Source organism: Lissotriton helveticus, chromosome 6 (genome assembly GCF_964261635.1).
Source record: "Lissotriton helveticus chromosome 6, aLisHel1.1, whole genome shotgun sequence".
NCBI lineage: Eukaryota > Metazoa > Chordata > Amphibia > Caudata > Salamandridae > Lissotriton > Lissotriton helveticus.
The window spans coordinates 1,687,410,282-1,687,482,370 of record NC_136067.1 but is presented as its reverse complement, the minus strand read 5'-3'; the positions used below and the strand labels follow the sequence as shown (position 1 = coordinate 1,687,482,370).

The window sequence follows — 72,089 nt, the reverse complement described above, 5'->3', positions numbered from 1 at the left end:
ACGCAACCCTGCTTTCATGCAGTGATGCGTCATTCCTCATAAATGAGGCTCCATCTTTGTCCCTAATGGTTCATATTCTACGCGAGGAATCATATCCTTTTGTCACTAATTACCCTTTTAATAAAGCAATACATTTCCTAATACACGTTTTTGGACACCTACTCATGGAAAGTAATGAAAAGCAAAAAGTTATACAGAGCCCAAAATGATGATTTATTTTACTATTCAAAATTCCTACAAAAGCACAAAGCAAGTACTACTAGTCTGAATTACCCCATACTTTAGAAAGGGGATAAGGCTTGGTCCAACATGAATTCCCAAAGTAGGTTGGTTTAAAATAAGTAGTAGTTGAGGAGGAGCATCGCGCGCATCCGAGATGGCCACGTGAGCACAGGGCTCCCGAGGTCCCTCGCTGCCTCCCGCATTTATCCTGGATAATATCCTGAGTTGATGGAAGGTCTTTGAAGACACAACCCGGCTGATGTACTAGCAGGTTTTTGGGTCGGAATCGGACACAGGGTCCCCGAGTTTTGCCGTCCTGAACTTTGCGGCCTTCTCCATGGCACAGCCTGGACCTTGAGTTGTAGCAGTGCCCAGGTCGTAATTTAACAACAACGGCCTGAAGGGATCAGACCACAGCCTCACTTCACTTTCGGTTTCGTTTCTCCAGCGCACTGTCCCCTATCTGCAGAGTGTCTGTGGATCGGACGAGCTCCGATGCCAGCTCAATGAGCTTCAAGCTAGCGACTGTTTGGCTGTGGACTCGAATTGGCTCAACTTCGCCTCCTGTATTCTTGTGTGTGAACTTTAAGGAGCCATTTGGACCAGATCCCAAGCCTCCCTCCGGGGTACTCGGCTCGCCATGACGGGCAAGCCTGAGACTGAAAAATGGAAAGTCAAGACCACCACCCGTGGAGGTCCAACCCAGACGAATGTCATGGATCGCTACACACTTTCTAAAAGATCCCCTGGTGGCGCACCTAAGACCCGGGAGGAGGCTGTCGACGATCCTGCTGTATTGGCGGAATTAACGTTACAGGACGTGATGGGCGCCATTGCTGGTATTCAGTCTTCTATTGGCCAACAGTATGAAGCCTTGGCTCTGAAGTTGGACACGGTGGCTATTGATGTTAACCTCATTCAAACTGATTTGGCCAAGACGAACGAGAAGGTGAAGTCATTGGACCTAAAGACATCCAGCCTTACCACGGATGTGTCCGACTTGCAAACAGAAGTGCGCAACCTTAGATCTGCTAATGAATTTTTTGCTCGTCGCTTGGAGGATTTTGAAGGCCGTGCACGGCGCAACAACGTGCGTATTAGTGGGGTCCCGGAAGATTCTAGTTCACTCGCCACTGATCTTCGAGTGGAGGACCTCATTCTTAATCACCTTGCACCCAAAGGCCTGAGCAAATTCTTTGCCATCGAACGTGCACACAGAGTGCCAGGGGGACAGGCGAAGCCCGGTTTTCCTCCCCGTCCGATTATTGCACGTATCTTCAACTTTAGAGATCGCGACGCCATTTTGCAGGCGGCACGGACGAGCGGCCCTACGCAGTTCGAGAACGCTGCTGTGAACTTTTATCCGGACTTTTCTCAATCGGTCCAGAAACAACGAATGGGATTTCAAGGGGTGAAACGGCGACTAAGAGACATGGAACTAAAATACGCTATGTTATTCCCGGTCCGGCTGCGTGTTGAATATGACAATCGAACATTCTTCTTTGTCAGGCCTGAGGAAGCGAGTGATTGGTTGGACACTTTGCCGGCTCGCCGTGCTGGCCAGGAACATGCTGGTGGTGCTGAGGGGGGACTGATGGACCAAGAATGAGTATGGTGCCTGTCTCCGGAACACTATTCCACGTGACCAGCTGAGGCTCACTGACTTCTTTGATCATTCCATTCGTATATTGGGGGGTAGCGGGGCTGGCGGGACCCTTTCCTCCTCTGGGGGTTTTCTTTGTGTAGATTAGTTCTTTGTTTGTAAGTGTTAGGGCGACAGGCACACTGCAAATTGGGGTGGCTTTTGAGTCGGTGCAGGGGTGCAGGGTGGGGGTGAGTTGTGTTGGGAACCTTGGGGGGAGGGAGGGTCATGTTTTGGGATTGTTTGTCTTTTCTTTTTCAAGGCAAGGTACTTTCATTATCTTTGACATTGGTGTGATGCTCGTTTTGCGATGGGAGTTCATTGTAGCTCTGGATGGGGGGTAGAGGGTTGAGGGTATTATGCTGAAATGTGAATGGGTTGGGTGATCGGATAAAGAGAGGGGTGGTTATGCAGCTGTTGCGGCGCCTTTCGCCTGATGTCGTTTTGCTACAAGAGACTCACTTAATAGGAAATACTTGTCACGCTCTTAATAGACGGGTTATCGTCTTGCTGCCCATTGCGGATTTACATCTAGTTCTAGAGGAGTAGGTATTTTGCTTAGGGTTTCCCTCCCCCTCGAGATTGATGATGTGATCCTTGATGCCAGGGGTTGATATGTTGCACTTGTTGGGCGGTGGGAGGGAAAACCAATTTCGTTGGTGTCGGTGTATGTCCCCCCGGGCTTACAATCCACGACATTTACGGACCTGGGGCGGATGGTTCTGGGTCTCCCGGAGGGTGTTTTGATATTGGATGGTGATTTTAACTCCGTCATTTCTGGCAGAATAGACCGATATCCGCCCCGAGATCTTCCTGCTGCGCAAGCCTGGTTGGGTGACTTCCTGGAAACATTGGGACTTATAGATTGTTGGAGACTAATGCATCCAGAGCAAACACAGTTTACTTTCCATTCGGGAGCTCATGGTAGTCTTTCTAGATTGGATTATATCCTGATACCGGCTGCCCTGTCCCCGTCGATTGGAGAGATTAGGCACTTGGCCCGGGGTATATCAGACCATTCCCCTATTTGGTTTCATTTTAATCTTAGCATCGGCGCCGAAGGGAGGATAGCCCCGATTAACCCCTGGTATCTTCTTCATCCTAAGACTCGCACTGAATTGATTAAATCATTTGATCTGTATTTTACTGAGAATGCTGGTTCTGTATCCTCGCCTGTTTCGTTATGGGAAGCCTTCAAGACTGTGATCAGGGGACAGGCATTGTCTTTGGTGGGGTGTGCTAAGAAATGTAAGAATGAGGCAATTGTTCAGCTCGAGACTGAAATCACAGACCTGGAGACTGCTTTGGAACGAGGGGCGTCTCGAGAAGCATTACATGTCCTCCGCCTTTAACAATTAGAATATAAAACTTTGGTTACTGATGCGGCAAAGACGATGAGTCGGGAACAGCAGGGACGGCTATATGATGTGGGTGATAAAGCAGGAAAATTGATTGCCTGGCTGGACAGAAGGGAGAGAGCGAGTCGAGTGGTTCCGGTGCTTGAGACATGCGGTGGTGTGCTTGTAACGGACCCTGTTGAAATTGTTGAATGCTTTGCTGATTATTTTCGAGAGGTCTATACCTCGGTGTCCGACAGGCCCGTGGAGGATTCGCAGTTGTTGCTTCGAGATATAGCACTTCCATGTTTGTCGGAATCGGATCGTGGCTGTTTGGATGCCACGCCCTCGGTGGATGAGGTGGCTCTCGCGCTACGCTCCATTCGTTCCGGCAAGGCTCTGGGTCCCAATGGCCTTCCTGTTGAACTGTATAAGTTACGCCCTGATACTCTTGCTCCCTATCTCCGTGATATGTTTTTGGCTGCGCGAAACAGTGGCTCCCTCCCCAGAGATCAGCGTCTTGCGACTATTGTGGTGATCCATAAGGAGGGTAAACCACGGGATCGCTGCTCGTCTTATAGACCTATTTCGCTCTTAAATGCGGAGCCCAAGATCCTCGCCAAACTGCTTGCTAATCGTTTGATTACGGTTATTAGCGACCTGATTCATCCGGATCAATCGGGTTTTATCCCGCACCGTAACACGGCATTAAATCTGCGACGTTTGCATGGTGTTCTCGCGAGGGCCCCGGCGCTGCGTGAACCGGCCATCTTGGCGTCCTTGGACGCCACGATGGCCTTTGATACAATCGAATGGTCTTATCTTACCTGCCCAGGCTTTCACCCCTCCTGTAACATCGACAAACTAGAACAAGACATAGGCTCCTGGTTAGAGTCAGCCAGCGACCAGTTCGCTCCCCTAGTTACTTTCCCTCGTACTAGGCATCGGAACTCCCACAGGTGGTTCTCGGACGACCTCAAGGCTCTTAAACTAAAAACGCGCCAGCCAGAATACACCTGGAGACGGGACTATTCTGACTCAGCCAGACTGACCTTCCTGGCCACACGTAATGACTATAAATCCGCCATCAGGTCAGCCAAAATAGAACATTTCTCCCATAGGATCGCATCGGCAGCAGATAAATCCAAGGAGGTGTTCAGAGTCCTGAACGAGCTCACTATAGACAATAGAACCCTCCCAGCCCAGACGCCTACTCAGGACGCCTGTGACACCCTGAACTCTTTCTTTCTGGAAAAAGTTATAAAAATCAAAGAATCCATTCCTCCTCCTTCCCAGTTTCCCCCCCCTGGATCTTTCCTCTCATAACCCTTCGACCTTCACTACCTTTCCCGCTTTGGATACTACCTCACTAGTGGAACTTGCCACCCGTGTGAAATCTGGCTCCCCCAATGACTGTTGTCCACCCTCTGTCTTGCAGAGCATCTGCCTTAATCTGCCAGACTGCATCTTACATCTACTCAACAGCTCACTCAGCAGTGGCTATTTTCCCACATCCTTTAAGGAGGCCATTCTAGTTCCCCTCCTTAAGAAACCAGGCGCCGACCCTGCAGAGCCATCGAATTACCGCCCCATCTCCCTCCTCCCCTACTTCTCTAAAATCTTAGAAGCCCATGTCACCCGCTGCCTGTCAAATTTCATTGAATCCTCTTGTCATCTTGAGCCTAATCAGGCTGGATTCCGACCTGCTCACTCTACAGAGGCTGTCATTCTGGCAGTCCTTGATACACTCAGGAGCAACGCGGACGCTGGGAGTCCTCAAGCCCTCGTCCTGCTGGATTTGTCTGCCGCATTCGACACGGTGGACCACAACATCCTTCTCCACCATGTCGAGCAGCCTGGCATCCAGGGCCTTGCTCTCGAGTGGGTCAGGTCCTTCCTTACTGGAAGAACACAGGTGGTCCGTCTGGGCCCCTATACGGCCGAAAAATCCCCCACGTCCTGTGGAGTCCCTCAAGGCTCCTCCCTTTCTCCGCTTCTATTTAATCTATACCTCCGGCCACTGATTCAATCCCTTCTCAAATGGGACATCACAGTTTATAATTACGCCGATGACTTACAGCTCATCTTTTCACTTAATTCCCCACTGGCTATTAACACGTTCCACGCAGTTCTGATCCACATCCAACTCTGGATGGACCAGATTCAATTCAAATTGAACCCCGGAAAAACTGAGCTTCTTCTCCCTGGCCTCAGCCACGTCCACTGGGGGCCTCAGTTCTGGCCCTCGGAGCTCAGCCCTCCCCCCACCCCAGCTAAAACTATAAAAAGCTTGGGCGTAATCATCGACGTTGAACTTTCCCTCAAAGCCCAGGTTGGAGCGGTAATTTCATCTTGTATGTTTCAACTCCGGAGGATTCGTAAAGTCCGTCACCTTCTCCCCCCCGTGGCACTGACCCAAACTGTCACCTCACTTGTGCTTTCCCGGCTCGATTTCTCCAACTCTATTTACCACGGTCTCCCACAGTTCCTACTAAACTGTCTCCAAGTCGTCCAAAATCAGGCGGCCCGCCTGATCCATGGTACCCCCAGATGGCAATCTGCCAAGCCTCTGCTCCATAGCCTCCATTGGCTCCCAATAGACCAAAGGGCTGCCTTCAAGGTGGCATGTCTCACCTTCAAAGCTCTTCACTGTTCCAGCCCTGGGTTCCTCAAATCCCTTATCCGTCCCTACCGCCCTATACGCAACCTTCGATCAGCCCACTGTGACTTGTTAGCCACCCCAAGAAACAAAACTAAGAAATTTGGCGGCCGCCGTTTTTCCTATCTGGCTCCTATTCTCTGGAACCTCCTTCCCCTATCTATTAAATCCTCTTCCTCTCTCCTCTCTTTCAGAAAACAATTAAAAACCTACCTCTTCCCATCCTCTAGTTAAGGTTCCTCTCCCTCCCGTGTTTTCCTCCTCTCCTACTCTGTCTACTAGCGCCAGGAAGCTTCGGCGTCAGCGCGCTTTACAAATGGCACCTAACATAACATAACATAACATATCTTTGGGCGGTACTCGCCAAATTTGGATTCGGCGCTGGTTTTATTGGTTGGGTCAAACTCCTGTATGAAACGCCACTGGCACAGGTGGTGGTTAATAGCCGTGTCTCCGTGCCTTTTACTCTTGGGAGGGGCACGCGGCAGGGTTGTCCATTGTCCCCGCTCCTCTTTGCTTTGGCGTTGTAGCCACTCGCCGCTTGGCTACGGTGGGAACCTTCGATGAAGGGTATACGCTGGACGCCGGAATTCGAAGATTGCATTTCCTTATACGCGGATGATATTTTATTATACCTTACATCTCCCCAAAAATCGCTCAACGTATTGTTTGACGTACTTAACTCCTTCGGGAAGAACTCGGGCCTTATCATTAATTGGTCGAAATCCTACGTTTATTTACTTGCGGGGGATGTCCCTCGTTTGCCGCGGGGCTGTCCCATCCAGTTGTCGCAGTCTGGCTTTCAGTACTTGGGTGTGTTTATCTCGTTGGATCAGGCGGTTCGCTATGAACGTAATTTACTCCCCCCACTCCAAAGGTTGCGCTCCGATGTAGCGCGTTGGCGTAAATTACCGTTATCTCCCCTAGGGCGTGCGGCCCTTTTTAAAATGATGTCCTTACCGCGGTTCCTATACGCACTTCAGAATAGTTTTGATGTCATCCCGTCGAAATATTTTCGGGAAGTAGAATCGTTGCAGAGGCAATTAATATGGGATGGACGTTCATGCATTGCTCTTCCAAAATTGACACTTCCCTGGTATGATGGCGGTATAGCGCCCCGGATATTCGTAGGTATTATTGGTCCTCCCACCTTGCTGCCATCAACCACGGGATGTATGGCCCGGCGTTGAATCCAGCATTTGAAATGGATAAGTGGCTGCTACCGGGTGGTGATTACTACAGGGCGCTTTATTCGGGACCCTCCCGTTCGCAACTCTCGGGACCTACTGCTATAGCCGTGCGGGTATGGCATAGCGCAACGGCGGCTATGGGCTGGAGTGATAAATTAACTGGTGCAACTCCGCTCTATGCCTCTGCGAAGTTGGGTGGCCTATGGAAGACGAAGGGATTTGATAAATGGGACACGATCGGTATTAGTAAAGTGCGTGATCTCTGGGTTAAAGGAGGGGTGAAGCCCTTCTCGGATCTGCAAATAGAGTATAAGCTGAGTGACAGGGAAAAATGTTGTTATGTCCAGGTGCACCATGCTCTGAACTCTGTGTTGCCAGTGGGTAGTGATATTCCGGATTCCTCCCCCCTCGAAGATCGTATACTAGACGGTTATGTGCCAGACAGTACTATCTCGCTGTTCTATAAGAAAATGATTAATGACCGATCGAGTCTGCTCGATCGCCTTCGTGAAGCCTGGATTGCTGATGGTATTGAACTGGATGATGAGGACTGGCAGTCCGCGATCTCCTCTCCCAGGGAGGTGGCGATTCCGGCCCGCCTCCGTTTGGTCCAACTCAAGATCCTCCACAGAATCTATGTCACCGGTCCCCATCTGATCCATATGGGCTATTCCACAGATGGCATGTGTAGGCGTGGGTGTGGTCTCCTTGGCACCTATCTCCATATCATATGGGAATGCCCTGAGGTGGTGCGATTTTGGAAACATATACATGAGGTGATGGATGAAGTAACGGGTGTTGTGATGATGCCGGAAGCCCGACAATGTTTATTGAATGTGTGGGGTCCGAATGATTATGACGTGTCGCAGCTTCGGTGGGTGACTCTGGCCAATATGGTTGCGAAGAGGGATATTGCACAGTTGTGGGGGTCCCCGAGGCCACCTACAGTGACTGCTTGGAAGGAGAGTCTGGACTGGTGCATGTTCAGAGAGAAGACAGTGTATATGGCAAGAGGCAGGCCCAAAAAATGGGGGAAGATTTGGAACCCGTGGAACTCATACCGTGGAGATATCTGTACGCCCCCACTCACTGCTATTCCTAGTCCTTCCCAGTCGCCCTGGCCCACATTCCTTCTAGCTGTGGTATATTGTGCTGTTTATATGCTATTCTACCTTTGGCGCCCTCCCCTCGTCTGTATTCAAAGAATCTTTTCACCTGTGATTATGTATCTCCCGTCCTCCTTGAGCGCAGACCTAATGGCTGTATTATTACTGTATTGCCTTGATTGTATGTTTGATGTGTTGTTTCCTTTTGTTTTATATAATAAAAAGATAAAAAAAAAAAAAAGTAGTAGTTTTTGGAAAATGTGTGGAAACAATAGAGAACTTTGTTGGAAATGTATTTGCAAAACCAGCTCGGGCCTGGATATGTTTTGCTCCACTGCTCAAAATGAGATTTGGGACATGTTATCAGTTCTCAAAAGTTGTCCTGAGAAAAATGCGGGGTCATGTGGGGAGACAGGGACACCCCCCAACCCAGTTTCATCAAAGTATGACATAGAAGATGCACATTTTACTCTGTCCTTTCGATGAGGGACATTTTCAAGTACCTGTAAGGCCAAATGTACTTACAGATGTACAAAACAATGTGCCCTGATAGTGAATTCGAAACATAAGGGCCTAAGAATACTGCTGAACCTGTGGTGGAGGTGCAGTGGAGGTGGAGGACTGCTACACCAGAGGTCTGACCGTCATATTACACGTAAGGCTGTCAGACCATTTTGGGTCCATCGCAACCGCCAGAGAACCGAATTCCCTGGTGATGGCACGGTGATCTGGGGCAGCAATATGCTTGGCAGTGCCCCTGCGGCACCGCAAAGAAAATTCTGAGTTTCCCCACTGCCATCCTTTTTATGAAAAGGCTGGCAGTGGAGAAACAAACGAGGCCCTGCAGGTTCCCCTGTTGCTCCTGTACATTGGGAGGTTTGCAGGGGCGCCCGTGGTGTGCCCCCCTGGGTGCATACATGCCCAGTCCCTGCATGGCACGGACTAAATAGCCCATGCTATGCAGAAACTTGCTTTGGCGTTCCCATTGCGGTGACATGCGAACATCAAAGGACCACCTGCCGTACCAGGAGAAAACTCCTAATCTGCCGGTCGATTTTGGCAGTGCAGGAGAAGGGCCGTGGTGTGCCACCCTGCTCCCACACTGCCATAGTCATAATCAGCCCCTAAGAGTCTTTTGCATGATCGCGCGTTTGGGTATCCATTAACTTTTGGGACCGAAGTTATGTTTCATGTAGATCCTAATAGGTAGTGAACCGATGATAGGGAAGGATTTAAAAAAAATTTATACCTGTATCATGTGCCCATGGCCTGCACATGTTCATAATGTGCCTGACCTTACCCAAAGACCAGGAATAGGCTTTCCCAAGGGCAGAAGGTGGCCACCCCTTGCTAATATTTAGCTTCCTGGCTACATCAGAAGACATTACCAGTGCTGCAACCTCCTATCAGTTTTTCCATAGCCAAATACCAGATAGCAACAAATGCAGCATGCCAATTCCTTCATGTGTCGCTCATGCTGCCATCCTTTACTTGCCCGCTGCCTTACTCTTTAGGCAAAACAGCAGGTCCAACCTGCTCCAACCCTGTGCAAAACAGCTAAATCGCTGCCAGCTTTCAAGCATTCCGAAGTCCTCAGGAGCTCAGCATGCAAAACACTGTTCTTTGCCAGACGCTGATTGATTACATGATGACTCTAACCACAGCAAGGTTGGCAGCATATTTCCCTTATCTTTTTTCTGGCCATCTCTAGACATAGACCATTGCCACCAGCCAAAGGTTGCGCTTAGTTCCCTGCTCAAGGAGTCCCTTACTCATTGCACCATCAGGATTCAAGCAAGCCGGGCCGAAGACGGCTGAAATGCCAAAAACCGGTCCCCGGAAGCTTGTTTCCTTCCCAGTGTAAGAATTGGCTTTTGTAGTCTGGTCTGCCCTGTTCCCATGATGCACTGGGCCAGGGACAGACTAATTTGCATACAGCCAGGTTCTGAAACTGGGATGGTGCAATGAGCTAAAAAACGGTGTTGGATCTAGCCCTGATCTCTTGACTGGGTGAGAGTATTCTGCTTAATTCAGAGACTCTGTCCATCACCACCCCTTGTTGTAAATTATTTTGTCCACCCTAAGCGTGGAAGGGTATACTCAGATGTGAGTCCCTTGCTCATTGCACCATCAGGATTCAAGCAAGCCGGGCCGAAGACGGCTGAAATGCCAGAAACCGGTCCCCGGAAGCTAGTTTCCTTCCCAGTGTAAGAATTGGCTTTTGTAGTCTGGTCTGCCCTGTTCCCATGATGCACTGGGCCAGGGACAGCCTAATTTGCATACAGCCAGGTTCTGAAACTGGGATGGTGCAATGAGCTAAAAAAACGGTGTTGGATCTAGCCCTGATCTCTTGACTGGGTGAGAGTATTCTGCTTAATTCAGAGACTCTGTCCATCACCACCCCTTGTTGTAAATTATTTTGTCCACCCTAAGCGTGGAAGGGTATACTCAGATGTGAGTCCCTTGCTCATTGCACCATCAGGATTCAAGCAAGCCGGGCCGAAGACGGCTGAAATGCCAGAAACCGGTCACCGGAAGCTTGTTTCCTTCCCAGTGTAAGAATTGGCTTTTGTAGTCTGGTCTGCCCTGTTCCCATGATGCACTGGGCCAGGACAGACTAATTTGCATACAGCCAGGTTCTGAAACTGGGATGGTGCAATGAGCTAAAAAACGGTGTTGGATCTAGCCCTGATCTCTTGACTGGGTGAGAGTATTCTGCTTAATTCAGAGACTCTGTCCATCACCACCCCTTGTTGTAAATTATTTTGTCCACCCTAAGCGTGGAAGGGTATACTCAGATGTGAGTCCCTTGCTCATTGCACCATCAGGATTCAAGCAAGCCGGGCCGAAGACGGCTGAAATGCCAGAAACCGGTCCCCGGAAGCTTGTTTCCTTCCCAGTGTAAGAATTGGCTTTTGTAGTCTGGTCTGCCCTGTTCCCATGATGCACTGGGCCAGGGACAGACTAATTTGCATACAGCCAGGTTCTGAAACTGGGATGGTGCAATGAGCTAAAAAACGGTGTTGGATCTAGCCCTGATCTCTTGACTGGGTGAGAGTATTCTGCTTAATTCAGAGACTCTGTCCATCACCACCCCTTGTTGTAAATTATTTTGTCCACCCTAAGCGTGGAAGGGTATACTCAGATGTGAGTCCCTTGCTCATTGCACCATCAGGATTCAAGCAAGCCGGGCCGGAGACGGCTGAAATGCCAGAAACCGGTCCCCGGAAGCTCTTTTCCTTCCCAGTGTAAGAATTGGCTTTTGTAGTCTGGTCTGCCCTGTTCCCATGATGCACTGGGCCAGGGACAGACTAATTTGCATACAGCCAGGTTCTGAAACTGGGATGGTGCAATGAGCTAAAAAACGGTGTTGGATCTAGCCCTGATCTCTTGACTGGGTGAGAGTATTCTGCTTAATTCAGAGACTCTGTCCATCACCACCCCTTGTTGTAAATCAAGGAGATCAACCGGCACCTAAATTTAACCTTTGTCACGCTGCTGTTTTATTTTATTTACACAGTTCAAGGGTCACTGTTTTGAGTCTTTCAAAAGAACATAATTGCAAAACATATCAAGAATAATTTTATGGTTGAGTCAAACTGGTAACAACTGAAAAAGGCCATTCATTCTATAACGCAAAAAATGATATATTTTAGTTGAGGGCATGGTACATAAACAAACTTAGGACCCTTCTGCTTCCATGATAGAAGAGATATTTACCTTTTTTATGTCGATAAGTCTTCATTTGACCGTTTGCATGTACTTCTTTATTAGAGTATTTAATTTTATGACAACAAATCAATTATGTCCAGACATATTCGGAGCAAATATCTATGACCTGAATTTTACATTTCATAAATATTTACAATAAATGTTTGTATAAGTATTATGCATATTTGTGTCATATGTGAGCTTTAATGCCATCAAATGTAACATATGCCCTGGCTATTTCAATGTGATTTTCAAACAAGTATTGACAGAGCCAATGGGTCTTACCTTTTGGTTTTGCTAATGTAGAGCTGTTGGCTTTAACTATGCCTTTTGCCAATGCTGTATCAGCAAATAAACCTATTGTCATTGCTTATACTGAATAGCATCAGCAAGAAAAGAAGGGCCATATGTACAAGGACCTGGCGAAAACTATCGCTAATTTTAGTTAATGGCAGTTTTCCTACCGCTGCGTACCGCTGAAAACTATCGCCATGTTAGCGACGCATGTACAAGGCGCCGCTACATGGTGATAGCTTCAGGGATCGGCGGCGAAAACTGCCGCTAACATTAGCGTGATGGCGATAGGAATTCTGGCATTAGTTAGCGAAAAACAACGAAAGGCCCATTAGCAGCAAAAAAATACACGTTAGTCAGCCCAACGTGAGGTTTTTTTTTGCCTCTGTTGGAAAAAATAGACTATCAGTCGACCTCCGATACAACATAGGCAAAAAAAACTATGAAATGCAGAATGGAGCAGCCAGGGCCAAGTGCAGCATATATCAACAACCCCCTCAAGCCACCCAATATCCAGGATGACCAGGATGAGAGTCTGGATGCCTTGCAGGACCTGCGCCTTGAGCCGCAATGCTTCCTGGACCTCCGTCTGGAGCCTGGAGGCCTCGCTGGACCTGCGTCTGGCACCTGAATGCTTCGCGTGTCTGGAGTCTGGATGCCACGTTGGACATGCGTCTGGAGCCTGGATGCCTCGCTGGACCTGTGTCTGAAGCCTGGAGTGGGATGCGGAGGAGCTGTGGAATCGATGAGCCTTGGCAGTAGACATTGAGGCGCGCCGATCACCCGTACCTTGTGGTAAAGTCTGGCAGGTCACATGGAGACACATTGCTGACCTGTGTGAGAAGACTGCCTTGAGCCCCTTGGAGCGGTGAATGGTAGAGGCGCTCCTGTGCACCAACGTAGTGGGGTCCACAGAGGGCATTACCAATGGGGGGCGGCGCCTCTTTGCATCACAGGCTGGATGATGTTGCACTGGCCGGACGCTGTGGAGGGTGAGGCCCCTGAGCTGAGCCGAACTTGTGTGGCGGAAGAGCTACAACTTCACGCCTAAGGGGACCCTGCTGCATCAACTGCATCGGGAGGTTCACCGGTCTACTTGGTGGTGACTGCAGTACCCAGGCTTGTGAAATCCCACCTGGCTGAGACTCCTGTTGGCTGAGTCACCATTTGGAGAGAGTTTAGCGGATTGCACCACGGTGTCAATGTCCAGGTAGGGAGAAGGTGGGGCACGTAGCGGAGGAAGCCCGGGGCTCAAGCCGCCCAGGCCTAGCACCTGTAGATGACGTACCCCCAGTGTCGGCTCATCCACTATGGTGGAAGAGCGTCGCCCCACTGCTTTCAAGTAGTGCAAGAAGAGGAACAATAATCACATGATGATAACTTTCTGATATTATCGTGCCATGTTTCCTTTGCAGTCGGGAGGGTGGGTAGGGCTTCTCCACTCACGGAGCAGGGCAGGGGCGGAGTAGCATGCCCACTCAAGTGCACATTGACTTTGGTATGGCCTGCTTAGGCCGCCCAAGGCAGTCATGCGCACTGTCCTGTTCGCAATGCATGCTGCATTACAGCCTGCATGGAGAATATGCCCATCCCTCCAGCCCCTGGCTGAATGCCTCGTCCCGGTGCCAATTACCAATCCCAACACCTCAATGCAGCGTTGTGATTGGCTTAGGGGAGGGAGCCTGGCTGCCTTCTTCCTGTTCCTGGTAGCAGACTCAGGAGAGCAGGAGAAACGAAGACACAGGACCCGGCCTAGAGGTAAAATTTCTCTCATTTAAATATTTACGCCCCATCGAGTGTTCTTTCTGGCGTTTTCCACCTCCCTGCTGTCCAGTGCCCCACACAGCACTTCTTAATGGCGGCTGCTGTGTGGCCATGCTCAGCAGAGGTACCACTGGTGTGCCAAAGGTATATATGGAGTTACAACGCATATCATTACATCGCATTCCATTACAATGCATGCTAATACTAGGCATAATGCAACAGTAGGGAAGGTGTTGGTTTGCGGAGAGGTAAACATTACTATTCCCACTTCAGTGAATGGAACCCTAAAACTTTTCCCTGCACCCCAAAGCAAACCCTGAAACCTAAAATGGTTGAGAACCCAAAACACACCCTAAAAATAATTTTTTACACAAATGCACACTCCAATTTTCATGGTTGACTCCAAAACACACCCCAAATTTTAAATTTTACCCCATAATACACCCCACATTTCATCTCCGACACCCGAAACCCATACCCACCCTAAAACTTAAAAATACCCCATTACTGGCCTCACAATGCATTGTAAGAGAATGCGATGTAAAGGCACCTGCGTTGTTGTATTTGCGTTGTAAAGGCATTACAATGTTATGCCTCCATTGTAATGGACGGCTCCCATGCCAAAGGCAAGCCAAAGACAAGCCCGTCTGCCCCTGGACCACGCTCAGCGCCACGGACCTTTCCTCTCGGACACTCCACCTCAATGGCGCCAACCCCATCCTCTGCATCACCCTCATCTGTAGGCCTCCTGGGCCATGGACACCCATTCCTCAATACCATTGTAGACCTCATTACACACTAGGCTCTCCCATCCACCGACGACATCCTACACGGCGAACTCAAGTACCACCTGGACAACCCCAGTGACCAGAACACCACCCCCTCCCTAACATCAGGCTCAAGCAGCTAGTCACTGCAGCAAGCCACATAGCAGGACACAGGGCCGAGCACGTCTCCTTCGCCAGCGGAACCTTCAACTACAGTCACACCACCGGACTCTCCTGGACCGATCATTGTATACATCACGTCTTCACCATGCCCACCGTACTCCACCACCATCATCGCCCCCTTGCAGCTGGATCAAGGCCACTGAAGTGCGTCTCGTCCACTTCCTCAGCACCACCAATCCGCCAACGCTTACAGACGATGACACCGCAGCACGCAACTGCCACCAATGGATCTCCAACACTGCTGACACCCGGGCACCCCTTAAGAACGGCAGTGCATCAGTACCTTATGCCTGCATGATGGCAGGCGTAAGGATGTCGCAGTGCCACAGGGATTGGCTTGCCCCATACATTGCTGGAGTTGCGTCATGGTTGTGACACAACTGCAGCAATGCGTGACGTTAGCGCAGACAGATACGCCAGCCTTCCAGACGTATCTGTCATTACTTGCGTCATGGAGAGCTGACATGTGAGTACAGTGCATCCGTGGTGTCACAAGAAGGGGGTAGTGAAAAGTGTTGCAATGCTGTCTTGTCGCAGCGCTGCAACACTTTTCAGTAGTGAGGCCCAGGAATGGGCACTATCTTATTGATGTTGCGCAGTTCTGCCCTGTAGTTTTGTCGTAGGGCAGCACAGCAACATTGCTTGCAGCGCGGTCCAGCACCAAAACCTGCTGAAATGAGCCCCACAGGTTATCTCCATTTTTAAGACCAGCTATTTTCTGGTCTTAAAAAACTACCTCTAATTGCAGTTAGAGGCAGTTTTTTTGGTCCTCCTACCTTCAAGAATTACTTGGTACATATCGCGAAGTGGGGTTAACGGACACCTCCCTTGCATGTCATTATCGCTGTCATTATCGCTAACAGAAGTGGTGATCTAAATGTATATGTGTCCAGCAACCATTTTTTTTTAACTTGTCCATACCTAGTTGGTAACCAACTTGGAGCAGTACATTAAAAAAATATTTAAAAAGTATACCAAAACTCATTTTTTCAAAGTAAGAAGAGGCCCAACAGGAAATTGCAGCATATTGGCTACCCAAATATTAAAATAATATTTTAAAAAAGCGACAGGAGGGGAGAACAATGGTGGAGCAAAAAAAAAACCAAAAAAGCAGAGCAGGACAGGGAGAGTAAAGGAAGCAATAGAAGGAAAGTGGGAGGATCATCAAGGAGTGCTCTAGGTAGGGATTTGAGGGAGAAGTGGCATATAGAAGAGAGAAAACAAACATGCATTTCCTTGGAGAGATAAAAAAAGAAAAAGTGGCAGCCTGGTGTGGAGTAATGGATGGACAAAAGTCATCCAACCTAAAGTAATGTAATGAATCTTTAGAAGTTCTATGAAGAGTAAAACCACTGAATAAGAGACAAGTAAATAGGATTGACAAGAAAGCCAACAAAGGGTAAGCAGTGTACCTACTGTAAATATTGCTATCATCCCAAAAGGTATTTGACAACAGACAGCTAAAGGCGAAGCGAGGCCTAGAAATCATACACTTGAGAGAACTGAATCCCAATAGTTTACTGAACTGCATTCCTTATTCATCCAGTTTTTACCTCAGCATAATTCAGCTCCGTGATTTCGCGTTGATCTAGCGGCCAGAAACACCACTCTCCTCAACATCAAGTTCACAATTTAGTTCTAGGTCTAAAATAAGTTTTGAAGATTTATTACAGATTTGTTCATTTAAACTTACAGAAAAATGCATAATTGTTGTGAAGGCCCAGATACAGAACACACTGTCATAAAATAATATCAACATTCACTATTCAGACAATTAAATCTCTCTAGATCCTAAGACTCAAACTCATAAAGAGTCCTTACAGCATTCTAAGGGAAAAAGAATGTCTCAAATAAATCAGACAGAGTCTCTAGAGGAAAATGAGAAGTCACCTACAAAGTTTCAAAACGAGTTATTTTTCTACACATTTTATGCATTACAAATAGCAAAAACTGCAGAATCAGTACGGTATGACGATGGTTAGGTCTCATTGGCCAATCAAAAGCAAATTCATAATCATTAAAGGTTTTAACACTAACCCATTTCTTAAGGTAAAAGAAAATCTTCAGTTTGCTTCCTTAGCAACTGCACTCCAGAGATGTAAAACATAATAGGAAACACATCTTAGAAAATAGCTCATAGAATTATATTCATTTGCACACCCACATCAGAACTTACAGTGAAAATATTGCAAATTGATACATTGAGCACATGGTAGAAAGTTTCATTCACAATGCATGATTTCTAATACAATCAGCTATTACATCATAGCACTGTGTGCACCACAGAAACTGTGAGGAGATAAAAGCTCGCAGCAGGTCTCTGATTGAGATGTAGCAATGAGCAGGATGAAGATGAACAGAACATCAGAAAACCCATCCATTGTTTCAAAATGCAGTCTTGAAAAAAATGTGTCATAACTATTTTACATTATTAATCACTCTTCTAACCCACCTAATTAAGTTGTTTCAAGTGCCTTTGCATTACATCATCTGTTACAACCATACGCATCATCTGAATAACCAATTCACACATTTTATTTGTCCTCTGAATTTGCACATGTAAAATAAGCGTGAACACACTCACAACTTTGTTTGTGATTGATTGTGTGGTGTTAGCCTTGAAGATTCTGCATATCTTATAGCACAGATATTTGTTCTGTTGGTTAACTTTGTAAAGTGCACGGTCACCAGTCGGTTTCAAGGTGCTGAGGAGGGAACAAAAAAAGGATACTAGTGGAACGAAGATTAAGTTGTAGACTTATCAGTGAGTGAATATTAAGAAGGGTAATAATTAATAGTAGGCTTGTCTAAATAGCCACGTTTTAATGCTTTCCTGAATTCTAAATAACAGGGTGCTGATCTTATTTCAGTGCGGAAAGGATTGCATAGGTTGGGGGCAATGACCTAGGTTAAAATCAAGCGCCGCACGACCTCTTCCTCTTAAACTTGGAGATTGCCATGTAGTTCGAGTCATCAGAATGTAATGTGCACCTTTGGGTATACTTGTGAAGTGGGGAAGTGATTAAAAAGGGGCTTTTGTTATGGAATGATTTGAAAATTATGCATTCGACTTTAAAAATTGATCTTTGTTCTTTAATGCAGATGCCAATTAAAGTGTTTTCCCAAATATAGGCAAATGGTAAGACCAGATCTTCATAACGATATGTAATAAGGCTTCCACTATATTAATTTATTTTTCAATATTCAGCACATTTGATTTTTTCCTGTGCGTATCTCACTTTTTCACATTGCATTTATTTCGTTTTGTGTTTGTGTGTTCTTATCTCAGTTCTCATAGAATTTAAATTCTAGTAAAATGATTTTTTTAAATTTAAATAGAAGACAATACTAAATTAAATTTGAGCCTCAACTCTCGTTTTGTGCTGTACTTATCAGAGGCAAACTATTCACGGCTAGGTTTCAATACCTTGCACTTGATTAACCAAAAAAACTTACATCTATGCATCTCAAACAAACATCCATAATTTGTGCTTGTTTAACGATTCCACAGGAAAATATTTTTCTCAGGGGAAAACCTTTCCCTGCGCCCTCCCTTCTGAACACTGGAAGTGTAGCCTTCTGCTTTCTACTTAGGAAAAATGCTTGGGTCTGTATTGAAACCTTAGCTGATGTGTGCTGCATGTGAGTAATTCTCCTGGATACTATCAAGAGGTGTTTGCTGCCCGCCTGCAAAGGTTGTACTAAGGATTTCCATAGTGGGGGGCATGACCACGCAAGCGTCCAAGATGGCCACTTGCTGTTGAAGCTCCGTCGGCCAGCAAAACATCTCTGGCATTATCCACCTCAACCTCAACATCATCGTTAAGGAAATGGCAGCGCTGTGTGCCTGACTCGATCCTGACGCCAATGAACTGAGTCTTGTGCTTGAAGGTGCTTGCAATCCCTGTTTCTCACACCGGCGCTCTGTGACCGCAGACGAATGGGAGCAGCGACTTGGGCCCTGCTGCTGCCACTGGAGGGTTGGTGAACCGCCTGCATGGGAGGTGAGTGGGGACCTGAGGCTGTGGCGTCCCGGCCGGTCACAGACCGACTGGGATAACTCCCACCCTGATACGCCAAGTACGGGCTCCGTAGTCCGCTTGGTTGGCCGCGCCCATCCCCACTACACGCATTCATCATTACCGGGAGGCGGCGTTGGGGACAGGGTCAACTGTCTACCTCACTGAGGGGGCATAGAAGATGGTGGGGGGAAGCCCTTCAGGTGCCTGCCTCACACAAGCAGCAGCTGGCCGCGCGGCTCCGTGGCCGCTTCTCCCCCCCAGTGGCCCGCTCATTGCCATACGGGCCTCCAAGGCCGGGCGGCCGCCGGATCATGCTTCCAGACCTGTGAGTGAGCCGTCGCTACACGACGTCCCTGAACAGAGAACATCCTACTACGGATATATCTCGATTCCTGCTGTGACGTCCTGTTGCACCCCCCTACATCCGTCCCCACTTACCGCAGACAGTGGCCTGGCGTACTACCCACTTTCATTGTGACACCATCGATCCTTGGTGGACCCAAGACTGCACACTCCTCCTGCTCTACTGGTCCTCCGGGGGGTCGGGTAGAGAGCACTGCATTGGCAAAGATCCAAATTTACAAACAACCCTGGACAGCGGCATCCAGCTGCACGGCCTAGACTACATGCTACCCATCATGCTCTCTCCTGTCTGTTGGGCCAGCTGTGACCTGCGCCATGGTCCCAACTCTCCCCTCCTCCTGCTGCTGTGCACAACTTGCTTGACTCCTTGTGGCATCGGGGTCCGCCAACTGCGGTGAGGGCCTGTCTGTCCATCTGCATACACACTGCACCATAACGCTGTGGCATGGGCCACAAAGACCCTAAACAGAGAACCTTGCCCTTTGGGAATCTAGCAGACAAAACAACTGAAGAACCTCCCACCATGTCAGACAATGCTCAAAGTGCGGACTGAGTAGACGACCCTCATTCATTGTCTGCATCGATGCTCCAGGAAATAAGGCAGGGTTTTAAGGCCCTCGATGGGAGATTTGAGGCATTGGATTAAAGCCTCGCAGACATGGGGGCTAAAGTCCAGGCACACGAAAGTCGCCTAGATATTGCAAATGCCCGCATTTCAGACATCGAGGACAGCGCAGCACAGTCATTGAAGCACCTGGACAGGGTGGAACTGTCATATAGATATGCTTTACCTATATGCTGTGTTAAGTTAGCATGAGCTTGTTAGGAGTTTAAATGCCATTTTACCTTTCTGCTGCTTCTGCACACGACACATAACTGTTGCTTTAGCTTTGAGCCTAGTAGAGTGTTTTGATTCACACGAGAATAATACGTTGTTACTCTGATATCAGCCTTGCTTGGTGAGCTGTGTCTGTACAGTGAGTGCTGAAGCCTTTAAGGATATCTCAACACAGTGGTTGTTGTGAGGTCTGATCTTCGCACGTTCCTAGACATAACATACATGCAGCTGCGGCCAAATCCTGGCTTTAGGCGCGTTTTATATTGCTTTGCACGAAGCATACACACACACTTGATGGTGCTTCGCATACAGAGAGCTGGTGGAAGATGATGTGATCCCTTACCACTAGGATCTGAGGTATGGGCCCGCCCTGCTAAAACCCAAAGAGACCTTCTTAGATATAATATAATATACTAGCTAGGGAGGGTGAGAATTAGGTGTTGTTCAACCTTCTTCGCTTTAGCATTTTAACATGCTTTCACTTTTTGTATTCTCTGGACTAGTAACTATGCTGATTACTTTGTTTCTTATAATATGTTTGGTTGTATTAGCTAAGATACTGCGTTTGAGAACACTGCATTAGAAAATAAACATTTCAAATGTGCACGCGTCCTCATTTACTCCTTGTTCTGGATTGAAATGAGTGTATAAAGAAAGAGTGATCATGTGTTCCACGTCACCTTAGGTGTACTAAGTCCATGTTGTGGTTTGTCTAAACATTGGGAGTTTGTAATAACCAATGAGACACTGTAGCTAGTCTGGTAGGGGATTTTGGGTACTAAGGTGAGTTTTGGCACACCCTAACTTACTGAGGTTCCAAGTCTCTATGCACAGTTCTGTATGAGAACGGAATCCCTGTGACAGAACAAATCCTGAAGGAAGTCGCAATTAAAAACGAGGACCTGGAAGCGCGAAGCCAGCGGAACAACATTCGTATTTTGGGCATACCGGAGACTGCTGCTACAGGGAGGATGGACTTATTCGTGGAACACTTACTATCTGCCTTGTTTGGTAGAGAGGCCTTCACCCCAGGATTTGCCATAGAACGTGTGCACTGATCCCTTGGTCCCAGGCCTAACCCTGGCATCCCTCCGAGACCAATAATTGCGAGGATCATGAATCTCCGTGATTGAGATTCAGTACTGAGCCTTGCCTGGGAAAGGGGGACAACATCTGGCAGGGCTCTAAACATTCCTTTTTTCCGGACTTCACAGTAATGGTCCAAGATGCCCACAGCAAGTTCAATGGGGTGAAGGCGGCCCTTAGAAACTTGGGATTGAAATATGGAATGCTATACCTTGCCAGGCTAAAAGTGGATGTGGGAGGTCGTTCCCGCATTTTCAACAATCCGACAGAGGTGTAGGCATTTTGCCACTCTTACAAGAGGAACAATAATGGGGCCAAGACTGGGGAGAGGATCCCTCTCCTAAGCATAGCGCTCTGATGCCAATATGGAACTCTTTTCCAATCCAGGGACTGGTTGACATGGCATTATTAACCTCTCATCCTGAATGTATTGTATTAATGGATAATGCACACTATTCTTCTGTTTTGTCATAAGTGGGTTGTCCGGCCGTCACGGCGTTGCCACCCCAAAAGGTGTACACCTTGTTCTTTTTTCAGTTTTTGCGGAAGTGCCTTTCTAGGGGTTCTTCATACATTCGTAAAGTTATTTGGTACTTCTAGTTGAATGTTTGGTCATGGTTTTGCCTTACTTGGGTCAGGGTGAGGCTGGGTGGTGGGAGGGAAATTTTCTCTGTTTACACATTTTCAATTATTTTAGAAAATGGTCACTGTCACACAATAGTTAGCAATCCACTCATGTATTTCTTGTACACCCAATATAGCACAACTGGGTAATACTGCTGGACCCTCTGGTTTGTCCCTTATGTTCTGGAATGTACGAGGCCTCAATAACACCCGCAAGCGATGCCAGGTGCTCAAATATTCACTGCGACCTAAGGTTGATTTTGCCTGTCTACAAGAAACACATTTATCAAAAACCGACACGACCCGCATGGCAGCTAGTTGGGGGGCGCACAGATACATCGCTAATTTCAGTAATTACGCTAGGGGCATTGCCCTCCTAATTTACAAGAGAATCCCCTTCAGCCCGGCAAAGTGGTAGGAGATGGTGAAGGCCATTTCCTTATTGCCACCGGCACACTCATGGGTTACTTTAAGGCCTTGATATGTGTCTATGGCCTGAATGTCGACACTCCTGATTTTTTCCACTCCCTACAAGTACACTTAATGAAACTCGAGCCTAGCCTAATTATAATGTGACTTCAATTTACAATTAGATCCCAGTTTATACGGCACCTACTCATCCCCTGACTCCAAGCCACGTTACCACAGTGCACTACAGGATATTTGCAGACAACTTTCATTAATAGATATTTGGCGGAAACACAATCCTACCTGCATGAAATATACTTATTACCGTGGCTACCATAACACATGGAACAGTATTGATTGTTGGCTAATTTCCCCAGGAATTGCTGGCTGGTTCCGGGCCCTGGAGACATTGCCACAAACGCATTGTGATCATTCACCGGTGATGCTTCGTCTAAGTTTCCCCCTCACTGAAGGCTTTGAGTGGCAGTGGCGGGTCCCATGCAACACTCTGCAAGATGAGGTCTTTAATGCTGAGGTACGTGAGGCCATGGAGGACTATTTCGCCATTAATACTGGGTCGGTTGATACTTGGGTGGTCCTATGGAAGGGTTTTAAAGCATACATGAGGGGCGTCTGCATTGCAAAAAGTGCTGGCGTGTTAAAAGACTTACGTACCACACTTGCTCCTATTGAACGGGAAATATCGGCTCTAGACACTGAGTTACTGTGCAATGCCACTGCAGAAACTAAAGGGCGATGATAGCCCTTTTAGTCGAATCTCGTGAATCCGCAGATAGGGAATTGTTATATTTGGTTAAATATCAATAAGCTAGAAGATATAGAGAGGGCGGGAGGCCTGGTAGAGTGCTGGCACAAACACTCCGCCCCCATACAGTAGGGCATACATCACTGAGCTGCGCACTCCCTACGATCAGCTGATCTCCACCACCCTGGAGATCCGTGACACTTTTCTGGATTTTTTTAAGGCCTTATACAGCTCTAAGATAGAAAGTCACCTCAATGCTCAGGAAAATTATTTGTCTGAAATAGCGCTGATATATCTGGAAAAATATATGTTAGATTTCCTAGCAGAGCCCATATTGGAAGCGGATGTTGTTGGCACGATAGAAGCACTCCGGGGCTCATCGGCCCCCGGTCTAGATGGATTTACCGGAGACTTCTATAAAGCTTACAAAGATATCCTTGCGCCTCAGTTAATTGAGAAGCAGTTATTATTCTTCTTCCCGACCCAAACCTGGCAAAGACCCCTCCCTATGTAGTTCCTACAGACCCCTATCACGCTTGAATCTGGACTATAAAATATTGGCTAAGGTAGTCACCAGCCGACTATCTCAGCTAATGGAATGTATTATATCCCCAGGGCCGTCCGGATTTGTTCCACACCATTCCACTTCACTAAATCTTCTAACTCTATTCGCTGTCATACACAGAACAGACCCGAATGTCCCTGCCGCAGCTGTATTGTTAGATGCCGAGAAGGCCTTTGATTCTTTAGAATGGCTTTTTTTTCTCTCTGTAATGTGCTATATCGGGATGCCAGCAGGCTTTGTAGCCACTACTGCTCTGTTATATAGCAGACCCATGGCAAGGCTTACGAGGAAGACAGCTGGGATAATATAGGAATATGTTGAATAAATGAGATCTGTCTTTTGGTTTTAAACATATGCATATGATGTAACCAGCAATTTATGCAACAATACTTGATGTAGGAGGGAATGTGTACATATGTCTCTTTTAATAATTATAATAAAATGTTAAAGAATTGATAGAAAGCAAATGTAAAATATTCCTTTCTTTCTTCTTTTTTTCTTAAAGATTATTACAGTATAAACTTGTGGCTCCTGAAGAAGGCGTTTGTGGAAACGCCGAAACGCGCGTCGAACAGAATTATTTTTTGCCACGTTTTATGCCTTTGTGAATATGTGTTTTTTTAAATTTTATGAATTAGAAACAACTTTAGCTGTTTCCAGTTGAAAGTTTGTTCCATTTGTATATTTTAAATAGAAATTGATACAAGAAATTTTTCTTGATTTGTGTTTTCTTGTTCATTTTTTAATTATTGTGATATAATAAATTTCTTTTGTGTTGTATATATGTGTATTAACTCCCTCTTTTACTGTGCTTTGTGACTTTTAATTGTTTGATTTTCGTACAAGTAATTAAAATTTAGTACACTAATTTGACATGCTTTGAATTTATTTGTGATTTTGATTATATAGAATGTTAATGAATCTATACATTGGGTAAAAAATTTTTCCTAACCAGCTGTCTTGATTTTAGTTATTTGTTTTTACAAAATCCGTATAAATGGCACACTATCTCAACCCTTTTCGCTGACACATAGCACGCGACAGGCATGCCCTCTTTCCCCCCTTTTATTTATATTGGCTATGGATCTGCTGATCCAACATTTTCAGGAGCTGCATTTCCACTGGGGATTCCAATTTAACACAGGACCCTGATTAGTCTCACTCTACTCAGATGACACCATTCTTTATCTGCGACACCCAGAAGACAATATTGAGCTGATCATCGGAGAAATACTTAGATTTGGCCGCTTGTCAGGGCTGGGCATCAATTGGCACAAATCTGTAATTTTTCAGTTAACGACTAGCACAACTTCATGGGATTGTGGGTTCCCCCTTGAATGGTACCTTGATTCTGTCAAATACCTAGGTATCCATGTACACTTAGATACTGCTAGTATTATTAGCTTGAATTATGGACGTGCTGTAAACAACTTGGAAACGCAGGTGGAACCTGGTACACCTACCGTTATCAATAGCGGGCAGGTGTGGTACTGAAAATTTTGGACCTGTGTCATAAACATATTCGTATCATGACGAATTTGATATCAGAAGACCGAGAATGGCTAGTACACTATGCACAAGCATTTTCATCATATTCGAGTGACGATTTCACCTTGAAATCGTAGTTTGCGTCCTGAACCCTCAGGTTCCATTTTGTGTACGGCAGCCATTTTGTGAGTTGCCCTCACATAGGCCAATGATTAAGGCCAAACACAATCCTGAAGGACACGTACACCTTTCCTGACTTCTCTGCGACCCGGGCAAGCTGACTCCACTGCCCAAGGCCAAACCTGTTCGGTCAGTTCCTCTCCCAGTGGCCGAACGAGATAGTATCAAGGCACAACGTGCCATAAACCTTTCATCGCACACAAACCACTCCTAATCTTGCACACACCTGTCCCTGTTTCCTACTTTATGACTTGCTTTTACGAGGAGGAGGTGCCCGTTTTATTGGGGGTCCGTCGATATCTGATGAAAATACTGGGCCTTGCCGGGTAATTGATTGTGGGCTGAACAAACTGAAATATGGGCTTGCCATCATGACTCTGCTTTTTCTTTGTAGTGAAAATATGTGAATGATCTACTGTAAAACAAAGAATGTTTGCCTAAAGCGTAATATTTTGTATAAAAAGAGAAGGTTTGTAAGGTTGAGCAGTCTCCTGAGAATATACACCGTGTTGTACTTCTAGGACGCCTGTTACTTGGTTGCAGCCAATAAAATCGATCTTTGACTTCACCTAGAAGACTCTGAGTTTCTGTAGTCTGAAACAGGAAGGACCCGAAGTCTTAGGGTGTGTCCCTGGCACCGCTGGGTTACCGGTTCAGTACCGGTTCCGAAAAACCCAGTACTTCAGTTGGCGCCCAGCGTGGGGCGATATCAGCGGAACCGGTCCAAGCCAGAGGTTCGTGAGGAGCTTCGTGTGAAAATTCTGGAGGAAGGCCACCACTTCATCGACCTCTGCATGTCGACGTGGTCCGAAAGTCTTTGCTGCGAGGTTCCCCGCTTCCCGACGGCTACGAAGGACTGCTGCCCTGACTATCGCCCTGTTTTGGACCCTTGATGATTTGTAGAGCGAAACGATAGACGAGTCTTCTGGTGATGTCATCGATACCTCAGTTAAGTATAAGTGGAGCGTCTCCCAGTTCTTAGTTTGGGTATCCCCTTGGGATCTTTGATTTGGAACTTGCAAGTACCAAAGCCGAGGGACTCGTGTATTCACGAGACTATCGTATTCGATAATCCTTTGAAGTTTGAAGCTAGACTAGTGAGCGAAGATGCCTGGTCTTAGCAGATTTGGAAATTTGTTTTGTCTTGGTTGTAATAGGGATTCCCGATTGGAGGACTCGTGTCCGGTTCCTCCGATTGGAACTCCAACATATGAGCTCTACGTGAAACATGGAGTAGGCCCCATCACATATAATGAAGTATGGATCAAATACACCAGAAAGGATGGTGTTTTAAAATGCCCCCAATATGGTAGCTTTGACACGAAGGTTTTAGATAATCTCGAGGTGAAACTTTTTAAGAAGAAAGCCCGGCCGGCGATGTTTGACTCTTTCCGCCTATGGCGAAAGGAAGCCAAACAGAAAGAAATTAAATTAGCTAAAAAGAATAAAAGAGAAAAGGGTATTTCGATAGTGCAAGCTGCTATGCAATATAAAGATGATGAAGAAGAACAAGCGAATGAGCAGTTGCACAGGCAACGTAAAATGGTGATCGATAAATGTTACCCTGCCTTGCCGCTTCTCCAGCAAGATGCAGCGAAGGAACTTGAGAAAGATCCTTTAAGGGCTCATTTATTGAGTTCGCCACCCCCCTATGCGCAGAGTGCTACTGCATCTCCGCAACCTTTAGTTGTGCAACACCCGGTTGTTGTGCCTCCTGCTCCTCCACAACCGCCAGCACCTCTTCAGCTGGCCCCTACTCCTATGGCCCAGCCTTCTCAAGGGCCACTGACTTTGCTACCTGCTCCGCTACCTGCTCCGCCTTCACCTTCTGTAACTTCTCCACCTGTTCTTACTACCTCTGCTACTGTTCCTACGTTGACCTTTTCTCAATCTGCTTTATCTCCCGTCCTGTCGACTTCTCCTTCTGTTCGACAGATAATGACTGACACCGTTGCAAGTCTTATATTTCCTCTCTTTGGGTCATCTGGCGTGACCCCTGATTCGGAGCGTAAACAGTTGCGTAGTCAACTGCCTGATTCTAGAGAAAGAGAAATGTTTGACCGTATGGCGCGTAAATGGGTTACCGATCCGACAAGATATGAGTTAGAATCTGTTATGGATGTCTTCCGACAATGGGAAGCACCGAAGCAGAGATATGTTTTTGAGAAAATGTGTGCTTTTCTTTGTGAGGAATTGGAGGATAATGATTTGGAATCCAATCCGTCTGAGTTGTGCCGTGTACGGTTCGAGTTTGCGAAGGGTACGATTGCGGGTTCTGATGTTGAGAAAGCGGTTGCGACCTTGTTATCGTTTAGGAGCGAAGCTATTTCCCAGCAGTTGTTCGAGCCTGATTTGTCTGTTAGAAAAAAGGTGAGACAATATCCCATGAGAGAAGTTCCCCCACAATGGAGAGAAGGGGACCCAAATGCTAATGCAGCCGTTCCGCCACATTTTCAGCGTGTTTGGGTACATGTTCCATGGAAGCGAGCTGAAGTCTTGGCCCTTAAACAGACATTGCCTGATCCCTGTAAAAATCCTGCAGGGTATTACAAGGAATTGTCACAGACTGCAGGCTCTTGTATTATGAATTTAGCGGATATAGACATGTTGTTTGGAAATGTTGTTCCACAGCCTTTATGGGGAAAGATTCGTCATGTTGATCATGATCAGGAGTTAGGTGATACATGGGTTAATATTGCTGCTGCCGATGGCAGACAAGTTGGTGGTGCTAAACCCGAACCTTTAGTGGCAGACCTCCCTGGTAGGATAATTACTTACATGAAGACTTTGATGCCAGCTACGAGGGTGAATTGGGACAAGTTGTCTGCGTGTAAGCAGAAGAAAGATGAAACAGTGTCTGATTTCTTCACTAGGTTCGAAGAAACGTTTATCGACCACAGTGGTCAAGATATGAGTACAGAAGGTGGTCAACGGTTGTTCGTTGACAAGTTTGTGCATAATTTGCTTCCTGAGTTATGTAAAAAGTTAAAAGATTCAGAGATTTCGTGGGCCGTTTCCTCTTCAGCACAGATATTGGCTACTGCCCAGTATTACGAAAATCGAGATAAAGATGAGAAAGATAGAGCAGACAAGAAAACAAAAGAATTAAAAACAAAGGTTCTTTTACAGCAGGCGTACCCGCCTCGTGGTGGTCAGAGTAACTATTAGCAGCCTCAGCAGTTTCAGAGAAACACGCAAAGGACCGAATATCCTCAACAACGCTTTCCTGTAGGCCCTAATCAGTGTGCATATTGTAAAGAGGAGGGCCATTTTAAAAGTAGTTGCCCTGCTCTGCTACAGCGTATGAATGGTGTTTCTAGGGCAAGAGGTCGAGGTACTCCACAAGCGCCTAGAGGTAGAGGACGTGGAAATTTACCCCAGAACGGGCGATCTTTTCCGCCACAGAACTCAATGAATAGTTTTGATCAGCAGAATAACGCGTCTGGTAGGACGCCTCAGTACTATGCTGATGACTACTATGCAGAAGATGAGAATATGGAAGGTAATGATTGCTAGGACAGCCATAGACAAAGAGAGGGAGTTGTTTCAGTTCCAGTTGATCAGAGTGGACCTTATGTTGAGGTGATTACATCAGGTGTGTCAGAGCCTTTTCTGTTGGATACTGGTGCTACAAAGAGTTCTATTATACACTCTAAACTCCCTGGCGCACCAATGTCTGGCGAAATGAATGTCTCAGTAGGTTTTTCTGGCGCCCCGGTTAGGAACCCAATTTCTAGTCCTATGTCCCTTTCTGTTAGACCTTGTGAATTCGAAGCACCCCTTATTCTGACAACAGGTTGTGGTGAAAACTTGTTAGGATTGGATCTGTTGAAAAGATTGTATGCGACATTGTATTGTTCTCCTTCAGGAGTGCAACTTACACTAGGTAAGAAAGTGGTTTCCCCAATGTATTTGTCAAAGGATAAACTTCCGACAGAGTTGTCGCTTCTTCCTGATATTCTTTGGGCTACTGGTCCTAATGATGTGGGTCTTTTGGAAATACCGCCATATGCTGTGACATTGAAAGCAAATGTTAAGATGCCACGCATTCCCCAATACAAAATATCTAGCGAAGGTGAAAAAGCGTTGCTAGCGATCATTTACGATTTGATTGAAAAAGATGTAATTGAAGAGACAAGAGGCAACGTTTGCAATAGTCCTGTTCTGCCTGTTTTGAAACGTACTGACCCTTCCCAGCCACCCGTTTACAGATTTGTGATTGATCTTAGAGAAGTGAACAAAATCGTTGTGCCACAAATCCCAGTTGTTCCTGATATCACTGCCTTATTGACTATGATTCCAGCTTCCGCGACTTGGTTCTCGGTGATTGACTTGAAGAATGCGTTCTTCAGCATCTCAATTGCCGAGGAGAGTAGGGATATTTTCGGCTTCAGTTTAGGAGGTCGAAGCTTCCGCTTCAAACGCGCTCCCCAAGGCTACTGTGAAAGTCCATCAATATATAGTCAAGCTTTAAAAACACAGCTTGATATGATTGTTTTACCTGATGACGCTACCCTTATTCAGTACCTTGATGATCTGCTTGTTGCTGCAGATACTGAGAAAATCTGTAAAGAAGCCACGTTGTCATTGTTGCATCATTTGTCTGACTTACATCACAAAGTGTCTCTTTCCAAATTGCAATATTGTCGACAAGAAGTGACCTACTTAGGTCATCTCTTATCGAAGGAGGGAAGGAAACTGACCCCAGAAAGAATTCAGGCAATTGCAAAATTGAGTGTGCCAAAGACACAGAGAGAAGTGCGTGCTTTCTTGGGTATTACATCATATTGCAGACAATGGATACCGAATTTTTCTTTGTTGGCCAAACCTTTGGTGGCATTAACTTGTAAAGATACACCGAATCCCCTTCCATGGTCTGAAGAGTGTCAGAAAAGTTTTTCCGAATTGCGCAATGCATTATGTTCGGCTCCTGTGTTGGGTACCCCCGACTACAGTAAGCCCTTTACATTGTATGTCCATGAGAAAGAAGGTTGTGCATTGTCAGTGTTGACACAGTTGTTTGGGAACAGGCAGCGTCCATGCGCGTATTTTTCATCAACCTTAGATCCGGAAGCTAAAGCGTTGCCGAGTTGCTTAAGAGCCACAGCAGCAGCAGCTGTTTCTATTCGACAGTCTGCTGGTTTAGTGATGAATAATACATTAATTGTGATGGTTCCACATGCAGTGGACACGTTGTTAAACAGAACCAAGACACAGCACTTAACTAGTGCTCGGTTGTCAGGTTACGAGTTGACACTGTTAGCGAGCCATGTGCACATAAAAAGATGCAACACGCTTAACCCAGCTACGTTGTTGCCGATTGTAGCAGAGTTAGATGCTTCTGAACAGCATGATTGTTTTCTCAGAACAGAAGAAGAAACGAAAGGGAGAATAGATCTTAGTGACACTCCCCTTGCAAAGTGTGATGGTACCTTATGGGTGGATGGTTCATGCTTCAAGCTTCCGAATGGAGATACGACTGTGGCATAAGCTGTCACGACTTTGCATACGATTGTTAAAGCTGCACGTGTCCCACATAATTCAGCTCAAGCAGCAGAGTTGATTGCACTTACAAGAGCGTGTGTGTTATCAAAAGGAATGAAAGTGACCATATATACTGACAGCCAGTATGCATTCGGGGTGGCTCACAGTTTTGGACAATTGTGGAAAGAACGTGGGTTCCTGACTTTGCATGGAACTAAGATTCAGCATGGTCAATTGGTGAACGAGCTCCTTGAATCACTTACTTTGCTGTTGAAAGTCGCGATTGTAAAATGCAGTGCACACAAGAAGGTGACTGATGATGTTGGTCGTGGAAATGCATTTGCTGACGAAGTCGCAAAAGAAACAGCGAAGGATGTGATGAGTCGAATGTATGTTGCAGGCCCTGCAAGATGGGTTGGTGACGTTGGAATGTGTGAAGACACAATATAGAGTGTGAAGTCTATTCAAGCTGAAGCTACAGAGAAAGAATTGAGTGTGTGGAGAGAAAGTATGGGTAAATTGGATGCGAATGGTTGTTGGGTTGAATTGTCAGAACATCAGAGATGGTTGTTACCCGATGCGTATGTGCTTGCAGTGGTTACAATGGCCCATGGAATGGCTCACATCAGTGTGAAAGGGATTTGTAAGTTGTTGGCTCCAGTATGGCAAAATGCTGGAATTCCCAAGTGTGCAGAGAATGTGGTCAAGAGTTGTATGGTGTGTCTGAAATACAATCCTGGTAGGGGAACCCCCAACTCCAGCTGGTCATTTTGTGCCTCCTACGTATCCGTTCAAGACTTTGCAGCTAGATTTCATCCACATGGAAAGGTGCAACAATCTAAAATACGTACTCGTTGTTGTTTGTGCCTTTTCAAGATTGGTAGAACCGTATCCCTTAAAGGACAACACTGCCTTATCCACAGCTAAAGCCCTTGTCAAAGAATTCTTCCCTAGGTTTGGAATGCCGAGAATGGTCTGGAGTGACAATGGGAGTGAATTTGTGGGTCGAGTGATGAAGAAAGTATGTGAAGGGCTCGGTATCCAACACAAATTTCATGTTGCAAATCACCCCCAATCAGCTGGACTAGTAGAGTGCTACAATGGCACGTTAAAACTGAAATTGGCCAAAATTCAAGGAGCTCTGGTCTTAAATGGCCTGACGCTCTGCCTTTGGCACTCCTATCAACCAGAATGACTGTGCATTCGCGAGTGGGGCTTAGTCCCTATGAGATTGAGTTCGGCCGTCCGGCCAACATATGGGGAGTGCCAAGGCCGAAAAATTCAGTGAGATTGAACACCCTGTACTGCTTGACTATTTGTACGAATTGACGGCTAAATTGCGTATTTTACACCAACAGGTTCACGATTCTCTGCCTCAGGTGTCTGAAGATCCAGGTCACGCCATCAATCCTGGTTCGTGGATTTTGGTGAAAAATTTCCAGCGGACAAAGAATAATCAGCCCCGCTGGACCGGCCCTCACCTAGTTCTTCTCTCAACGAGATCAGCCGTTCGAGTGGAAGGAAAGAAGAACTGGATCCACGGCGTACACTGCAAGAGGGTCCCTTTGCCTCTGCCGTACGACCGGTGGGTCCAGGAGGGTGTCGCTGACTCAGAGACTGAAACTGTGCCTCGTTTTCTGCCTTTCAGTGATGCACGTGTAAAAGGAACAATTTCTGAAAAAGAAAGTGACAATCTCTTGCAAGAAGCTGTGCCACCATCAAATCGATTGGACACCACAGAGCCTGAACTCCTGTTTCAAGACCAGACAGTACCTGGGAAGAAACGTTATAATCTGAGGCCGGGAACTATGAACAAAAAAAAAAAAATCTTTCTTTTCTTTGCTAAAATTTGAAAGTGCAGCTCCCTCATCTGAGAAACTTTTTTTATTTTTGTTTTTCGAACCACCATCCGGGTTCAGCTGTAGGGTCGCGGTTGCCCAAGTCTTTGGGGTGCAGCCGAAGACGTTAGGTCGACGGTTCTGGTTGGTCTAAGGGAGTTGCCCTGGACTGACAGAAGCATCCCTTAGCATAGAACACCCTACCATCGTGAGCAGCATTTTAGAGAGGATGGAGTTTTTCGAGATGGAGAGACCTGCCAAACAAATGAACTTTAAGACTACAATTTGCAGAATGATGACCAAGAAACATTTTTTGATATTATGTATTTTCATGATGTTCAGTGTAATGATGTTTTTTATAGGATATGTTTTATTCTCTTTTCGAGTGACATTTACACCCACTTCATCGCCCATACCTCCTCCTACTACTATTTCCTCACATTCTTTTCAACCTCTTCCTGAACATGAATCCGCTAGGAGATTAGAGTTTATTAATAACTCCTTCGTTCAGCTTTTGCACCAACACCAACTAGTAATGAACACGACTAACTGTTGGGTGTGTGGTCTTATGCCTCACACAACGGATAAAGGTATCCCTTATCTGGTCCTGCCTTTCAGCCATAATGGTTCTGTGTGGGAATACAGAACAATGTTCATCTACGCACATGAGACCTACCCCCTACGTTCTGTGACAGACAATCCTAAGAATAGTGATCTAGTCAAGGGTATAGTAGATATGATTAAGGAAGATATCTCCTATGAGACTATCCCGAGAGATGAGACACTAGTATATATAGGATGGAACGTGACCGGATATGGAGTTACTCTGAGTGAGAAACAGCAAGCTAAGAGATCTTCCCCGATTTGGATTGTACCCCATCAGGGTCACTTATGTCTGCAAGGTATTGGCAAGAATCCCAGAGCTCAGTTAGGGAAGAGTATTTGTACTGAGACGTATGTTTTCGCGTCCCAGACTTCCCCTTCGTTCCTAGCAGCTAGAGGTACCTATTTCATCTGCCATGATAGAGCCTATACATGGTTGCCCCCTGACTTTTCGGGCACATGCTTTGTTTCGTTCCTGTTGCCTCCCACCTACACAGCTGCGGCAGATTACCATAAGACAAGGATAGTTAGAGGTGTCTTCAGTGAAGAAGACACTGCAGGACAAGAATTTGGAGACTTCGTGAAAGGTTTTCTGCCGTTCTGGGGACCCATGGTTAACAGCAGGAACATAAGGCAATTGACAAGGGTGGTTGAGTCCACCGTAGTTGAAACTGCCGGTGCCCTTAGTAACTTGACTGCTGAGCTCCAGTCGGATCGTCTAATGACCCTTCAGAACAGGGTCGCGTTAGACGTCATCCTTGCAGACCGAGGTGGGGTATGTAAGGTGATCCAATCGAGTTGCTGCGTTTTCATTCCAGATAATGCTCCAACAGTGTACCAGGCCATCTCCAAACTGCATAAGATTTCCGAATCTATTCATGTAGACAAAGGAGATTGGTCGTTAATGGGATGGTTCTGGGAACTGGTATCCGGCTGGGGATGGAAAATTCTGATGGTCATTGGGATGGTCTTAGCCATTCTTTTCCTGTTCTGTCTGTGCGTACAGTGTGCTCCTGCTATATGTGGCCTCTGTGCTACATCGTGTGTAAGGACGCCTGTATCGAGGGATGAGCTAAGTAATAGGATGATGCTACAGCAACATCTCAATGATTTTAGGAATGCAGACCTGGACTCAGATTAGCATGAGTATAGGTTATTGCCTATGTAAGGGCAAAAGGAGGGTCTGTGGTACTGAAAATTTTGGACCTGTGTCATAAACATATTCGTATCATGACGAATTTGATATCAGAAGACCGAGAATGGCTAGTACACTATGCACAAGCATTTTCATCATATTCGAGTGACGATTTCACCTTGAAATCATAGTTTGCGTCCTGAACCCTCGGGTTCCATTTTGTGTACGGCAGCCATTTTGTGAGTTGCCCTCACATAGGCCAATGATTAAGGCCAAACACGATCCTGAAGGACACGTACACCTTTCCTGACTTCTCTGCGACCCGGGCAAGCTGACTCCACTGCCCAAGGCCAAACCTGTTCGGTCAGTTCCTCTCCCAGTGGCCGAACGAGATAGTATCAAGGCACAACGTGCCATAAACCTTTCATCGCACACAAACCACTCCTAATCTTGCACACACCTGTCCCTGTTTCCTACTTTATGACTTGCTTTACGAGGAGGAGGTGCCCGTTTTATTGGGGGTCCGTCGATATCTGATGAAAATACTGGGCCTTGCCGGGTAATTGATTGTGGGCTGAACAAACTGAAATATGGGCTTGCCATCATGACTCTGCCTTTTCTTTGTAGTGAAAATATGTGAATGATCAACTGCAAAACAAAGAATGTTTGCCTAAAGCGTAATATTTTGTATAAAAAGAGAAGGCTGGCTTTGTAAGGTTGAGCAGTCTCCTGAGAATATACACCGTGTTGTACTTCTAGGACGCCTGTTACTTGGTTGCAGCCAATAAAATCGATCTTTGACCTAGAAGACTCTGAGTTTCTGTAGTCTGAAACAGGAAGGACCCGAGGGTGTGTCCCTGGCACCGCTGGGTTACCGGTTCAGTACCGGTTCTGAAAAACCCAGTACTTCACAGGGTTGCTATACTCAAAATGATAATGCTCCCCAAATTTGAGTATCTTTTCAATAACATTCAAATCCCACTCACTAAGAATTTCCTTATTACAACTACGCACACACCTAATTTGATTGGTATGGGGGGTAAGAGGCCTCATGTGTGCTGGCAGGTACTTACTCTTCTGTGTGACAGAGGGGGATACGGAGTTCCTGATCTCCACTTATACTATCTAGTGGCCCAGTGTAGCTATGCATTTGTGTGGTATCACTCGGATGTGCGAATTCCATTTTTGAGACCAGAGACTGATCTTGTGCGTCCTCGAAAGTTGTCCCCTGTGCTGCCGAAGGGCATGCCTAGAGACCCGTGTGACATACAAACCGTTTCCACTACTAGCTGGGCGTTGGACAGATTACTGCGAGTGCTAGGAGCTACCACGATGTATTCACAAGCCCTACCTCTCCAGAATCCCCTTTGGCTCCCTTTTACAGGTGAAACGCTTGTACAACGCACGTTAGCCACATTTAACATTACAAGGATAGGGGATTTATATCCAAATGACCATATTTTTTCGGTGACTGACAAAGCCCAATTCCATGACATCTCCGTTATGGATAACTTTGTAATGCAACAAATTTGAGAGCCACATTCATCACTTACCCAATTGCATCGGAACCTATTGCCCCACTAACATTGATCATTGAGAGCGAGACAGGCACCCACCTCATTTCCAAACTGTACAGGTCCTGCTCTAGTCTGAGGCATGTGAAAGATGATAGGACACCACAGCATGGGAACAAGATCTAGGCCATCCCATTAGAGACGAACAATGGGAAAAGTGTTGCAGGGTAACAAGGGAAATCTCCCTTAACAGTAGACATAAGCTTTCACTTTAAGTTTCTCTACCACACCCCCCCATGGCGCACAAAATTGACCCATCCAGATCCCACCACTGTCTGAAATGTTCTGCCTCATACGCGGACTCTGCACATCTTACATGGACTTTTCCCAAACTACAGACATATTGGGAATAAATTCACAACACACTGGGTGCCATGACAGCACTGACGCTCATCCCCACACCAGAAATTGCACTCCTAGGGTACACTGTTAACTTTCCTAAAAAGATCAGGAAATTTGCGGCCCTTGCGTTACTACTAGCTAAACTTGAAATAGCGCTACTATGGGGCCGACGAACAACAAGTACCTTACAGGGGTGTTTACGTAGCCTGGCTTACTGCAATGTAAACTGTGAACTCTACGCTAATCTTATGCCTAGTTCTTTGCGCCCTAAGGACATCTGGGGCTCATATAAGACGTACATTGAAAAGATGCGCCAGACACCTGCCTCTCAAGTAGAAAGTGGTATAGTCCCATGTGGGAGTGGGATGATGAGACATGACTCCGAACATGCTACTACCTCATTGTTTGATACACATCCACAACATTCCTTATATACTATGTTGGAGGTCTTTGAAATCCTGATGTTTTACGACATGGACTGTGTATGGATGGCCGCTGCGGTCCCGGGAGGTGGGGAGGACAGACTAAGGGGTATGCATCAACATATTCCGATACTGTGAATATCATACCTGCCGTTGTGCCTAAGCGCCATTTTATCATATAGTATATATGTGTGTGACAATTGCTTCATGCGATAATCTCTGACAGTGTATCACTCTAATTTTCTTTAATTTATTGCTGTATAAGAAAATTTGAAAAAAAAGATTTTAAAAAAAAAAGGGATTTCCATAGCGCCTTGGGCAGTTAGGGCCTGAGTAAATCCTGAAATACCCCACTGCCTTACATGACAGTGCAGGGGAAGCAGTTTGAATGAATATCTGCGTGCTTGAGGACATACCAAAGTAATGTCTTCTACCAGGGCCCAAACTGGGCTACCAGGAAGAACAGGGATTGGTGAGTGGCAGGCTGAACCAAGCAAAACAGTGATTGGTGATATCTGCCACTGCCATACCATTCTCCCACCTTCATCAAGCATTGATGTGACAAACGTTTGTGAATGTCCATACTGTATGTGTTGGACAGTTACACTAAATAATCCATATATCTTGAGGATTGTACACAGTTGTAAAACAAATCCATGGGTGGAAATGTCCACTGAGCCTGAGACTGCACAACTTCCTGTTAAATCTGATCTGCAAGACCTGTTGGAAGTTTATTATAAGCTACGTCTGACCTGGTCTCTACAAGCAAAGCCTGAAGCTGCTGCACTGCTGCACAGATTAGTAATATTAAGTTTCGCTATAATTATAAACATTCAACTCAAATAGAGCCGTGTTGTTCATAATGTGCTGCATTTATCCCAAAATAACTTTAGTAATGCATGTAGAAATAGCTGCCGAATTCCTACTTGTTAATGTCTGCTTTTTTTTCAAAAATATAATCTTCATGTCTAGTTCAGTCAGGTTTCTTCATTCTTTTATAATCTAGAGGAAACATATTGTGTATGTACTCCCTAGAGAGAGCATTATATATTGAAGTCTTGATTCAACAACAAGCACTGGTCTGCCAAAGGTGCCCAAATTCCTATAATAAAAAATGAAACAATAAACACAAGGAAATATGAGAAAGAAATTACACCCATTAAATACAGCTAGACTGATGAAAGATATGATGACTGCCTTTTCAAGCAGAACATTTTGCACAAGATGGAAGCTTTATTTAGTCTTATGAAATGTGCTTCCTGATTATCGCATCTTAGTGACTGCGTGACCACAGCACAAAAGGAAGCATTATGTGATCAGACTGAGATCATTCTGCTTTAAACTCATTATGATAGACCCCAAAGTACTTTTCAATAGGAGTCTAACTTGTATTGTTCATTTTCTTTTCACTGAAAATAACCTTTCGGGGCTGCTGATTTCAACCTTTTTTTAATATCTTGGTTAAGCTGACAGTGTTTTTCATTTCTTGTTTTTTGTGTGGCGTTTTTGCTCAAGCATAAAATAGAAACACTGTATGTTAAGGATAGTTCAGCCTTCCTGCTTTTTTGAAGAGTATTAATGACCACTTATCCAAATATGCCAAGAGCTTGTGTGACAATCACACTTAGCTGTGTGAAGATCAAGATCTGCGCCTAAATTTACGACTTTGACATTCAGTGAAACATCATTTCAGCACATGATGGTTTAAAAGTGCATTGACTTATGTTCATATGTGTTTTACTGATAATTTATCTCAGCTGACTTGATTGTCAATGTTAGAATACTAGGTTTACACTTAAGGGTGTATGAAGTTTGTACTATGCAAGCCTTGTCTTGTGGTTTTCTCGATTATTTGCCTATAATTGACAGGCTTTTCCTCTCTCACCACACCTACACGTTTGTGAAAATGTTTTATGTGAGTATCAGATAGTGCTGGTAAATCAATATGTATATGAGTGTATGAGTCAGTGGTGTAACATAAAATGATGGATCTCTCTGCATATTGTGTAGAGGGGTACTGGGGAATGTATGATGTTATAACTTACATTTACAATGCATCCCTTTACAATGCAGTCTTTCCATCGCAACATTCTTTACAACGCATTCTTTTAGATTGCATGCCATTACATCGCATTTTCAGAAACAACCTTTACAACACATTCCATTACATCGCATTATACCTTTACAACGCATACCGTTACGATGCATACCAATACATTGCATTTAAGGTAAGTGTTTGATAGTATAGGGGTAATAATTACTTTTCTAAATCCAGTGAGACCAACAGTAGGGTAAGTGTTGGATAGTGTAGAGGGAACAATTACTATTCTAACTCCAGTGAGTGCAACAGTAGGGTAAGTGTTGGATAGTGTAGGGGTAAAAATTACTATTCTAACTCCAGTGAGTGCAACAGTAGGGTAAGTGCTGGATAGTGTAAGGGTCCTATGCCTTTAATGGTATACATTGTAATGACTTGCGATGTAATGCTTGCGTTGTAGTGACATGCGTTATAATGACATGTGTTGTAGTGACATACAATGTAATGGCTGTGTTGTAATGAGATGCTATGTAAAGGATGTTGCGATGTAATGACTTCTATGTAAAGGTAGTGCGATGTAATGACTGAGTTGTAAAGGTTGTTTCCCTGTTCTGGGTCTTCCATATCTCACAGATAGTTATTGGCATTAGACAGATTGATGGCCTTCTAAAGGGTTTCCCCTCCCCCGCGCCACAGGAACTGTAGGGGTTTGTGTTACGCCCCTGTCATTAGTGCATACTTTGAATTGTGTCACAACAGTATCTTACAAGCATTCTGTATGCACACACTTTTCCTTGTGCATGACTCAACACAAATTTCCCTTGCATTCAAAAAACTCAAGAAAGTCATGATTTTCATGTGAAATCCCAACTTGCATGGAACTTCACAAATTTTGCACAATCTTTTGTAAAAACACTTTTGACTTGGAGAAACCCCTTCCTTTTCCACCCTACAAAGAGATTTACTGAAGTTCTTGACTGGTAGATAAGGGTTGGGGAGAAGTTTATGAATGTTCGCAAACCAACATGCTTGTAGGAGTTTACAAACTTTCATATCAAATAGTTCCTTGAACTGTCCACTCCCACCCCTGCTGTGAGGGATTTACACGTGTAATATTACGCTAAAGTAGAGTAATACAGGGTAATATTACGCTAGTGTAAATTGACTTATGACTGCTAAGTCATCTTGTAAATTCTTAGGAGTCGTAAATCCTGTGATCATGGATCATAAAAAAAAATTATGACAAAAATGGCTCTTTGAATCGGGAAACAGCCTTTACAAAGAGATAAATACGTTGTATGCATTTGCCTCGCATTTGCTTTTAAGATGTTATAATTTGCACTCAATGTTGCCAACATGTGATGAAGGATGCTTGATATACAAGATGTTTCTGTGCTCTGGATCGGTAAAAAGGCACGATCTTTAAACAATATCAATTCAATAAAATAATACTTATATCTCCTAAACATGGTTGAATGCAATAATGAACATAAAAGAATTGTTGTAGAGCATGGCAAATGCACTAGAAAGTGAAGCCTTGCAAGTGACAGCGCATGCACTGTCAAAGGTGAAACTTAAAAATTCCACGTGTTTGCAAAATGATACACACAGTGATTTGCACACATGCATAGAGGATAAGTGAAAAGTGTACATACGGGGAACCCATATGCATCCATCAATCATAAACGAATTGCTCATAAACATTCCTCAAAAATATTCGGACCTTGTTTAGGACACGTGCAAGGGAAGGCACATGACTGCATCGGAAGTCTCTTTATGCTAAACTTTCATACATGGCATGAGGGTTTGTGTGTATGATAGCTTTTGGACCCCTAAATTATGGCAAGAAACTAAATTCTGTATGTGCCTGGACTGTGCTTTTTAAAGTCTGTTCCTGGAATTACACTCCAGGGATCCTGTTATTGAAGACCAGGGCCACTGAATCTGGGGGCCACGGAATTAGGTAAACCCCTCACTTTCACCTGCATGGGGCACATGGTAGCTACTTCCTTATGTTTGATGTAGAGCAGGCCACACCATCCCCCCTTCTACATGCAGGTCCTGTCTGTGAATCCGTTATCCGTACAATTAAAGTACTCACTCACCATTGTACAGCACCAAATGTGCCCCAAAAGCATGTCCGGCACCTTTTGTGGAACTACTCCTTATTTTATACTGGTTAGTCTGTGAACGATCTAACGTTCTAAATTCCTGCAACTTCCACTGCCCAAAAACAATCCAAAATGGTTTTCTAACGCAATTTATTTAACTTTTTTAATGTAGAATTTTAAGTTGCAGTCCAAACTTTTTTTTTTTTATTCCAGCTGAGTTTGGGAAGTTTCCTATTTGGGGCAGTTTCTGAAGGCTGGGTAATTTCCCAGTTTCAGTTTTCCTTCACATGAGCAAACGTTTCTGTGCCATTTTTCAAGAAGTGAAACATATGAAACCTTTTCTCTTCAAGTTTACCCTTTGCAGGGGTTTCCTCTGCACAGCTGTAAATGTCTACAGACTCTTTTTCTCCGCAAACTTAACTTTTGCGGCAAACATTGTTGAAAACGTCCTGATGGTCACTCAGATGTGGGGAACGCAACGCGTAAAGCCTCGCAAAAGTTGCAAAAAAAAATCATCTTTGTGCTCCCCTAGTAATGATTGCCTTCGAAACAGATCCGTTGTTTTGTTATCCAGTCTTCTCTGGGTTGTACATCAATTAAACATTTATCTGCAAGCCAGCATTTCCACTGGGGGGTTTCAGCTCGAGCCCAGACAGCTTTTAAAATGTGTTTTGATCCTTCTTAAGTGGAGCTGCTCCAATGATTTGATTTCAGAGTCCAAAATAATGTTTTCCTATTCCTCGCATTGAATCTTCCATCTGCCTTGAAAATCCCATGGCTGCAGTTCATTTCGCTGATGTAAGCCAAGGTGTCCAATGTGTTGCCTATCTCTAATTGGAATCATTGCAATCTCTCGATCCCTTAAATCCCTCGGAAAGCAGAATGCTATGATTACGTATGGTAATCCCCATTACTCTTAGTCCTACTCGTCCTCGACCCAGTCATCACACATGAGGTATTCCACACGACAGGAAACAAAACAGGAAACGCTTTTAGACTCCACCCACCCTCCTGTCAGGTGCTATAACACACCTCACCACCAGAAGCAAATCCTGATGTACCAAGCACCAAAGGCCTGGAAAGGGAGGGCGGGCGGGTTGTATGACTGGGTCGAGGACGAGTAGGACTAAGAGTAATGGGGATTACCATACGTAATCATAGCATTACCTCTACGTCCCTCGTCCTCGACCCAGTCATCACACATGAGGCATACCAAAGCAACGCCCAAACAGGCCTTTGGCAACCCACACACAACAAGGCACAGACCAGACACAAAGGAGTGCAGCAAGACAAAGTTGCAAGAAAACAACAGAATCACAGCGGAGGGGAAAATCCCCACAGCCAGCAACACCCCACGACCAAAAACAAGACCGGTCAGACAAGGCACAACCCCACCAATAGGGTCGCACGAATGCGGACTCGGAGGCCCAGGACCCAGCCCGACAAATCCACTAAGAGACACACCCAGGTAAACAGCCCAGGAGGCAGACACGCCCCGAGCGGAACGCGCCAGGACACCCGTCGGACTGGGCAAACCAGCACCAAGATAGGCAAGAGCAAAGACCGCCAGAAACCAGCGATCCAAAGAGAGCCAGGAAGCAGCCGTAGCCAAACCAGCCAAGCCAAATGACACGGAGAGAGAGGCAGAAGAGCGAAACACCCCAGAACGAGCCACAGAAAGTACAAGGCACGGTCGAGGCCAAAGGAAAGAACAGAAAGCCACCAGGCACGACAGAAATTCAAGGCCCACAGACTCCAAAGGACAAAAGGGGAAAACTGTAAAACCCCCAAGACCAAGGAGACACCCCAAGGGGGTGCCAAAGAGCGACCAGAAGGAGAAGAGAGAAATTCCGAAAAAGGCAAGAAAACCAACAAGCCATCAGAAGGAAGAAAGGAAGGAATCCGGGACCCGGAAGGCACGGAAAGCAGCCCAAAGGCCCAGCAAGACAACCAGAGGAGGAACACCACCTCAAAAAAGAAGACCAGCTCTCCGAAGAGGAAGACAAAGTAGACTTCCCACGAGAAGCCCGCAGCACCAAAGCAAGTGGTCGGGCAGACCACGGGTCCCAAGAGACATCCGTCCAACCCCCAAACCGCCAAGGAGAGGGGAACCAGAAAGAGGGACGGAGATCACAGAGGAGAGGGGCGACGGGGCAGAAGCCAAGGAGGCCCCATCGCCAGGCCCAGCAGAAGAGGAAACCAGGACCACCTCGGCCAGCGAGGCAGCACTGCCACCACCTGAGCCCCCTCCCGCAGAACCGTCAGCAGAAAGGCAGGAAACAAAGGAAAGGGAGTAAAGGCACAGAAAAACCAGGGAGGCCAAAGGAGAGACAGGGCATCCACCCCCCCTGTGCACACCACTGGAGACCCGGAGTAGAACAGGGGCACCAGGGCATCGGACCCCGAGGCAAACAAGACCAGAGCCGGAGTCCCGAACCCCAGGCAAAGCTTCCGAAAGGGCCCGGGAGCCAAACACAGGGACAGAGATGAGGGAAACCACCGACTCAGGGAGCCCGCCACCACATTGACCACACCCCCAATGAGTGGAGTAGACAGGGCCAGAAGAAGAAGCTCCGCCCAAGCCGAGATGGAACAAGCCACCAGATTCAGGGAAGAACCGTGGGGCCTCCCCGTGAGATTCAGAGATGCCACAGTCACTGCGTAGCCCGATCGCACCATGACATGGCAACCTTCCAGACGAAGACGAAAATAACGAAGCGCCCACTCCACTGCAAACAACTCCCTCCAGTTGGACGACCTGCGAGACTCCGACGGGAGCCAACGCGCCAGCACCACCCAACGGGCCAGAGTCGCGCCCCAGCCCGAGGTGCAGGCATCCGTGGTCACAACCAGAGGAGGAGGGAGACGAAACAACATCCCCACGGAAAGGCGGGAGGGGTCCAGCCACCACGGAGAGCAGACACAACATCCAGAGACCTAGGAACAGGAACCGCAAAGTCCAGGACAGTAAAGGGGACCCACCGCTGCACATGCCACAGCAGAGGCCGCAGAGGAACCCAGGCCCAACAAAAATTTCCAGGTCTGTGGAAATTTGAGCCCAAGACCCGCCGAGGCGGGGAATTGAACCCTGGTCCCGGGCTAGACCCCCGCATCAGGGTCTGACGCTCCAACCATGGAGTCCACTGAAAACAGAAGCAGCCATGTGGCCACGAACCTCCAGCCACTGAAGGATGGGAGCCGAGGCTCGGGACAACAAGCACCACAGCAAGGAATGGAGGCGACGAATCCGGGCGTCCGGCAGGAACACCCCGCCCAACACAGAATCGAACACTGTACCGATGAAGGTCCTCCGGGTCGCAGGCTCCAGGCGACATACAGGCAAGTTGAACAAAAACCCGTGGTCCCTGAGCACAGACACGGACAAGAGAAGGTGGCGAGACACAACCTCCAGGGACGGAGCCTGAACCATCCAGACACCCAAATACGGGAACACAGACACCCCCAGGAGATGTAGATGGGCCACCAAGGGAGCCTTCACCATGGTGAACACCCGGGGGGCGGACCGAAGACCAAAGGGGAGGACGCAGAATGGCCAGCGCTGATCCTCTAGGCAGAATGCAGGAAATGCCAAACCGTCACAGCCACCGGGACGTGCAGACACGCATCCCTGAGGACGAGCGTGGAGAACACCCAACCCGACAGGACAAACGGAAGAACCATCAGGAGGGCCTCCATCAAGAACGGGAGCATCCGTACGAACAAGTCCAGACCCCGTACAACAAGGCCAGGTGGCGGCATCAGCGAGAACGTCCCAAAGGGCGGTCCAGTCAGGAACGCCGCGGACCAGACCCGGCACCCCTCAGGGACCATGTGTATACTTTAAAGGAACGCTCCACGAATTAGCGAGGCAACCTTGCGCAGGGGCCAAGCAAATCTTCTCTGTATCGTTCCAATCATAGTATATGTGCTGCCGAAGCGAGCACTGCAGAAACACCTCCAGCGAGACACCAAACAGACGGGCACCAGAGAAAGGCAGCCGCAAAGCCAAGGAACGCGGGGCCGCGTCCGACATCCAATCCCGCAGTAATAGGACACGGTGGGCAGCAACAGAGGAACCACAGGACACAGCAGAAGCCCACCATACAGGAACAAAGGTGATGGCCGACAGAAACACCACCAGGTGCTCCATAGACTCCAGCAACTCCGGACAACTGGCACCCTTCTGCATGGACGAAAACAGGGACTCGAAATCGGCCAGCAAAGACAGGGCAACGTACCCCCAAAAAATGCCAGAACGAACAGCCAGATAAGAAGCGGCAGAAGACATCCACAGGGCAGAAACTACCCACTCGTCCACACCGTCCCACAGAATGTGAACAGCAGCCATGGAAGGACGACCCACAAGACTGGCCACCACAGAGTCCACAGGAACGGAAATAGGCAAAGTGTCTGCCAAATCCCATAACGGAGAAAGCAAGGACACAAACCAGGGCATGGAGAAAGATCCGCGTCCTTGTACACCCGCAACAGAACCCAGGACACAAAAGAGGCACCAGCAGAGAAGAGGCAACAGGCCACCAGTGCAAGAGAACATCCAGAGAAGCGATGGGCACAGATTCTTAGGAAACCCCACGGCAATCCAAACATGGGAAAGGAAGACAATCAAGAGCTCCCTGGAAATGGACAAGCCCCGCAGCGCAATTGCAGGAAGCGAAGACCCCCCAGATGCAACAGGGGAAGAAAATCCGAAGAAAGGCAGAAACCCCAACAGATCCCAAAAGGGCGACATGAAGCCGGTCCCAGTACATGAAAGGAAAAGAAATCCAGAATGAGCAATAGTCGTCAAGGCGCTGGTGGGCGTCAGGAAGAGTAATCAAGCAATAGCCCAGAGTCACATGGCGCTGGAGCAACCCGCGGCCAGCGCCGGGGATCGAACCATGAACCTCGTGGACCGGAGTCAGGTGCCCAGGCCACTGCGCCACACCCCTCCCTCAAGCAACAGAAGAGCCCCAACAACAGAAAGAGACTCCAGAAGAAGGCGCCCAATCCAGGCATCGGCACACCTCCAGGCACGCACCACAGGAGAGGGGAGGGACCCCACCGGAAAAAAAAGGGAAGATGCAGGTACAGGAGAGGAACACCTACCCTCATGACGGAGATTGCACACGACCAGCGCTCCAAGCTGAACCAAAAGAAAAAACTGTGGCCAAACATCCGGTGCAACTACCCCTGAAAAAAACATTAGAGGGCAGGACGTAGCATAGTGTACAAATGTCAAATGCATCCATTCCAGTAAAAAAGGCACCATCAAGGGACAATGCGGATGAGGGGCAGGCGAGCCACGAACCGTGAATCCCAGCACCAAAGTCGGCAGCGCCAACAGCATGGCCACATCCACATCCACGGAAGAGCGCAGGCTCCGCATGGAAGAGGCCCCGGATGCAATCCCCGGCAGCTCCAGGAGTCTCCGCACAGGCACAAGGCTCAGGCTTCTGCAATGTCAAATCTTCAGAGCCACACAACCGAGAACAGGAACAGGCATGGCACCGCCCATCAAGGAAATGGCCCCAAGAACCGGAGCGCCCGGAGCCCACCCGGGCGCCCGCCCACACCAGCACCCGGCACACCGAACACTGCCGACGGGCGGAAAAGAGGGCAATGCGCATGCGTGCAAACCCAGGAGGACGCCGCCAAGACAGTCGGCAAAGCACCGCCGCCGGCCGCCCCAGTGCAGCAGGGAGAACAACTCGTCCTTCTTCGCAGGCACACTCAGGAGCCAACGCCAGGGCCCCCGCAAAACAAAGAGGCACTGGCGAGAACAGGGAATCCAAAGGGGAGGAGCGCGCCCCACAACAGCCCAGCGCTCACAGCCCCAAACCCCTACCTGCACTCCAGGAACCAGGCAGGAAAGGACAACGAGTAGCAGGATATCCGGACGATCCACAGCACATCCAGCAGCGGGAACAGAGACCAGGGCAGGAAACGAAACAGGAAGACCCATGAAGCCAAGCAGCACAGGTCACCCGAGCCCAGGAGGAGAAAGGGAAGCCCAGCAGCCCCACTCCAAGGAATCCCACGACGGTCCATGGGAGTCCCCCCAGAGCCCAGCAGTGGAGGATCCACAGGACAAACGAAGCAGGTAAGCGCCCGGCACTCACCCCAGCGTCTCCCATCAAGTAAACCACCGACAGGAAACAAAACAGGATTTGCTTCTGGTGGTGAGGTGTGTTATAGCACCTGACAGGAGGGTGGGTGGAGTCTAAAAGCGTTTCCTGTTTTGTTTCCTGTCGTGTGGAATACCTCATGTGTGATGACTGGGTCGAGGACGAGGGACGTAGAGGTAATGATAAAAATACATTTGGCTTCTCCTCAATTAGTTATCAGATACAATCATCGCAATTATTCTTAAGCCCTCACAATGTATTCTGTGACATTTTGGTTTGGCTGAAGCCCCTTTGGGAGTTAGAATATTTTATGAATGTTAAATTGATTATTACAAGAGTAAAAATACCCTGTCTTTTCCGCACAATCTTCTCAAGAGATTGCAGGAACATGTCGATGGTTTAAAATACTATTAAAATAAACAGTATCGGAATGTTGCTTAACGGAAACAGTCAAAATATATTATTTCTGCTGAGCAGGTACAGCAATAAACTTTCTCTGAAATAGCTTTTCCCTCAATAGGAACAAAGAAAAAAAGTATATCAAATTAATAAATACTCCCACACTAGCATGGCAACAGTATAACTTGACATTTCCTTTCATGCTTATTTCCTTTTGTCCATTTCAAAAGGTTTGCATTAAGATGGACATCTGGCACCTGTGATATCCAGCAGACACAGGACAGCGATGGGCAAGGGTTCCCAATTCCCCTATGTCCTACTTTTGAAATGCAGGTCTCAAGTTGGCAGTGGCTCGTACCCTGTCCAAGTAGGGCCCCTTATTCTAGCCGGGGTAAGGCGATTACACAGCTAAAATAACCTCTGATCACCTCCTTGGAAGCTTGGCACGAGCAGTCAGGGTTATCTCAGAGGCATGTCTTTAGCATTTGTACAAAACACACACAGTAACACAGTGAAAACTATACAAATGGGCACCACACCAGTTTAGAAAGTAGCCAATTCTTATTTGAATCAAACAAGACCAAAACTACAACAATCCAACATACACAAGCAAAGATATGAATTTTGCAAGAATAAACTAAAAAAATAAAATTACTTGAGGTCAATAACACCAACCGGGGCTATCTCAGTGTTGTGAACCACACAAATCCAACAGTTCAGTAGTGCAGCATCGGAAAGACCTGCTAATCAGTACCTTTGGAAATGAAGAGCTCTCAAAGATCTTGCAATGAAATCCACAGATGAGGCATTACTGGCATCCGTGTGCGTCGGATCCGAAAGTTCGGTAGGAGTTATTGAGGCCTTGGCGTCACATGTGTTTCAGTTCAATCTCCACGATGTTGAGGTCTGGAGTGCTGGCATCAGCAGGGCAGGGGCTGTGATGTTGTTGCAGTCAATGCATCGTGCTCTTCAGGAGCAGTGACCACAGCTTCAGTGTAGACATGCAGGGCGATGTCAGGGTTGAGCACTGTCGTCGGCAGACCGGGGGCTGCGATGTGAAATGGGGCGATGTGTTGTGCTCTTAATGAGCAGTGCTCTCACCAACGGTGCAGGCAGCGATGTCATCAAGTTGATGCATCGGGCTCTTCACGAGGGGTGCTCTCCGCTGCAGTTCAGGCAGTGGCGTTGATAACGGCAGGAAGTGGCATTGTCGGTGAGGTCGGGGCTGCGATATTGTTGCAGTCGGTGTGTCGTGCTTCTCAAGAGCAGTGGCCAGGGCTTTGGTGCAGTCAGCAACATTGATGACGGTGTTGGGGTTGCTTTTCTTGGAGTTACAGCAAAATCACTCGGTTCCAAGGGCCCAGGACTGGTTTTGGCACAACTTGGCAATGCAGGACTCACAGCAGAAGAGTCCCAGTGCTGGCAACAAGGTGTGGATGAAATCTTTGATCTCCTTGAGACTTCCAACAGGAGGAAAGCACACACAAGCCATTGGAGAACTGTGGCAAGCAGGAAAAAGCAAGCAAAGCCACATACTCTTATTATCCAAGACAGAAGCAGCAAGCAGCAGGCCAGCACACCAGAGCAACAAGTAGTGTGGCAATTCCCCTCCTACTGCTTCTCTTGCTCAGCTCTTCTTCTTGGCAGTATCTCCTCTTAGTCCAAAAGTGTTCTAAAAGTGTTGGATCAGAGGTCCAAAAACGTATACCCCTTTATGTCGCTCCTTATTCACATGCAGCTTGTTGTCACTTACTCGAGTTTCCTTCACCCGGGTACTTTTATTCCTATTTTATGCACACCACAAGCTACGGCGCCCTATCACGTGGGACTTAAGGTATTGGTCTACCTGTGCAGCGTTCGTATAGGCTCGGTTTATACCGATTCTCAAGCTTGCTATATGCATGCTCTCTATCCTTGTCTTTAGTTACTCTCCCACTTGTCCCATGTTCAGTATGTTTCCTCATTGTATCCTCGCTGGTTACTTACAGATATTTGGCCTCTGACGAAGGGCTTGGATAGCCCAAAATGCATTGGGACTCTAATATGTTGAATGCATATTTGAATGGAATTGAATCGAAGATTGATATGAAGAATTGAATATCAACAATGATCTATGCACATTAAAAATTCAATGTCTTCACCATTTTTGTGCTAATCACTTTGACCAGGAATTGGGTACATCTTTTTTACCCACACCCACGTGAGTTATAGCTATGCTCAGGGGGACGTCCCCAATACAGGTGACACTTGCTCATGTTTCATTATAGACCCTTTGATCAGAGGGTGATACCCCAGAAGCGCACAACAAATTTACAACAGAGCATATTTTTGGTGTGCGCAGTCCAACTTTGACTCCCCTACCTGAGGGGTGACTTACATGTAGAAAAAGGGAAGGTTTAGGCCTGGCATGTGGATGCATTTGCCAGGTCAAAATGGCAGTCCTAAACTGCACTCATAGACACAGCAGTTGTAGGCCTGAGTCATGTTTGTAGGGCTACTTTTATGGGTGGCACAATCATTGCTGCAGGCCAACTAATAGAGTTTGAGTTACAGGCCCTGGGCACACACAGTGCACTTTACTAGGGACTTACAAGGATGTCAAATATGTCAATTGTGGATCACCAATTATAATCACAATTTACTCAGAGAGCACCTTAGCACAGATCAGCAGTGCTAAAGTGCCCAGAGTTCTAAAACCTGCAAAAACTAAATGCAGCACACAGTCAACAACAGGAGGTCAGAAGCGAAAAAGGAAAAAACACACCAAAGATGCCAAGTCTAACATGTGTCACCCCCAGCTGATAGTGGGGAGAACTACCCAACCTCTCTTCACTAAGGTGGAAGAACTTGGACAGACCATCAGGATTGGCATGTTCTGTGCCAGAGCGGTGTTCCACCGTAAAGACCATTCCTGTAGGGAGATGGACTACCTCAACAGTGTTGGGTTCTCACCCCTCATCTGCATTAACCATCTAAGGGGTATGTGGTCTGTCTGAACCCTGAAGTTAGTCCCAAACCAGTAGTGCCATAGCTTCTTCGGTACCTGGACCACAGCAAAAGCTTCTGTTTCAATGGCACCCCACCTCTGTTTCCGGGGAAGTAGCCTCCTACTGATGAAAACTACAGGTTGTGTTCCTCATTTAGCTATGAAAGCACAGCTCCCACACCATGCTCTGGGCATCAGTCTGCAACACAAACTCTTTGGAGAATTTAGGAGCATTGAGCATGGGCCCTGTGCACATTGCCTCCTTCAGAGTATCAAAAGTGGTCTGGCAGGCCTCAGTCTAGATCTCCTTATGTGACTGCTTCCTCAAAGTCAGCTCAGGCAAGGTGGCAATAATGGTGCTATACCACTTGGCAAAACTATGGTAGTACACGGTGAGACCTATGAAGTCTGTAACCACTGTCTGGGTTTTGGGGGTGCCCAAGCGAGAATGGTGTCAATCTTGGGTTGTAGGGACGCCACCTGGCGAGTTTCTACCTGGTGCCCCAAGTACACCACCGACCCCTGCCCTATCTGGAACTTACTTGCCTTGATAGTGAGGCCTACGTTCTGTAGGACCTTCAACAATTCCGAAAAGTGGTGTAAGTGATCTGCCCAACTGTAACTGAACACTGCAATGTCATCCAGATAGGCAACCCTGAAATCCTCCAACCCAGTCAGGACCTGGTTGGACAACCTCTGAAAGGTGGCACAAGTGTTCTTCAACCCAAAGGGCATAACCCAGAACTAGTAGTGTCTCTCTGGTGTGGAGAACGCTGACTTCTTCTGTGTCCCCCAGTCAAGGCAATATGCCAGTACCCAGATCAAATGTACTGAGGAACTTGGCAGCACCCACCATTGAGCCCACAGTAGTGCACACTGTTCTGGAGTGGCACCCGCACAGTAGCTTTGGGAACCAAGACCACTGGGCAGGGCCAAGGACTGCTGGGGGCTCAATCCCCTGGAGCTAACATCTTGTACACCTCCTCCTTGAATGATAGACTTCACTCTGTCTATGAACCTGTAAACATTGTGCTTCACAGACGGACTGTCCCTAGTGTCAATATTATGCTTGCACCAATGTGTGACACCTGGGGTGAGTGAAAACAGGGTGGCAAACTGCCCCAGCAACCGGCGACAGTCACCCTACTGCTCTAATGTTAATGTAGGGGAGAGGGCCACTCCTTCCACTGACCCATCCTACTCCTCAGCAGTCAGGATGAAAGGGGAGAGGTTCATTCTCCTCTTCCACCCCATCATCAGTAACCAAGAGCATGGTTAGCTCAGACCTCTCAAAATGGAGTTCGAGGCATTTCACGTGCACGACCCTTAAAGGGTTCCTGGGAGTCCACTTTATTGTATACTTTAGTGTGTCGTTCTAAGTGGGATGGGCATGCCCATGTGTGGGTCTCGTGTACACTGTGCCATTGGAACAAAGCTATAAGTGTCATGTGAAACCGGTCCCGGGCCACTTGTGTTCCTGCTCAGGGAGGACCTGGCATGGTAGTTCTGCCTGGTCTTTGCCCATTGGAGCAGTCTCAAGACTGGCTGGATTCAAACTGAGGTGTCATGTTGTGTGAAATAATGATGGATATAATGCTTGAAATCATCTCAGCCACTGCTAATTACTTGGGCTGTTTTCCAGTCCATCTTTATTTTGCCGACCAAGCCACCTCAGTTTGGAACCAGCCATGTGCAAATCACTCTTGACCCTGCTCCAGTAGAAAGAGTACAGCTCAAACTACCAGGCCAGGTCCTTGCTGAGCCAGAGGACAAGGAGCCTAAGACTGGTTTCACTCTTATTAGGGCTCATTAGCCAGGTATAGCTTGGTTCCAGTGGCACAGGACACACAGGACCCATGTTTGGAACTACCGCTCCCACTTAGTGCATCACACTGAAGTATTAAAAAAAAGGGATGGGTATCATGTTTGAAATAATATCAGTAATTAATGGAGCCTGCATCACAGTCCATCATTATTTCGCACACCATGACACCTCAGTTTGAACCCAGCCATATGCAGATCAGTCTTGACCCTGCTCAAATTGGAACATTCCAGCCTGAACTGCCAGGCCAGGTCCACCTTAAACCAGAAGACAAGCAAGCCAGGAGCATTCTCACCCTGGTTAGGGCTCATCAGGCAGATAAGGGTTGTTTCCAGTGGCATAGTGTGCACAAGACCCCCTCCTTACTATACCCATCTCACTTAGGGCATCACTCTGAAGTATACAAAAAGTGATGGCTGCACTGCTTGAATTAATCTAAGTCAATGGTAATTACTTAGGCTGCATCACATGCCATTATTATTTTGCACAGCATGCTACCTCTGTTTGGAACCAGCCATGTGCAAATGAGTCGACCCAGCTCCAATGTGAATAGTCCAACCCGAACTGCCAGCCAGGTCCTCACTGAACCGAACACAAGCTATAGCTATAGCCACTTCTGGAATGGTTCACATAAACAACTCGCTGCATAGTGAACATCAAGCAAACTTCCACAACTAGAGTTTGCTCCCTATAACATCAATGTCAGCCATGTTTTTGTTTGTATTAATCTGTGCTCAGTGTGATATTCCATCTAATCAAAGGGTATAGAACGACAGTGTTGTGTTCTTGGCATCTGTACAGGATTGCGAAAAATGTAGCATTTAGGAGTATGTTTACACCATTCTATGTGGTGGCAGCTTTTATGAGATATGTTGATTCTGTTGGATATGATGACATTCATAAGGGTGTTCATGTAAATGTTGAATAGGGTGAGGCTGAGAGATGTTCCCTGTGGAACGCTGCATATGATGTCTTGTGGTGCGGAAGTGAAGGGAGGCAGTTAGATGCTCTGTTTGCATCCTGTGAGGAAGGAGGTGACCCACTTGAGGGTGTCTTGCTGTATACCTATGTTGTAGAGTCTGTTAATGAGGGGGTTGTTGTGGTAGCAATCCCTAGCCAGGCATACTAGTGTAAGGGATTCACCCTTCTCTGCTTAGAGTCCTTAGACTAACAGTAAAAAGTTGGCACAGAAACTGGAATAGAAAAGACGGAGTTTATTAAACCTCATGAGGTGGAACTACATTCACAAAACACCCTTCGGTGTAGCATGAGGTAGCACACTGACTAGAAGGAGCTTGCTCCTTTTATACCCACACAGGGGCTGAAATGAAGGCGGTACACGGCACAGAGTGTTGGTTTCAAATACATATAAGGTCACACAGAGAGTGTGCTAGCAACAAGTTAGAAGGGCTGACAGTCAGTTAATTCTGGTGGACACATCTTGACAGTTACAAGTTGGAGACAGCTGTATGCTCAACTGAGCATGGGCAAAGCAGAAGAGGATAAATATATCTTGCCTCTAGGCAGATTTCAAGAGCAGGTAACAGGAAGGTAGGACAGAGCACATGGCAAACAAAATGGCCGACAGAAATACAAAATGGATTCCGTAAACAGACAAGATAGTCTCTAAATACAAGATGTCTTCTGCTAATGCTTAACCTAATCATTGCTAAATTACCACAGACGACCCTTTCAGCATTTGCTGAAGACATTCGTCTGTCTAGGGTTATCTAGATCTGCATCCTGTACATTGATGTTCATCATCTCAGTAACTTCACTATTTAGCATTTGTTGTTCTTTTGTAACATTTCTTTTGGCAGGTGTACAAGCAGTGATGCACATGGAGAAAATCATGAGACCACATTGTATACAAGTACAGCATGTAAATAGTATCACCAGTAGTGTACATAGAATAGTCAGTAGCTTCCAGCCCGAGTAACAAAAAGTGTCCATATCCAGTTTGAAAATGTCCATGTACCAGTCTCTGGATGAATGTCTGCAGCATTCTTATGCAGCTTAGAGATTGCGTCATAAACTGAAGGTGAGTGGTCAGGTATAAAAACATAGCAACTGCTACCGATGATACGGCATGCACCACCTCGATCAGTCAAAATCACGTCGAGCACCATCCTATTTTGGAGTGCTACAATTCTTGCAATTTGCAGTTCTTCAGTAATGTTCCCAAGTGCCATAGCTGTCTGATTGGTGACAGCTTCCACTACACAAGTCAATCGTCTGATTTTTCTGCTATTCAATGCAGCACCCACAAAGAAAAACAAACCCAAATTGAAATCAACATATTGTTTCAGAGCGGTGTCTGTCTGGTCAATCTCGTCAGTACTTGTTGTCCGTTTATATCTATTCTTAAAAATATCATTATACAGTTTCAGATCAAGATGATATGATGCAGGTGCTAAAAACACAGGTGGTAACAAAAAATGATATGTAACATACCCCTGACCATCCAACAGGTAATTGATAATATCCTTAATTACCATACACAAAGTTGGTGTTGTGCGAAGATATAAAACTACTATTATTAACACCCTCAATGTTCAGCATAGTTATACATTCACTTCTTCCTACGGGAATTCTCCCAGCACTGCCAATACATAAATCTGCTTTTGCTCTGGTTACAGAAATCACAAAGGGTCCAATGTTCTTCATATCCCTCACATTTGTGAAGATATATGGTGTCAGAATATTGTCCGGTTGGTATTCATCCCATTCCCATTTAGTCCCTTTAGCTTGAGGATAACAATTTTCATCTTGGTAACATTCTTTATTTAATTGAAAAATGATTCCACCTAATGAAGGCTTTCCATAAGCAAACAAAAGGGCATACCAAGCTTGACATGAACCATTATGAGAAAACGATAGAGGAATAAAAGGCGTTCCTCCTTTCTTCTGGTGTGCAGGTATCATCCCACACACCCAACAATTGGTAGTATTTGTAGCATTATGGGTATGATGCAACATCTGGATGAATGTGTTATTCAGATAGGACTGTCGATGTTTCTGCGCATGATAAGGAAGAGTGTAGTAGTGATGCTCCAGTGGAGCTGGAGTAGTTGCAAAAAAAAGCTGTCGAGAAGGAACTGCTTTCTCAATGAACCAAGTGGTTATTGCCAAAACCACCAGGGCAACAACAAACCCTACAGCACAAATGATTTTCCTATTCATTTCAATGGCGACGATGCTTGATCTTTCTAAGAACCTGTTGAAAACAGTCGTTGGAGCTCTTATCCCTTGGGTAGCCGTTGATTTCTTCACCACGGGCCAAGACGGGTGTCACTACACTAATGCAAGGCTTATCCCCCCCTTGCCTCATTGGCTCTCTGTTTCACAAACCCAGGGCGGTAGCACAACCAGTCTCGTTCAAAACTGCAGATTCTTTCCTCGGTCTCAAATTGTATCCCGATGTTCCAGGAATCGTGTGGTCCGGGAACACTTCCGTAGACTCGTCAGATGAGATAGCTTGACCTTTCTCCATCTCCAGAATTTCTCGATGGTCGGTCAGCACAGCAGGTTCCACCAAGGCGGGCGATACGCGCTTGCAGTGCATGGTATGGAGCCAGTTCTTTCTGTTCGTCACTCGAACCGCTGTCCTTGTAGCCAACAGCACCTGCTCCGGACCTCGCCACCTCGGCTCCAAGCTGTTCGATCTGTCGAAGACCTTGACCATCACGTGGTCACCGGGACAGAGGTCATGGGTCTCACCTGTAGATCTGTCAGGAAGAGCTTCTCGAACCTGTTGATGAATAGAGGTCAAACTGTCAGTTAACTGTGCCAAAAAAATAATTAAACAGAATACAAGGTACATCATGTATGGGGCGTGGCTTAGGAACTCTCCAAATGTTCATCGGTCTTCCAAATACTACCTCATATGGTGTAAGACCTGATGGAGAGTGTGGTACTGATCCTATGGATAACAGTGCCAAAGGCAATGCATCCGGCCACTTTAGGGACGTGGAAGCCAGCATTTTCGCCAGCTTCAATTTTAAGGTAGCATTATACCTTTCCACCAATCCTGCTGATTGTGGGTGGATGACTATATGGAATTTCTGTTTGATCCCTAATCCTTTCATGACATAATCAACAACTTGCCCAATAAAATGAGGTCCGTTGTCACTGCACAAAATTTTACAAACACCATACCTAGGAAAACAATTCCTTCAGAAGCACCTTTGCTGTGGTAAGAGCAGTATTATCCTTTGTAGGGTACGCCTCTATCCATTTACTGAAGGCACATACCACCACTAGGACATATTTTAGATTATTGCAGCGTTCAAGTTGGATTTAATCCATCTGCAAAACTTCAAAAGGTGCGGTTGGTGTAGCAAACCCTCCTGTAGGAGTTCGGGTCCCTTTTCCAGGATTGTACTGCCAACAGATCAAACAGGACTGTACCACTCTTTTAGCTGTGCTGGCAATTTCAGGATGCTCCTAGACTTGTGTAAACAATTTAGTTATTGCTAGAGCTCCAACATGTGCCAACCCATGTGCCATTTGAACCATAGGTTGTAAATAGGCTGCAGGCAATTTCCATTTATTCATTTCTTTGTTACGCCAACAACCCTCATTGTCTAACATTCCTTCTTTGGACCACTGCTCAAGTTCTTCCACAGAGGCAGATCTCTGTATATCCAATACTTCCTCTCTAGCATCATGCCAACACTCAGCTTGTGATTTTACTACGTACATAGATGTAGTGCTTCGTTGTATTGCAGTTTCACGAGCTACACGATCTGCAAAGGCATTTCCTTGTACTATTTTGTCAGTGATCTTCTTGTGTGCACCACACTTCATAATGGCAACTTTCTTCGGATATGTAAGTGCAGTCAAGAGATAATTTACTAATTCTCCGTGCATTATCTGCATCTCGTGGGATGTAAGAAAGCCTCTTTCCTTCCAGAGTAGGCCAAAACCATGAACCACTCCAAAAGCATAGCGGCTATCCGTGTAAATGTTCACAAATAAGTCAGTACTAAGCTCACATGCTCGTGTCAAGGCTATTAGCTCAGCTGCTTGAACCGACTTCTGTGGTATGCGAGCTGTTTCCACTACTGTTTCAAGTGTCGTGATTGCATATGCAGCTGAGGTTGTGCCATCCGGTAACTTCAAACAGGACCCATCAACCCACAGCTCCCCATCGACATCTGGAAGGGGCGTATCTTGCAAATCAATGAGGCCCTTTGTCTGTTCCTCAGTAAGGTATATACAATCATGAGGCTCCTTTGATTGAGACTGAGTCGCAGGATATGGCAACAAAGTGGATGGGTTTAGTGTAGCACACCTCTTCAATGTAATATGAGGTGCTAACAGTGTCAATTTGTATCCTGATCGGCGAGCACTAGTTAAATGCTGAGTTTTGGTCTGATTCAAAAGGGCATCTACTGCATGGGGTACTAGCACCAACAGTTTGTGTGACAAAACTATCCCTTCGCTCTGACGTATAGACAGGGCTGTTGCTGCCACTGAAGAAAACATCCAGGCAACGCACGAGCAACAGAATCAAGAACTTCACAAAAATATGCACAGGGACGCTGCTCGTCACCGTGTGTCTGTACTAAAACTGACAATGCACATCCATATTTCTCGTGTAAATAGAGTGTAAAGGCCTTCATATAATCTGGTGTGCCTAACACTGGTGCAGAGCAAAGAGCTTGTTTCAACTGGCAAAAGGCATTTTGACATTCATCTGTCCAAGGAAGAGGAATCGGAGTGTTCCATAGTCAAAAGCGCTAGCAATGGTTTAACAATGTGTGAAAAACCCAATATCCACTGCCTACAAAATGAAGTTAAACCAATAAATGCACGGACATCTTTCTGTGTGGAAGGTACTGGAGTGTCTAGAATTGTTTGCATGCGATCTGATGTCAGTGCACTGCCCTCCTTTGACAGAAGGTGTCCTAAATAGTTCACCTTTGGTCTACAATATTGCAATTTCTTCCGTGATACTTTATGGTGATATGTCGCAAGAAAAGAAAGTAAGGACAAAGTACATTTTTCACACTGCTTAGGTGTATCAGCTGCCAACAAGATGTCATCGACATATTGTATGAGAGACACTCCTTCAGGCAAAATAAAGGAATTGAGTTGTCTTTTTAAGGCTTGACTATAGATACTCAGACTCTCAGTGTACCCTTGAAGAACTTTACTAAATCTGTATGATCTGTTATTTAAAGTGAAACCGAACAAATATCGGCTATCGGGATGAATAGGAATCAAGAAGAAAGCGTTCTTCAAATCCACTACTGAAAATGTAGTTGCTGTTGGAGGGACCAGGGTAAGCAATGTCGTTATGTCAGACACTACAGGGTACTGTGGTACTACAATCTTGTTGACTTCTCTCAAATCAATGATAAATCTATAAATCTTAGTGTCAGTATCTTTTTTCAAAATGGGAAGAATCAGACTATTGCAGACATTATAAGGAACTTCTTCCACCACTCCCACCTTAATCAGTCCTTGTACAATATGTGTAACAGCTTCTTCTCCTTCTCGAGAAATTTTATACTGAGGCAATCTCGGCAGTATAGCACCCTCCTTGACACTAATATGTACTGGTGGAATAATCATTTGTCCTACATCAGTGTCTGAATTAGCCCACAAAGTACTAGGGAGTGAAGCTAGTGCAATGTCCTCTTTAACAATACAAGATCTCTCAATCATGGGGTGGTTGTCATTTAAAATAACCCGTCCTCCTTCCCGGAGAACATCGTATCGTGGCCCTGAAATATTTGAGCATGTCAAGACCCACAATATTGTCTGGTGTATTTGGAGAAAGCAAACATGGACATGGAGCAGTAAACTTATCAACATGGAGTGCAAGTGGTTGTGACAATGGGCTAATTGTGGATGTTCCATCGAAACCTATTGATGTAATAGTTAAGCCAGACAGGGGAGCCCTTGGAATCAAGTGTTTAGACAAGGCGCAACGAGTAGCTCCTGTATCAACCAGAAACTGATCAGTAGAACCCAAAACATGTGCTGTAACATAGGGACCCTTCTGATCTACTGGAACTTCAACTGATTCCTTACCCCATCCTAGGCAATCCTATGCATCAGCAGAATCTTGCAAATTAGACGGCTCATAGTTGGACATTTGATATTGATTCCATCTGTCAAAAGTATTAGCCCCCTCTTGTCCACGTGTATTAGCATCATACCTAGCATGATCATTTGTATTTCCTCTAGACCCAGAATATCCTGAAAGATTTCTCATTTGTCCCCGACCACGTGAACCCTGCTGAGCACGTAGCACTGGCCAATTATGAATCCAATGTCCGAATTGTCTGCAATACGCACACTGATCAACAAACAAATCTACATGAGGATAGGGAGAAAAAGACGAACCATAAAAACCACGTCCACCTCTATTATTACCTCTAGAAGGTGGGCCATAAGCTTGAGCCATCATAACCTTTGTTTTTAATTCTTTAAATTTGTTATCCTCCTTACTTTTCGCTTCTAATTCTTGTCATTCATATTACTGAGCCATAGTTAGGAGAGAAACCGGAGAGGAGGTAGTCCATGAACTTTCACTCGCCTTTAGGCTATCGACAAACAGATGCCTACCCGTGTTATCTGTCAATGACTGACCACTAAAATGGTGGAATGCTTCTTCAAAGCGTGTGAAGAAGTCTGAAACTGATTCATCTATCTTTTGCTTACAAGACGCTAACATAGTCCAATCTATCTTTTTAGGGGGAATATTCGTCTTTAATTTAACCAAGATAGCTGCTGGAAGATCTAAAATTAGCTGACAAGGTTTCTGTGCAGGTTCTCTATCTTTATCTAATTGTTCTATATCTGGCCATAATGCCCCAAATACCACACAATCATCAACTTTACGCACAGTTCTCCACATATGAGGCGATAATATTAATCCAACAAACAAATCAATGTCAGACAAAGTCATAGTACAAGAGCTAATGGCACCCTCAATTTCTTCATAAAAAGCTGTCGGATTCTTTCGTGGATCAGGCAATGCATTTTTAAGAGCCATGACATCTGCTCTATTCCAAGGAGTGTAAACCCAATTATAAATAAAATACCCTTTTGCGTCAATAGAAGTCTTATCATCACTTGTGCCTGTTCCTTTAGGAGGAACATATAAAGGTGCGGCTTTCGGCATAGGTTTCATATTTACAACATTCTTATCTGTTTTGAGCGTCGGAGCTCGTGCCATGTTGATTCGAGATGTTTGTGCATCTGCGTCTGCTGCCTTTTTCTCCTCCTGCAAACAGACTGCTTCATCACGTAGTTTAACCAAGCGTATGATCGTGTCAGCCACCTCGGAGAAGACAAAAGAACCTTCACGTAATTGCTTACAATCAGCTGCTTTATCATATGGCTCTACTTCCACCGAATATTTCCTAAATCGCTCAAGAACCTCTCCATCAAATATCTCGGTGAACTATTTTTGTTCCCTTTCCGACCAATTCTGAATAGTATCTAAGATTTCAGAAGCAGTATTAGTACTACGATCGGCTTTACGTGCCGCAGATCTAATCTGAGAGGAACGATCGGTATTTAACATTGAGCGAGTGTCTCGGGCTTTATCCTTCTCCGTAGGAGAGTCCTCATCTGACTCATCAGGAGCAGAGGGAAGAGTATACGGAGGTGGACAACGATCTAATAAGAGAGACTCATCTTGGGGTTTATTAAGAATAGGATAAAGAGGCCTACGAATAGCGTATTGGCCATTTACCTGTAACTGACGCTCCCTATCTTCCCTTTCTTTAATTTCTTGAATCTCTTTATTTTTCATTTCTAATGCTTTAGCATGCACACTTTTACGCTGTTCTTTTTCAATCAACATGTCTTGCCTAGCCTTTCGCTTGAACATCCGTTGCTCCACATACTGAATCTTTCGCAAATCAAATGACCCATGCATAGGCCAACGCAACTCAGGATCCCTGCGGATGTATTTATTCCACAATGTGCTGTACATTATGGACGAAATACCATATTTAATATACATGTCCCCATTATGGACGTAATACCATATTTAATATACATGACCCTATTAGGCGTCCCCTCCGGGGGAAGCGGTTGTGCTTCATCGATTCTCAAATTGGTACCACTACAAAAGCAACACATCTTACGAAGTGTGCTGGTAACAGGCATTCCAAAAATAGTGCAAAATATGCAGTATTATAATCAGAAGTAATGCTTAAAGTACTTTTCGTACGTTGCGCCGTTCAAAAATTCTTAGAAGTAGAGAAAAATCTCCTCATTACCTGCCTATATGTATTGCAAAACATATATATATACGTATTCATAGGACGAGTTCAATATTTGGCCAATTCCATATAAAAATGCCACAGTAAGCGTTTCTAAACTACCTTACCAATCCAAGGCGTCAAACTTACAGCAAGTGCCGTAAAACGGCTCTTACCAATCAAATGGTGTCCAGGTTCCTACTGCCAAGTTCTCATATCGACCAAACGGTCCCTGCACGGCGAATCAACAGAAGAGATCTCAGTCGAGGACCGGCGCCACCTGGATGGTCAGATCAGAAAGAAAGGGAAAACGCCGTGGATGCCAAGACTCAGGTCTCCTCCGGCAGTGATCACGTCCAAAGCGAGATTCCAATCCTTCGTCTTGACCAGTCCTTTGGGCATCTCAGTCGCCGATGAGTCCACGTTGGACGCGCCAATTTGTGGTAGCAAGCCCCAGCCAGGCCTACTAGTGCCAGGGTTTCGCCCTTCTCTGCTTAGACTCCTTAGACCAATAGTAAGAAGTTGGCACAGAAACTGGAATAGAAAAGACAGAGTTCATTAAACCTCATGAGGTGGAACTACATTCACACAACACCCTTCGGTATAGTATGAGGTAGCACACTGACTAGAAGGATCTTGGTCCTTTTATACCCACACAGGGGCTGAAATGAAGGCAGTACAAGGCACAGAGTGTTGGTTTAAAATACATATAAGGTCATACAGAGAGTGTGCTAGCAACAAGTGGGAAGGGCTGACAGTCAGCTAATTCTGGTGGACACATCTTGACAGTTACAAGTTGGAGACAGCTGTATGCTCAACTGAGCATGTGCAAAGCAGAAGAGGATAAATATATCTTGTCTCTAGGCAGATTTCAAGAGCAGTTAACAGGAAGGTAGGACAGAGCACATGGCAAACAAAATGGCAGACAGAAATACAAAATGGATTCCGTAAACAGACAAGATAGTCTCTAAATACAAAATGGCTTCTGCTAATGCTTAACCTAGTCATTGCTAAATTACCACATTGTGGGAGACGATACTGAATGGCGCGTGAAGGTTCATGATGATCAGGGCCACAGTTTCTCTGCAGTCAAGGAGAGTTCTAATGTCATCTGTGGCGGCAATCAGCGTGGACTCAGGGCTGTGGTTGGCCAGGTATCCAGATTTTTGTGAGGCTTCCAGTAGGTGGTTAGTTCCAGGGAATCAGTGAGCTGCTGGTCGATGGCTTTCTCAAGTACAATCATTTTTTAGATTGCTTGGTTCAGTGGAGGCTATCTTTACAAGGGTCTGGCGTCTGTATCTTTCCATCTGCCTGGGAAAGTTGCTGTGGAGAGGGAGGTAATGAGGATACTGGTAAGTTGTGTGTTGATTGGGTTTCTTGGGAGGTTGTAGAGGTTATGGGGACAGGGGTCGATAGGAGCTCCGGAGTGGAAGGAAGACACAATGGCTGAGGTTGTCTGGGAGCTGAGCAGAGACCAGGTGGTAATGGTTTGGCTGATGTTGTGATTGGTTGGGGTTGAGGATGGAGGTTTGGAGGTTGAAATTATAGCAGATGTGTGTGATCTTGCTGTGGAAGTAGTCTGAGAGGGTGTTGCAGAGTTCCTAGGATTTTGGATGGTTTTCTCTACGGCTGCTGGAGTAGAACATTCATTGACTATTTTGAAGAATTCCTTTGTGTGGTTGGCCACAGAGTTAATGTGGGAGGAATGGCTGCTTTCTTGGCTTCATTGATGTGCCAGTGATAGTTAAAGAGGGCTGTTTTGTGAGCTGCTCTTTCAGCGGGGCTCTTAGCGGTGTGCCATCATTTCTGCAGTTGGTGGTAGTTTCACTTGGTGGTCCTGAGTTTTGGGGTGCATCAGCTGGCATGTTTGGATGTCTTGTTGGATTTAATGGGTTTCAGTGCGGTGACACTGTTGGTGCTGTCAGTGATACAAGCGGAAAAGTTATGGACAGCCTGGTCGAGGTCTTCTTAGGCCTCCAGTTTGGATGTGGTGAGGGCCTGTGCCCACTGAGATTTTGTGACCTTGCTCCAGCAGTGTTGGGAGGTGGTCTGGTGTTTGATGATGATGATGATGAAGTGTATGATGGTGTGGTGACTCCAGGTGAGTTCTGTGGTGTTGCTGAATTTGATTCTGTGGCTGGAGGTGAAAATGGGGGTGAGTGTGTATCCGGCTTTGTGTGTGGGTTCGGTGACCAGTTGGGTGATTGAGGCTGATGTTCTTCAGGTTCTCCAGGAGGGTGGTGGAATTGGCGTCATTGGGGTCATCAATATGGAAATTGAGGTCGCCGACTAGGACATAGTGGTGAGAGTTAGTAGCTAGATTGAATGATTGATTAATGCACCATGACACCCTAGCGGATCCCTGATGGGACTCCAATGTCATCTCCTCTAATGTTCGGAGTGCTTCTTGGGTCAGTAAGGAATTGTTTTCCTTGACAATCATCTTAACTTTGTTTGAATGTAACATGGTGTAATTCACTGTTTCCTGTCTCAGAGCATCCTAAGTTGCATGAATATGCTTCCTGGCTTTTTGAGTGGCAGTCATGGATTATAGGTATGGCTTATCTGATGACTATCACATTGGTTATTTTTCATGTCTGGCAGTGTGAAGCATATTGCATTGATCCCAATAGACATGCTTTTTAGCTATTGCCAGTCTCTGGCATTTTGCAATACCTTTTGCAGTAATACCTCAGGATTAGATTTTTAGATTAAAGACCTACATTGTGCCCGCTTGATCTCCTTCGTGCCTGTTGAGATATGTTCCTGAAAAGTTCAGTTTTATGATGCTTCCTGATTCAGAGACAGTCTGGTTGAGCTCTGATTTAGAGGTACAGGGCTTTCCACACCTATGGGTCCAATACTACGAATTGTAGGCTCCCATGTTTTAGCCAATTACAATGGCATTGTGGACATAGGTGTTGTAAGGTAGACTAAGATTGTTCTTGGGAATGTGATACAGGATACGATTTTGTAGTTATGATAGGCTATTGTTCGAATAGGGCGGAAGGATAAAAAGGAGTGTTTTGCATTCTATGCTAGCACCCACTGGGAACCAGGGAGATATGTTAAAGGCCTGATTAACATGGCCAAACATTTTCAAATTCAAGCATGTCATGGTTAATTGGTTTTGGAGTCTTTAAATACTATCAAGCATCTTTTTCTGGAGGTCTGTATGGATAACATTACAATAGTCTAACCATCTTATGACTAGGCACATCGTCAACTCAATCCAATGGGAGGTTTAAAGGATACGTGTAACTGTTCACTGCATAGAATGGATAGTTGTGTGCTGATGCAGTATGTTGATTTGGTTGCTTAAAGGGTGATCTGAATCATTGATGATTCCTTGCTTGGTTGGTGCATGGCATGAGCCCTACCCTAATAAGACAGTTAACAAGGAAAGAACTTGCATGATGTGCCTTAGGACTAACATTTCTCTTTTTTCAACACTTAGGTACAAGTCGGTTTGGCTCATCCATCTTTAGATGTGGTCTTAGCAGTTGGTTATGTTGGACAGATAGGTTGAGTTATTTTATAGAGAGATATATATTTGATTTGGTTGGCATAGAACTGGAAATATATTTGATACTTGACTAACAATTGTTCCAAGGGGTACATACAACAGAGAAACATTAGTGGGAAGCATGCAGAGCCTTGGGAGACACTGGAGTCTCTGGGGTGAAGATTCTGAAGATCACAAGCGAACCTGTTGAGTTTTTTCGTCGAGGAATTAACAAATTTAGTTTAGGCCCATCACGGAAAATACCAAACCATTTTTCAATCTGACATAATGAAGACCAGTCTTTCTCTGATGCTTTCTGGAGCTTACGTTATTAATTAGTTTGCCTGAACACTTCCTGCAGGTCGTTGCTGATTTTCCCCACTTTTCTTTCACTTTATCTGTCACAAATTTTGCTAGGATATAAATGACTGGAGATGAAACAATAGTTTGTCGGAACTTGAGATCTGTTTCCGGGTTTTTTAGAAGTGGATGATAATAGCATGTTTTGCTTGGCTAGAGAATATGCCCATAATATGGAAGAGCTAATCCAGGTGGTTGTGTCTTTGGTAATAGAGAAGACATGGATACAAAACATTGTTCCACTGTCAGATGAGATATGAATGAGAAGGTATGAGGATGACTTCTGTTTATTTACAGCTCCATCAAGGATCTTTAGAAATATTGAGTCAAGAACTTGCAAAATGTCCTTTCAATGTTGTGCATTGACTTGTTAGAATATTTTATGGTCGTCTAAAATTGCAAGTTTATTATAGTGCTGAAAATTTCCTTTGGTATGTAAAGCCAATATTGTGATTGACAGTATAGCTATTTGTTTATTGTTGAAATGACCTTTTCATATGCTCCTCTACTATTCTTCAAAAAACGTTCCTCCACCAAAGGTATCGAAAACATCTCCTAGATTAGTCAAGCAGATCTACAGGGCATATGTTGAAAACTGAGGCTTCTAAAGGAGGGAGCAGGAGACCACAAGGAGCAGAGCCTTCCAGCTTATAGAGCATCCCAAGAACAACAGAAACCATAACACACTTTTTAAATTATTTTGTATTGTTAGACAATACGAAGAGTTTACCCACCTGTATTACCATCATGACTTTCACTGCCAAAGGCATTCACGATGGCTGTTATTATTTAAGCAATAAACATTGCTGTTTTAAATCATAAACTTCATCTCTGCACTTCACCATTTTAGCATGCTACTCTTGGCTTATATCAGCTTCACTCATGCAAGCGACAGATCAAAGGTTAAACAGTGTAAAATAAATTGCTGTATAGATTTACGAAAATAAGTCACATATACTCAAAATAAACAGCTGTAATATGTAAAGGAAGCATTAGTGTCTTTCATTAAATATTCCAGCTGCATAAAAAGTATTTGAAATAACGCTGTACCCATTATGTTTATTTGGTTTTTTTCCTTTATTCCCAATTTGTCATTGTTAAGGGTTCCCAGAATGCGGTTGGTCTCTCTTCCTCAATTACAGAGAAATCAGAATTGACTGGAAGAGGGAATACATCCAATATAGTGTTGATGCTTTTCTAACAAGGTCAGTCAAAAATAAAGGGAATTTGTGGGCTGATTTGATAAGAAAGACATAAATATGGAAACCGATTTCCACGGAATGTCTTGCAGTATTATGCAAACAATTGAAACAATAATTGGAGAAAATGAGTTAGGAAAGGCTGGAGGGGCAAATGGGGAAGGAACATGTGTCGACAGAGGTAAACAGAGGAAAAAGTGTGTAAAGCTATGAGCTGAGCAAAGATGTAATTGCATGCTTTGTAAGGATATTTCTCAGTGCACTGTTGTGCCTGGCATGGACAAATAGTACAGTTGGCTTCAGCATTTTCACTGTGGTCGGGCTTCAGTTCAAACTCTGGTTGGAAGGATCAGTCAGAGAGGTCATGGAAGTCATAATCACTGTATGTGAAAGGAAGTGCCAAACAAAGGGCTAGGAGCAATCATGACAACTTGAGGTTAGGCGGTCTGCACTACAACAGCATTTGTGGCTTTGGGGCAGAAGTGATTGATGTAATCCTTCCGCAGCAGTGAAATACGGTCTATATGAGCAAAATATGCGCTGTTCTAAACACAAGAGATTAACGGTGGGTGAGTCTTGTCAATGTTTGTTACCTCTAGATGTCTGCATCACTCATGGTAGTTATATGTGAATGTTATTTATATTTCATAAAAAATTATTTAACAAAGTACATGGCCAATGTATTGCTCCACATAATGAACACTAGGCCATGTAACAGTGAGTGGAGAGAAAAGGTGCTCTTTATAAGGAGGTAATGTGAAAGAATATAGTTGTAGGCGGGGTTATAGATTGCTCATTGGCCATGATGTCAGAACTATCCAAATCATGTGCTTCCAAAGTTCACTGGGCTTCACTGCCACCCTGTTACTTGAACAGCATAACACTTGATTTGATACCACCGTCGATTCTGTTCAATTTCAATGTTCAATTTTCATTTAATCTATAATTTCAACAAGTGTTTCGCTAGCTCTGAATGACTCCAAGCTCTTAAGTGCATTCTGACCACTACTTGTTTAGGAGAGGAATGTCTCGTTGTTCTTAACTTTATTATGCGCCACTGAGCAGTTTCATGTGGATCAAGAAAAATATATGCAAGAAAAGTGAAACACATTTAAATGGTTAACATTAAATCAAGTCTCTTATTACATATTTTTTCAAATCTATATGTTTATAATTCCTTGAAAGAACACATATGTGCAAAGATGTATACTTGCATATTGTAAAAAGGTCAGAGGCATTCAGTACCTCTGTATAGTTCTAGCAGCACAAAAATAAGGCCCCCCGAATCAGTACCCATTGATTCATGCAAATAAAAATAATTTTCCTTACAAGTCCCAGAATAACCTGGACCAGACGCCTTGCTGCAAGGAGACTTTCTACATAATTGTCCCCTTACTTACATACTTCTGACTATCAAACTTACTTTAGTTAGTCATACAGCTTTCACACTATAATTGTACTTGAATTTATTAAAGAACAAACATTGGGGGGCGTGGCTTGGCGGCCAAAGAATATGGCAGCAGGCGAGTGAGGCTCAGTGGCTCACCTCGGAGACGTAACCCCGCACGAACCTTCTTCCTGTGTCGAGGACACGAATGGGCATCGGACGATGCCGAGAATGCTTCTAGACCCCTGACTTTTGTTTTGGTGCGCGTCCCGCACCTTAATTCAGCGCAGTGAGTCTTTCGCGGTTCTGCTCAATTTGCGACTGCCATTTTATCTCAACTCGCGCGACGATGCTTTCTTCCAAAATGCCTTTGCTCATAATTTCCCGGCTTTGAAATGAATCTCTTTCTATCAGCGAGTCCCTATTTCACGTCGAGCAGCTCATGTGGCAGTAACTCTGTGGCATTTGAATTCTATTTCGTTCACTGTACTCCCTTTTGCAGCGCCATCTATGAGAACCTGCTGCGGCCATTTTAGCAGTACTGCTTTCTCTTCAGGAGCACTTTTCTGTCATAATGTCACAATGCCCTTCTAATAGTGCTGCCTTTCACTTACAGTACATGGACTAGTGTGGTTCCTTCAAGCTTCCATTCGTGTTGCCTTTTGTACTACACCATATTTTCCTTCTATACCTTGACTGGGTGTTGTTGAGGTGACCTGCGAAGTAATCATATTTATACTCCATTTTACAACACAGTTACTGTATGCTCTCATTGGATTTTTCGCTGAGCTTTCACTGGTGGTGTACGACCTGTCTTATAGACGGCTTTTTCAATCAACTAGCTGTTACCTTGTATATTCATCTGCCTACGACTACATTGAGCCTCCCTTCACAAGCCCTCTTTCATACTGTACGCTATCCCATTTTTCCTAACAAGAGCTGTGCTATGTGTCTTTATTGGGCAGACTAAAGTCACCAGTTTCTCTGTCTGCTAAACCAAAACGCCTTTTTATTAAAAACTCAAAGATTTTTTCTGAATTTTCTAAATTGGAAGACTCTCTAACTTCATCTTCACAAAGCTTGGATACAAAAATTGAGCCTTCCCAAGCCACTTCTGGGAAATCCAACACTAAACGTCTGAAGGAGGACCGTCCCTCACCTCCTAAGTCTTCGACGCTCATCTCCATGGAGCTCCTGCTAGAAGAAATTAGAACCCTTCGACCCTTCATGGAAAAGACTAACACCAAATTGCAGGTCTTAACAGACAACTGGTCCCAACTTGAGGCAAGGGTATGTTCAGTCGAGCAAAATGTTACTTCCTTTAAAGAAGCTTCTATCCAGGTGTCCAATCTTCGTTCGCAAGTTACTATGCTCCAGCAACAGGTTGAGGATTTGGAAAATCGTAACAGACGGAATAATCTACGTATTTACGGATTAGCAGAAGGAGTTGAAGGATCTGACTCTCTTACTTTTTTAAAATAATTTTTCCAAAGGTTCTTCAAATGTCGGAAGGGACGATTCTAAAAATCCAACGAGCGCATCGACTTGGCCGTTTCCCTTCTCAAGCATCATCCTCACCAAGGCCAAGAGGAGTCATCTTGTATTTCCTAGAATACACAGACTTACTGAAAGTGCTGGCACCAGTTAAATCTTTTCCAAATATCACATGGTCAGGTTCATCTTTGTTTTTTGCTCAAGATTATGCCAAAGCTACTGCCAATCATCGTAAAGCCTTTCTAAATATGACAGCTGATCTCCGTTTATTAGGAGCTAGATATGGTCTCTTTCATCCCTGCTTATTCAAAGTTACCTACAATAACAAGACAACTACACACGAAGATCCACTTCGCCTGCAAAGTTTCATAAATTCCTGAAAAGCACTTGCCATAGATTCTTCTGGTCCTTCTTCCTCGTTTCACGTCTTATCTTTGGATACTAGTTTTGCTTAATTGTTGTCTAAGTTTTTTATTCTTCTCATTGCATGCTATGCTAATCTCACAGTAATTGTTACTTGTCATTCCTAGTTTTTGTTATTATTGTTGTCTTCGTTCAATCTCGTTTAATATCCTAACTTGTTCTCACTTCCTTCATCCTCACAGGTTTCCCGTCCTAGTCCTATGCTGTCTCCCCGGTCTCCGTTCAGCCGCCTCAAATGTGCCGTCTATCCTATGTGGTTCCACCCCTCCTCCGTCTTTTCATGTTTCCCTTCTTATGTAGGGATGTTCCTTTCCCATACTTCTACTTTTCCTCTATCCCTCACCCTCTCTTTCCTTTTTTTCAAACATTCTTCTTTTGTTCTTCTTAGGTGTTATTGTAACTCTCTTTCTTCGTAATATTGTTTTCTCACATGCTTTTGAACTTTTTGCTAGTTATCATTTTTCGACTACTACTTTCCAGCTTCCTTTTCTCTTGCTTTTTCTCGTAGTCTACCTACTCTGGAATTTTTTGGTTTGTTTTGATATCTCTTATTTCTTCTAATGTATCGTGTCGTTATAGTTGGTTTCATGGAATGTTAGAGGAGTCCATTCTCCTATAAAAAGGCAGAGAGTACTAACTCATCTGGCTAAGTTAAATGCTGACATAGTATTCTTGCAAGAGACTCATCTTACAGGAGACAAATCATTAAAATTAGAAAAAGGCTGGGTGGGAGATTTATTTTTATCCAGTGGTGATGGTAAACATAACAGAGTTATGATGTTGTGTCATAGATCTCTTAACTTTAAATTCATTTCACAAGTTTCTGACACAGATGGCCGTTGGCTTAATGTTAAGTTGATGCTTAAGGATGTTCCAGTCTCTTTTTTCATTGTTTATGCCCCAACAGGTGGTGACACCTCTTTTTGGCGTTCAGTAGCCAAGCAGATCACCTTACACATGGAAGACAATTTTATTTTGGCAGGAGATTGTAATCAGGTTTTTGATCCTTATATAGATCGGAACTCTAAAGCGTCATTTATCCCTAACAAATCACATAAATCCTTTATTCACACGGTCACACAAAACAAACTTTTGAATGCCTGGAAATTATGTAACCCTACTACAAGGGAGTACACTTTTTATTCCCCGGTGCATCATTCCCAATCACGACTTGACTATTTTTTTGTATCGCATAATATCTCACAAGCACTTACACACGTGGAAATAGGCCCCATTTTATTATCTGACCCCGCTCCTGTTTTGATCGAGGTGGACATATTACCCAAACCAAATGCTCCCAGAAGATGGCGTTTTAACAATACCCTGCTTTTGGACCCAGATTTTTCTTCTTCATTCACAACCTTTTTTAACGAATACTTCCTCCTAAATCATACCAATTCCCTACCTTTTTCAACTATCTGGGATGCTTTTAAAGCTTCCGCTACGGATTTTATCATATCTTATGTGTCAGGGAAGCAAGCTATTGCTCGCAATCGCACTCACTTTGTTTCAAGACATTAAGAGACTGGAACATTCTTTTTATACTTCCAATTCTACTGATGTTCTTAATACTCTCATCAAAGCAAAGTTACAGTTTAATAAGGAATCAACAGATAATGCCTCATTGTATTTATTAAAATCCAGCACGAAATTTTATGGTGGCAGTAACAGGGCAGGAAAACTCCCAGCAAATTATTTAAAAACGAAACAGAACAAAGTGAATATTGATGCTATCTTTGATGATGATTCTATTTTAAAGTTTAAGGATTCGGAAATTTTAAAAGAGTTTGCTTAATTTTATAACAGACTCTATTCCTCCGAAACAAATCCCACGGACCATACACTCTCACAGTTCTTTTCACTTTTGCAATGCCCCCAACAATCTTCTGACGATGTATTATTATTGGAAACTCAGATAACGCAGCAAGAACTCTTAATTGCACTCCTGTTGAAAATTAGTACGTTTTGGTGAACATTATCTGCGCCATCTTGCCTCTTCCCCTGATGCCACACTTTTGTCGTGCGCACCCGCCATTTTAAGATGCCCCGATCAGAACGAACCCTTTTGCATGCCGCTGGCCCCTGACATAACCCTTCGCCTTCACTAAGCCTGCACGCTGACCACCCCCCTGCTTGCACCTGCCTTGAATCATAAACCCCTCTTCGGCGCTGCTCTGCCCCAGGCCCTCATCCTGTTCCCAGCGCGACACCTCCCTTCTTCCCTTTCATGATCTCCGGCCCTTAGATGCAAACCCCCTTTTTCCCCGTGTGCCCGTTTGTCTTCCCCGTTCCCAGGCCGACACCCAGCTCTGCCGATACCATTCCTTGCCCCTCCCCATACAATAGAAAGCTTCCCCCATCAAAGGATCCCCGGGTTGATCAAAGCCCCCACTCCAT

The 72,089-nt window shown here is 45.5% G+C and overlaps 1 non-coding gene across 1 annotated transcript; it reads right to left on the bottom strand.

The window, feature by feature from the left end:
* Nucleotides 1-44,599: 44,599 nt before the first annotated feature.
* On the bottom strand, nucleotides 44,600-44,706 carry LOC144765390 (U6 spliceosomal RNA). The gene has a single exon (XR_013597384.1). It is a non-coding gene; the product is annotated as a U6 spliceosomal RNA (small nuclear RNA).
* Nucleotides 44,707-72,089: the final 27,383 nt, after the last annotated feature.